The sequence below is a fragment of the Parambassis ranga genome, chromosome 20 (assembly GCF_900634625.1).
Source record: "Parambassis ranga chromosome 20, fParRan2.1, whole genome shotgun sequence".
NCBI classification, from domain to species: domain Eukaryota; kingdom Metazoa; phylum Chordata; class Actinopteri; family Ambassidae; genus Parambassis; species Parambassis ranga.
In genome coordinates, this window is record NC_041040.1 from 7097781 (window position 1) to 7150299 (window position 52519).

At 44.0% G+C, this 52519-nt stretch overlaps 1 protein-coding gene, 2 long non-coding RNA genes and 2 other non-coding genes across 6 annotated transcripts; 2 read left to right on the forward strand and 3 right to left on the reverse strand.

Annotated features, from left to right (window-relative positions):
• The first annotated feature begins 3059 nt into the window (after window positions 1-3059).
• LOC114453114 (uncharacterized) lies at window positions 3060-6207 on the forward strand. Its single transcript, XR_003672409.1, has 6 exons — window positions 3060-3144; window positions 3607-3857; window positions 4971-5037; window positions 5130-5242; window positions 5336-5521; window positions 5749-6207. It is a non-coding gene; the product is annotated as an uncharacterized LOC114453114 (long non-coding RNA).
• Window positions 6208-6476: 269 nt separating this feature from the next.
• Window positions 6477-7471, reverse strand: LOC114453119 (uncharacterized). The gene is made up of 3 exons (XR_003672414.1): window positions 7196-7471; window positions 6657-6803; window positions 6477-6573 (listed from the first exon to the last, which is right to left on the reverse strand). It is a non-coding gene; the product is annotated as an uncharacterized LOC114453119 (long non-coding RNA).
• Window positions 7472-9283: 1812 nt separating this feature from the next.
• Window positions 9284-9355, forward strand: trnag-ucc (transfer RNA glycine (anticodon UCC)). The gene has a single exon. It is a non-coding gene; the product is annotated as a tRNA-Gly (tRNA).
• Window positions 9356-9725: 370 nt separating this feature from the next.
• Window positions 9726-9797, reverse strand: trnag-ucc (transfer RNA glycine (anticodon UCC)). Its single transcript has one exon. It is a non-coding gene; the product is annotated as a tRNA-Gly (tRNA).
• A 2795-nt stretch (window positions 9798-12592) lies between these two features.
• Window positions 12593-30173, reverse strand: jcada (junctional cadherin 5 associated a). Of its 2 annotated transcripts, none has more exons than XM_028432709.1 (5): window positions 30012-30173; window positions 21022-21577; window positions 18287-19243; window positions 14742-18181; window positions 12593-14216 (listed from the first exon to the last, which is right to left on the reverse strand). In XM_028432709.1, the coding sequence occupies exons 2-5, from the start codon at window positions 21405-21407 to the stop codon at window positions 14182-14184; spliced, it is 4818 nt and encodes a 1605-aa protein (XP_028288510.1). In that variant the 5' UTR covers window positions 21408-21577; window positions 30012-30173; the 3' UTR covers window positions 12593-14181. The 2 variants fall into 2 exon arrangements, with proteins under 2 accessions (XP_028288510.1, XP_028288512.1); XM_028432711.1 differs by lacking the exon at window positions 30012-30173 and adding an exon at window positions 29164-29200.
• Between the last annotated feature and the right edge of the window lie 22346 nt (window positions 30174-52519).

Sequence of the window (52519 nt, forward strand, 5' to 3'; positions counted from 1 at the left end):
TTACCTTCAATCACTTTTTTTTGTATAGAATTTATAGTATAGTATTTATAGTGTCATTGACTGAAAAGCTGAAAAGCAAATTTTGGAATTCATGGAGAATCTTTTGCAAAAAACAAAAACAAATAGTGAGTGACAATTGTTCTCAGCACAGTTTTTTTTTAATCACATGATTTGAGCTTGATTTAGAGCTCTTCAGATCTTGGTATGATGTCACAACACACAATAGCAGAGAGAAATTAATATTTTTCCTTTTCTAAAACTCATCTGATGACCACAAAATATACATTTTATTTATCATTTTGTTCAAGATAAACAGTTAACAGTAGTTGCAGAGGCAGTGTGTGTTGCATGCATCCATTTTTAATTCTAAAAAGGTGTGAGGGATTATTTTCTGTAGATTATTTTAAAGATGAACTCACCATCAGAACCTAACATGGATGTTTTCCTTCTTTAGTTAGAAGTAGAGTTTGTTATCAGCAGTATGTGAAGGTGAATGAGTGAAAAACACTCACAGGTGCTGTGTGTAATGAGGTGTATCATGTCCTCCAGCACCACAGAAGATAAATATCCTCAGATTATACTCTGTTAATGAGATTTAATGCTTGTGTTAAAACATGTGTAGTGAAAGGTCGTACCATGACCAGGATTAAGGAGACAGTAACATAACTACAGTAGTTAAATCTGACCCACTGTATATCCTCCCTCGTGCAGGTCTCTCAGTTTCACCTGTGTTTACACAGGGAGGACTGACAGTGTGGAAGATAAATACTGAGCTGGCACTGCAGACTTTCATGAGGAAGGAAAAGCAGGTTTAAATTTCAGAGACGGACACAAAGGAAGTCATAAAGTTAACTCTCCTTAATATGAGACAGTGGCTGATTAAAGCTAAACAAACACAGCACAGGGAAGTTGAAGTTGACTTTTGGCTGGATGTTTGGCCAAGTGACAGCAACAGTCACACAACATGCAAGGTCAATTTTCTGCTCCCATCACCGCTGTAGTTGAGAATTAAACGTAGTTCTACTTACAGAATAAATATGGCAACACTGCTAGCAAACGGAAGCCTTTTTACACACACACTGGCACCATTACTGTCATTTTTAGCATAGTGGAGAGTGTAGTGTAATATTTTAATGTGCTGATTATTATTATTATTCAGACATGTCATATCCCTGTTGGATCAAACACACACACACACCTATACATCGCAGTGAGACAAGGGGTTAGTAATGTGATACAGATGGAGTCCATGCCGGCGGCTTGATGAGAGGGTTTTGTGTGTTTTGAAGAACCATACCTCTGCTATACTCTAGACCACAATGGAACAGCTCCAGACTCTGTTACTGTCTGTCTGTCTGTGGTGAGCAGGGAAAGGTGCACAATGACAGGTCTGTGAAAACTCAAATGTACACTGAACATACGTGACGCTGTGGTTCTGAGAGGGTAGACTTGATAAAAATGTCACAAGTGATTGAATGTGATTTCTTTGGAATGGACCACCAGTGATCGGCGGTGAAGACTCAGTTTGACACAGTGTATGGATACTTTGCCATCTTTTACAGGGCAGCATATAGAGCAGAAAGTCTCGCTACACACTCCAAGATATTCAAATGTTTATTCAAATCTATATTCCATTTAGCATGATCCCCCACAGATTTTGGGATGCAGCAAAACAGGCCCCAAATCAGGTGTAAAAACGGTGTTATTGGGTCTTTTCTTTTTTCGCTTAGTGTGTCAGGGCTGCTGTTCACAGAGGCCATACCAGGGCAGAAATTAGGGTTGCTTCATCTGAACACAGACTGCATTTCTCCACTTAATCTAGGCTTTTTAGTTCAGTGTGTTTTGTTTTGCTTTTCTCTTCCCCCTAATATTCCTACTCATCATTCAAATTGGGAACTTGGCAGGTGTGTTGGCGTATGCTCCTGGGCTGTAAAACTAATCTGGAATTTGATTTCATTTTCACAAAGTGCAGATGTAGAACTCTTTTTGTGACTGTTTCTGTTTGTACGTATGATGGAGTTCTGCTGAAATTTAGCAGTCCACCCACCCAGTCCTCATGGGACGGAGCCACGTCCAGCTCCTCCAAACTCCCTGCCGGGCATCGCTCCCTGCCCACATTCAGAAAGAGCCAAGAAGTGTGTGGGGGAAACTCACCTCAGAGAATATGTGTCATGTCCTTCTTAGTCATTCCCGCTGCACTGCGAGCTCAGCCCGGTGGAGGGTAACACAAACAGGCGAACAGCAGGAGGCGACGGTGGCCAAGTCAAACAAAAGGGGATTATGCATGCACAGGGGTGCACACAGATCCAAGAAAACAGGGACGCACACACATGCATGTCTGCACGCATTAGGTGTGCACAAGTAATTATCCCTCAAACACATTATAGAGTCACAGTCAACAGAGCAAACCAAACAAACAAACCCAGCCAGGTTTGCATAGAACCACTGTTTTTGTACGCATGACAGGAAAATGACCCACTTAAATGTGCACACGGGCTCCTCGCGCAGCTGTTCATTGTGTCTTCAAGGCAGAGTGTCCTGTTGAAATGTCAGCGGCCGCTCTCTTACCTCTCGTGCCCCACTGGTTGGCTTCGTGGTTGCACAGATGCAGCTTTGTCGGCTTGGCAGAGGAGACCTGGCCCGCCTCAGAATCCATATTTGTATGTGATGATGGAGCCACTCAGGCCTCAATAGAAAGCTCCTCATATGGCTTCTTTTGTTGTTTACTTTGAGTCAAATATTTGGATAATTAGATTGTGTTTTAGTTGTTTTCAGTTGAAAAAGAGGAAAATATGTTGTGTAATTACAGGTGTATGGTTCATGTAAGGTGAAATGACCAAACAGCAGTTCAAAAATCTATTAATCCTCAAATGGTTAAGCCTGGTTGGCATGCACACACACACCAGTGCAAACAAGCCTACAGGCAAACACGCCATCACTCAATCCTGTGTGCTACCATTCCTCCACACTGTGCAAAGACATAAATATACCCTGATAAGACAGAGTTTGCACACTGCACTGCCTCTCCATCACATGCTCTCTCTCTCTCCCTCTCTGAGGTCTGAAGCTGAGTTTTCACCTGCTGGCACTGCACTCCCCACAAAGGCCTCATTGTGATCAGCCAGATTCCACTCCGAGTCCTGGGTGAGATTATAAAGCATTTAAACACACACACACACATGTGCATTCTGCCTGGGGCTTTCCATAACATACATGCAAGAAGTCATGTGGATGGATGCTCATAGTGTGCACATCATGTGCTGCCACACGATCAGTTTGTGTCAGAAGAAAATGATTGTTGCTTTCAGCAAAGCACCTGAATAATTATAACAGTACATTTCAGGTGAAGTATTCATAAATGCTACAAACATAGCTGCTTTGAATGAGGTCGAACACACTAACTTTTCTAACAAGCTGAATTCTCACTGCTTCAGTCCGTTTGATAAGACAATGCTGCCACCTGCTGGAGAAAGCCATGGGGACAGTACATGAAATGATTGCCCTTGGGGCTGGTTTAGGGATAGTCTGCATGTGTAGTGTGCGTGTGGGGGGCATCATTATTAATAATGATCAATATTATTATTATTACTATTATTGCCCAGACAGATCGCCTTCCGGAAGTCAGAGAAGGGCACACTCCCGTCGAGAACTTAGAAGGACGCAGCTTCTGGCCTCTTCCGGTAATTGATAGGACTACCCAGAATGCTCTGCAACCTTAACAACAATGGCGGTGGCGGGAGAGGCGCCCACGGACCCAAACTGGCCATTGTCTACGAGGCGGCAGCTCCGGTGGTTAGCACTGCTAGCGAATTAACGCTCTACATTTGAAATGACTCTTTTAAGTACTGGATATATTGGTGAGTGTTGTTTTTGTAATTACTGTGTGAGTTTAGTTTGCTATGTGGGGCTGTCGCAGTATTTTAAGGCGTTTTCTTGTCCAACTTGTTGTTTGACAAATTGTTTGAATATGTTGGAGGAGCAGCAGGGAAGTAGCGCACCGTAGGCTCATAGGCGTACAAACTCATTTAAGTTTGTAGTCATAGTTGGATATTTTTATTTTGATTTTATGGAGTTGTATGTGTGTTTTTTTTCCATTCTGTACATCAGCATGGTGTCTTGCTAACTAGCATTAGCACAAACTTAAAGTAGCTGTTGCCCCAGTGTGTGCTTCCGGCTTCCTATTTTCAGAAGCCATAAACCATGCACTTGTGACATGCAGTAGTATTAATTGTTTGTCATATATTTAACATTTTAAATGGTATATCAACATTGTCAATAGATTTATCATTCCCAAAATTTCCTTCAAAGTTCAAGGCAAGGTGTCTTGATTTTCTGTTTGACACACTGTAAAATCTGCTAGTGAAACAGCTCATTGCCCTTATTGGCTAATTAGAGTTTTGTCTACGTCCACCAGGACACACCGAGACAGCTACTGATGGAGACACTATTTACAAACGAATAGGGTAAAATGGCTTTTACAATTTGTTTTGAAACTAGTTGGATACAAAGCCATATCATACCGCAGTATTAAATGTATCAGTTATTTAGATGTATATTTACGGTACATTTTCTAAACTTCTTAACTAAGTACTAGATATCAAACAAATCAATTACTACATTTATTACAGGATGTTAGGAAACTCCATAGCAGCTGCTAAAGACTTTGAGGTCATATTCTGACAAGTACTATTTCCTGGAGCTTGCATTTACACTTTGAATTTATGAATGTGAGTGTATCCTTGAAAAATGATAACCAGCAATTTGTTATTACTTAAGATTAATATTGTGATTATTCTCATAATAAATTCAGTCTGAAACAACCTTTAGATCATGTTTCAGCAGCCTACATTCTTATGTATGTTTAGTTATCCTCTCAGAGACATTTACTTTTAGGAAAATATGGCTTTTTCACAAGAGTTGAAATTGACAAATTGACATTGAAAGCAGACCTTAATTTTTGTTTCCTGTAGAGCTCGGATGCTGAAACAAACGACAGAGCATCAGACCAGTGTCATGGCTTGATGGCTTACCATCAAGGTATTTCACCCAACCATTGCAGAAGATCCATTATTCTAATTGCATTAACCCTTTAATGTATACATGTTGTATTGCATTGTTGTGTGTATTAGGGTGAGGGGAGATCAGGGAGCTGAAAACCTGGACATTGCCCATTCTTTGTTTACCACATGTGGGAGAGAGAGAGAGAGAGCAAGCCTCATCCCTGGAAAAATATCCATAAGAGGTGAGACATTTTTGCTGGTTTTTCTTATTCTTCTGTATTATATTGTTTGGATATTCATTGGAAGCAAAAATTTCTTTTAATATTTCTTTGCAGAATAGAACTGGTGTGACATCTGGGTTGCAGTCACCAGCAAGTCCCATGGTATTCTTCACTCTCTTCTGATGTGGTTACTCTTTGGTGTGCACTACATCTGTCTCCTTCAACTCCAGGCAGATCTCAACACCTTTACTGGCAGAAAGAAAAATTCCACCCTCTACACAAGTGTGAGACACCTCACAGGTAAAAGGTCACCATTGTAACCTTTAAGATGCAGAGTTAAAACAAATTAGCATGTAGGCATCTGCTCTTGGATAATGCTGATAAAGCATTTCAGATTGTAGTGCTACTAAGATATAAAATCAGTGACTTTGTCTTTATATTTTATTAGAAAAAAATGTCAAAAGAAAATCAGGTCAATATTTGAACAATTTCCCCAACCATGGCTAAATTATGTTTTTGATTTAAAGGGAACTGAGGATGCAGGCCTTGACTGGGAGACAGGATCTGACCAACACAGCTGTGGTTTCTGAAGCTGAGTGCCCACAGAACGCAGCCTTGGAGGAAGTTCGGATCCATCCAGCAATCATCCGTCCTCTGGAATTCACATATGAACATTCTTTGCTAAAACACTGAATTCAAATGATGATCAGACAAGAAAACAAAATGCTGTGTGAGTTGTAACTGTACAAAACACAGCCAGATGATTTACTATCATGAACACTTGTGTTAACCAACTAGCTTTTGAGGTTACACCCTGATGTCCATTAGTATGCGACTGTCAGAGGTGCAAATTCTATGATTACCTAGCAATCAGAAAAATCCTACATGTTGTGTCTAAATCAGTTAAAGTCCTGTGGTTGGCAGCTGATCATCAGGAAATCAGCATCTGGCTGTAAAGGAGAGAACGGAAATTCAGTGGAAGACAAAGGGATTGTCGTAAGTATAACACACTATGTAAATATTTACATAGTGTGTTATACTTACTGGAATGATGTGTCCAGGAACAAACAGGCTGTGGCAAGCTGCAGAGTGTACGTACATCTATCAGGTTCCACAGAGCTCCATGCCCTTTTTAAGTTGCTGCAGTATGGGAATCAACTTGTTGTCGAATGTAAGACACAAGGCACTATGATGAAAAGCAGACAAAAATTAAACTTGAATAACATTAAAATGTGTAGATTTGTGTTTGACTTACTGAATAATGCTTTCTTTATTCTCCAGCTTGATTTGGCTTGTGTAACCACAGCTCAGTGTCATCTGCCAAGCGACTTTGCCCCGGTTGCATCTTCAACCTAATAATCCAGTGTTGAAAAGGATTAGGTCAAAGGTAGTCAAAATTGTCTAAGATAGTAACACTGCCAGGCAGGATGCTCACCCTGGTGATGAGCAGGAATGATTCAAGATCAGGTAGACAAACAACTGAAATCCAGCTCTCCAGAGGAAGTTGTAGCACCACTCTCTGAAAATAGCAGGAAGTGTTCCACCTTCAGCCAGGCTGACTGCAATTATTTCACCAATAGTTCTGTGATAAAGCAGAAAAGGAGTGTTAGCATCACATAAAAATAAACTTAATTAAACTTTGGATTTTTTCCCCTGGGTCTCAGGTCCTTCAACGAATCTGGTCTGAATATCTGAAATCATGAGTACATAACGTACAGAAAAAAAATCAAATTAAATGTAACCTGAAATAAATGCAGCATGCCCAGCAGTTGAACAGCTTTAAAGAGTAACTTGAGATGTTGTGGTAGCTTACTGGTTTTGGAAGACAAACCATGTTCATTGTTTTAAGTGATAATTTTCACAGGAGTTTTAAAGCTCTTTAGTGGGCACACAGAAGTTTGACACAGTGTACTCTTGTGCTTTTGTTTTGATTCTATATTTCCATCATACAAACAGAAGGTAAATTGCTCTTACCTCATCGCTGTCGAGTTTTCCTTCGCATCTTTTGATGTACGCTGCAAACATCTGCAGAGGTGGAAAAAAGGAAGAAAAACTTTTTTTTAAAAATTTTAGTTCAGAATCAAAATGTATTCTGATGTAAAGTATGCACTTGATCTTCTGCCATCTTATTATTACAGCTAGTGGCGGCAGCACATTAAATATGAAAACACAACAATGTTCAAATCTGCTGCCTTGTACAACAGCCATCCTCCCTTCCATGTGTTTACACTTTTTATAGTCTTTAAAATCAAATTTTCATTTCTTTCCATCTGGATATTTAACAGGCCTGGCTGCAGATTCAGCAGCATCCTATTTGTATATCAGCCCACAAACATCAATGTATTGAATATCTGCGTGACGGCAACAACCAGACTGCAACCTGCATCTCCGAAAAATTGCAATACTATAAGACTATTTAATCGTTTTCCGAACGCATATATATTTATAGAAGCTGCCGGAATGCCGTACTGGACCGTACTGGACCGTTCTGGCCCACTTAAATCCCGGTGTATCGCTGTCCTTCCTTTCTCTCGTCTTTTCACGTGTGTAACCTGTCTGCAACTTGTATTGTAGTCGCAACCACCTGAAATACCCAGATTTGATTGGCTGAGAGTTATCACGTGGGATGGATAAACTCGTCTGCAATTGGTCTGTGCGTTTCTCATGCGCTAAGCCACTACCGTAAAGTCAATGAAAGCTGCGACGGTTAAAATAGAAGCGCCCCGTCAGGTGTTAATGAATAACCTGCTGATTGGATTAAAAGTTCGGGTCCGTATGGGACGGCTTCTGGGTCCGGACCCGGACCTCGGTCCGTCATTTGGTGACCCCTGTTCTACGTGTACATTGGTAACTTATTATTACTAATGATACAACTTCAAATCCTAAATTATAATTAATTTCGCCAATACTGCCTTAAGCAATTTCCCCATTGTGGGACTAATAAAGGTTTCTTAATTTTATTTTATTTAATTAAATGTACTGCATGCTGCCCTTGACTTTCTAAGAAATGGCTCCTTGCAGCATTCTCCTTTAGGGTAATATGGAAAAGCAAAGACACTCGTACTAATGCTAGCTAGCAAGACACTATGATAATGTACAGAATGTGGAAAAAAACACACGTAGAACTCCATAAAAGCCATTAAAAATATCCAACTATGACAACAAACTTATATGAGCCTGCGCCTGCTCCTCCGACATCTTTAAACAATTTGCTAAGAAAAGGCCCTAGAATACTGCGACAGCCTCACAGCACACTAAACGAAAAATGTCTTTTCTAGAATGACACGCAATAATTACCGAATAAATACTCACCAAAACGTCCAGTACTTAAAAGGAACAGTAATTTAAACTATAGAGCACCAACTCGCTAGCAGCGCTAACAACCGAAGCTGCCGCATCGCAGACAATGGACAGTTTGGGTCCGTGGGCACCTCTCCCGCCACCGCCATTGTTGCGTTGCAAAGCATTCTGGGTAGTCTTATAAATTACCGGAAGAGGCCAGAAGCTGCGTACATAAAAGCAAACTGCTTTTTTTACTCTATTGTTCTTCTATTGCACATCGGAAATGCCCTACAGTTAAAAAGGGAGGGTAAATAAATAACGAATGATAATAATAATAAAAAACAAATGAGACAAATAAATTATATGCCAGTACTAAACTATTCTATTCTGCCCCAATCGCGCTCACTTCCGGGAGGAGATCTTATTTTGTGTGTAGATACACTTTAAATGAGCAAAGGAAAAATGTTTTTGTCAATTTTCTCAAATTAATTTATTGTGTGCTCGAAAATGTTTTTCTCCTCAACATTTAATTTGCGTGTTTGCAGTTTTTATTCGTCTGCACTCACAATGAGGGTCATTTATTTTTCATGTCAGTGGTTTAATGTGGTGGATCTTTTATATATGGTCTATGATTTAAGCATTTTCCCCCTGGGATGAATAAAGTATTCCTGATTCTGAACTGGAGCATGTAAAACAAGGGCCAAACATGGAAGTGCAGAATCAGCCTTTTGCATCAAAGGTGTAGAACACGCTATGGACTCAGCTCATGCGCTTTTCACAGCGATGGTGGTATAGTGGTGAGCATAGCTGCCTTCCAAGCAGTTGACCCGGGTTCGATTCCCGGCCATCGCAGTAACTACAGTTTTGAAATTAAAAGTAGGAAGATTTAATCTCCATATATAGATGAAGATTTTCAGTCATCTGGATTATTTTTCTTCAATAGTTCGAAGCAGGGCGAGTACACTTACCAGAGTTCATTGAATATGTTTTTTTTACTGCAGCTTTTTATCTGTTCTGGTGGAGAATACAGATAAACTTCATTCAGACTTCCCAGAGGTCAGAATCTTTTTATTTATGTTTGAGGGGAAATTGTTTTTGTCACAGACATCCACGTTTCACGTCACATTTGAGTCATCCTCCGCTTGTGATGACGTTTTCTCCTCCTTCGTTGACTTTTGTGTGCTGAAAAACAATAAATATTCGAAGCATGTTTAAAAGACGATGCGATGGCCGGGAATCGAACCCGGGTCAACTGCTTGGAAGGCAGCTATGCTCACCACTATACCACCATCGCCACACGTAAGCAGCTGGGATCTCGCTGACTCAGCACTCTGAGCTTTAACACGCACATCTGTAGATAGAAGAGGAGGACGCATTGAGCTCGTTGATTGTGTGTAGGTGTCACCGTGGCAATTCTGACTGCTCTGCAGCTTTTACTGTTTTTAACTGTTTTTCATAAACAATCAGGTTTTTGTCTTCTGATGGATCGGACTACACGGGTCAGTCTGTGCTTCGACACACCGGAGAGTCATTTAAAAAAAAAAAAAGATAAAATACCAAGTGTCTCCAGCAGATGGAGCTCTTTCTCCTTCACACGTCACATCTGTGTTCCACTAAAATCCCCCACTTTCATGTGATCATAGTGATGACCCTTGTTTTCACCACTTCATAGTCACACTGGTTCTTAAATTGTTGAGCTCTAAAGGTTCCATCTGGACGTGTATCCATGTGTATATTTTACAGAATCACACTACAGAAGTTCTAAAGAAAGTCAGATGTCAGATATAAATTAAGAGCTCATGTTCAAAGCAGTGTTTCAGATTTGTGATGCTCTTAAAGTGCTGGGGAAAAGCCAAGAGGAGGAGAAATGCTGTCATCTGCCGTTTGGCAGATCTCATGCCTTGAATCATAATTTCATCATGTATTCTGTTATTTTATTTAAACCATGTAAACCTGCAGGCTGTGTGACAGGGTTTCAGATTCTGAAACAAACAGGCCCTGCCTGTTTCCTAGCCTTGCGAGATGCTGTTTGGGGGGCCTCGAGTTTGCCAAACTACAACGGAGAGATTTCGAACCCTTTGATGATCCACACAGATGCTACAACCTATGACACTTCATAAGCAAAGTTGCAATTTAAACTCAACATAACTAATTTCATCAATAAATAAAACTGATATTGAGTGTTTAAAAAATGTTTACGGTACTTTAACTTTTGACTGAAATAAAAATACAACAAACCATCATCTATTTTAAAGTGCAACAATGAAACAAACTACTACACACCCTAAAAATAATACTTACATATCACATTGTCACACTTCTCAACATCACACTTAACATCACAGTCACACTGCATTAATAAAGCCCTGCTGCTTCCTGGCTTTATAACTAGCAAAATCATCTCTCTACTTATTAAGTGTGTCCTGAAGGAACTGGAGAGATCCAGTCAGATGGATCTACTGGTTTACCAAAAACAAAACAGGCAGCTGATCATGTACGTCTGCAGGTGAAGTCAGTCCTGCTGCTTCCTGGTCGGGAGGAGGTCCTGAGGAATATGAAGGTCCTGGTGATTCCTGGTCAGGAAGTTCTGAGGACCCCTCTGCTTCAATGCCTGGAGCTCCAACACATTTTAGAATTACTTCTGCAAAGACAAAGACAAAGTTATAAAACGAGGATAAATGATCCATTGCCACAATAGTCCAAAATAATCAACAGGCCTTTATCAGTCCTAGCCAACTTTCATTAGGCTAACAGTAAAGTTTACATGAGCACCAATCCTAGCTAGCTAGCTAACATTTATCCGAGCTGAGCTAGCTAGCACAAGAATAACAAACTTGCTAAAAACTCGGCATTACATCTCCCCCATCCACCCCACGCCACGAACAAATGCCTTACCTTTATCCTTTGACCGTTTTCTTCCTCTGTTTTTACGTTTTTCTGTCTCACTGGGATCAATTCCTTTTGACTCTGTTGTCACTCAATCATTCCCATCGTACCTGTCGGCGGCTCTTACGTCACTAACTGCGTGACAGTGCAGTCCATCAATTTTCTAATCAAATCAAAGAACTTTATTTGTCCCCTGGGGAGCATTTTACACAACAACAATAACAACAACAGAATGAAATAGATTGACATTCTAAAGTTATTTTTAAGCATTTAAAGGACATAATAAACACAGGTAGCTACAGATCATTTTAATTCTCCTTGAGGCTGAAGTTGCAGCTTTGGGGCCCCCTGGTGGCCATAATATACACTGCATACATGCAAACAGGAATTCATTCACTTTATTAAGAAATTTTGATTGATAAGTTTGTGACCTAAGATAGAAGGAGATTGAATACAACAAAGTCAGAAAGTTTCATGCAAAGACTTTTATTTATGAATAGTCTGCAGTACTGTACAGTAGCACTGACCTGTCTGTATTGCTGATCACTCCAACTGATCAGATCAAATACAGACAAAGTCTGTGCCTTCAAAAACAGTTCCCTTTTCACAATAATCTAAAAATACCTTGTTCTGTTTTAAATATGTCTTAACTTCTGAAAATAAAATATACATTATATGAAATATAACAGTTGTTTATTGGATAGACTATATTGTACCAAATGCAATTATATGCAAATACACCTTCTCTCTGTGACTTCTCACGCATTACATGCACAAAAAAAGAGAGAAACAAAAAAAAAAGATGCATACAAAAAAAGCTGTACATACTGTATGAAAATAGAAAATATCAAAGCAAGATGTGCACCAATAGTCTAGATTATGTTACAAAGTACTTGCAGTACAAAAAGACCTACGAGAATGACCAGATAAACACATTACCTGGAGCACAGAGGTACGGATACCGGGTTAGATGACAGGACAAAGACAAAAAAAAAAAAAGCATAAAGAAATAAAAGAGAGAAGAAAAAAAAAACCTCGCTTTCATGCAAGTGTACAACCGGATCCAACTGCAGCTGGATTAAAAAGTGACAGGGTCAAACGGGCAAACCAGGAGTTACAGTTTCAGGTTTGAATTTTGCCATTAAAACCCAGTAAATGTTGATGTCCAATGCATAGCACAAAGTTTAGTTTGGTATGATTTTCTTTTAATGTTTGTATTGCTACCCCATAAGTAAAGTGAGTGAATTTAAACTTATAAAGCACTGATATGTCAGCATTAAATTATTGATTATGTTACTGTGATTAGTATTCCAACAGTAATAACCTGTACAGCATCAATATTAAGCACAACAGCTTAATATTATTAATATTATTGCCACAACAATGTCATATGTTTCTTTTTCCATTTAGGTGAAGTGTTCAGGGCTAAAGCTACAGTGTGGAACCTTTGTCTCCCCCTTCTGGCTATAACAGTAATTACACAAACACAGTGGGATTCTTTTTTTTGTTTTTTACCACATTTTCTGCCACCAGAAAGAATTTATACGTAACTAGAAGAATTAAATGTCACGCAAACATCCCACGCTGTAGCTTTAAATCAGGATACTGACACTGGACGTGTTACACACAAAAGAAGTTTAAACAGTGTGTACAAGGCACACTGCGATCAGTATAGCTACATCTATCATTTCCTTCAAAAAGCACTTCTGAAACCACACAAACAGAGATGTGAAGGAAAGGGGGGGGGGCTGCACAGTTACATACAGACGTCTGTTAATGCCACCGTTTTCTTCTAGAACACAATGAGGATTAACAGAAGACGTTTTTGGTACACATAGTGACTGCTGAGAGTGAGCAGGGGAAAAGTGAATCCCTTTGAGTGTAATCTCTGAGTATTTGAAGAGATTATCAGCCAATAATCCCAGCAGTGCAAACCTAACACAAAAAGGTTAAAGCATATGGGATCAGCTCCTTGGAATAGAGACTAACTACTAAAATCATAACATCACAAACACCCTGTGTATATGACTATGACTATATTGCTGTTGAGTGAAACTATTCACGGACCACAGTGTTTCTCTTTGCAATCCAGACTCTCCGAGTACATTCTCTATCACACAAGTATAAGAATAAAGAGCAGGGGGGGGTTCATTATTAGTAATACACCCGAACACCACATCTCAAAAAAATCGAATCTCTTCTTAACATACATAAGAAAATATACATTTCTTCAGCAATTAAATGTCTTAAATTGATTTTTTATATTCTTAATAAAATCTTATAACTCTTTCTTATTTACATTTGGTGTAGGTTAATACTGATTGTAATGCAATACTGTTGCCTTCATATGTTTTGACTGTTACATTTCTTTTGTTTGTTTGTTGAGCAGAAGCACTTTTACATTCATATTTCAGCAACCGGGCTCGTCAAAGAGCCCGAGCGCAGACGGGGATAATGACATGCATTTTTTTTTTCCAAAAGCAAAACACTTCAAAAGGAGGAAGTCTGCTCGCTTGAGCAAACAAACTCATCGAAGAGGCGCACAGTATGGAAGGACGAGGAGATTGAAAAAGGCCTGGAGAACCAGCACGCGGCAGTGCCTTTTATTTGGCTGAAAGAATGCTCTCGCCACACCGGAGCAGTCAGTGCTGTGGAGAAGTCATGTGTGACAAGTACAGGTGGGGTCACAGCTGGCTGGGGCGGTGGAGGTGAGATGAGAACTTTTGTTGTTGGAAAAAGCTGTTAACTTGAGAAAGACAGATTTCCACAGTGGTGAAGGCAGTGATCAGAGGTTAGACTCTCTCCACTCGACTGGGGTCATAGGAGTCTGATGAGAAAAGAGAGGAAAGAGAAGATGAGACAATGCAATCACAACAAATCACCGGCTCAGAGTGAACTCTTAAAGGAACAGCTTGACATTTCTTTCTGTCCAAAAGTGAGATATGAGCGGGAGCGGTGCTACTAAGACCAGAATACAGGTAAATACAGGTCAACAACTTAACTCTATTTTAGCCTAGAAGTTGTATTTTCTTGTGCTATCATCAACATACAGGAGGCAGACAACATGTCAGTAGGAAACCTTCCTAAAGCTTATCCTTTTGGCTTCCTGGCAGGTGACTTGTGTGTGCGTAGCCTTATAATTCACTATCAAGCCAGTGTGGGTTCAATATAAAGTCCTGCACCTCTGTGGAAACAGCACAATCATGGCTGCAAGTAGATGTGTCAATGAGCAACAATAGCACAGTTATAAATACATGTGTACCTGTTGTGCTAAAAATAGCATCACAATCAACACACAGTGTCTAATATAATGAGGGAGCTTTACTCTGCAGGGAACACTGCCAGCACCTACCTGAGATAGAGAGCATTTCTTCATCCTCCATATTGGAGGGGCCACAGGTTCCAGTGCTGAAGCTGAGGGGCAGTGTTATTTCTCTCTTGGGAACACTGCGAGGTTTAGGCAGCAGAGGAGGTTTCTGCAGCCTGGTGCGCTGCTTTGGTTTGGGCGCCTTTTCTCTCTTAGGACCTCGCGGTGTCTCAGTTCTGCTGACCCCAGCCGTACTCTGCTCGTAGTTCACCTTCTCCGAAGCCTCTTCTTTGTCATCCTCCACTATTTTCAGCTCCACCTTTCCATCTGGAACCTCTGCTTTTAACTCCTCTTTGCTTCCTTCATTGTCTGCTTCTAGTGCAATCTCAGTATTCATCTCTTCTATCTTTTCTTCATGTCTTTGCTCTTCATTACACCCGCCTTCAGTGTCTTCTTTTGGTTTACAGTCTACTTCAAGATCCTCCAGCTTTCCTTGTGCATCTTCATGTTCATCTGAAGTTCTCTCCTCTGCTTTCTCTAATTGTTGCTCAACAACTTCCTCCTTTGTACCTTCCTGAACGTTCACTTCCTCCCTGTCTTCATCTCTCTCTTTAGAATCACTGTCTCCCCCCGCCTCCTCACATGTGGGACTGAGGGGTCTTACGGGAGGAGAGTCCACTGTCTCAGAGTTCAGCTTTTCTTCTGGGAATTCAGCCGCTTTGGACGCTTCATCTTGCTCATTCTTCTCCATACTGCACATGCTCAGTGCTAGCGTCTCATCTGGCGTAACAGGCAGAGACAAAAGAAGCTTACTTGGAGGGAACTCAGGCAGGTCCAGTATTGGCTGAGTGTCTGTCTCCTCGTTGTCTCCGCCATTACTGTGGGTGTTGCTGTGCTTTTGTCTATCACCATCTTCTTGGTCTAAACCTGCTCCCGTCTCACTGACCTCCTCTGCATCTGTTCCCTGGACTAGCAGGGCCTCCTCTTTGACTTGCTCAGACTCTCCTATCACTTGCTGCGTCTCTTCACTTGGATTTTTCTCAGCTGCAGTGTCATCCTGGTTGTCGTCGAGCTCTTTGTCAGCCACGCCCAGGGCCTCCACTGGAACAGCTATACCTAGGATCCGTGCTGCCCTTTGCTCAATAGACTCATTTTCTGGAATTCCTTTTGCGCATTTAACCTCGTACAGATTGCTGAGGTCCTCTGCAGGTAAAGCATTGGCCTTCTCCTGAATCAATAAGTTTTCCAGATGCTTATCTGCTATTGTTGACTCGTTCTTATAAGTCAGAGGCTCGGAAGTGGTGTATCTGTTGTCGCCATTACCATCACTGCACACAAATGAAACTTCCCTGGTCAACCTTGTGATATGTGGCGAGCTGTCTTTCTGAGGTGACCTGCTGCTTTCACTCCTGCTCCTGCAGATGCTTAAACTCACTGGAACAATGTCTGTTTTGGCTCTTCTCTCTGCGTTCACCTCAGCTTCCAGATCTTTATTTGAATTGTGCTCAGGGCTACCATTTTTTTTAACGAGGACTGTCCTAGTCTCCCGGGAAAGCTGCACTGATTGAGTGAGATCTTTATAATCTAATGGAGATGAGACAGAGAGCGAACGCTGCATCGGCTCCCTGGGACCACCAGGAGTTTCTGTGTAGACGGTTAGCCCCACATCCCTCAGAAGGGACTCTTGAGGGACAGGGATGTCCTGTCTATAGAGTCGATTTGACTCACTGTGTGAGGAGACAGAAGATAGGAGAAAATTGTCTTTGGGGCCTGGGTTAAGAGGTATGGAAAACTCATTTGCCTGGGGTAAGGTGTTTGCTTGTGGCCTTGAGAAAGCACTCCTCACATCCATGGAATCTAGCTCAGCGGTAGAGGCCAAGGACTTTGATCTCACTTTTATATTGTTGTTGGTCTGCTCTGTGTGCAATGGTGGAAGACTGATTGCTTCCCTGCCTGGTTCTGGACCAGCAGTGAAATGTGCTCCTGATTTAAACTGACCTAGTCTCCTATTCATGCCATCAAGATCATCAAAGCTCTGAGCCAAAATGGGTCTTTTGCTGATTGTGTCTTCCATCTCTTTATTGATGCTTTCCAGTTCACCAATGGCGTCACAGGGTCGTCGGTTTACTGGCTTTAGGAGAAACTGACCGAAGACCACCTGCTCTGCACTCTCTGGGGGACTGCAGTTGCTTTTCCTGGGAGAGGACGGCTGCTGCTCTCCCTGATTATGTACCTTGGACAGAGAGGGGGGGTCTTGTTGCAGAGGTTGTGTTGGGCTGAGACTGATACGAGAGAAGGCGCTGTTGCTGGAGGGATTAAGGTTTTTCTGGCCCGCCATGGGGTAGCCATAAGAGGAACTAGTGTCTGTCATCACACAAATGTCTGTGGTAGTATCTGAGGCAGAATGAACAGGCTCCTGACCCCCAGGAGGACTCTGAGGTTCAGGACTTTTTACCACAGTCAAAGGTGAGCCGGTCTGAGTTTCCTGATTCCTGTACTGGTTTCCAGGCCAGGACCCAGCATAACACAGCTCTTTGTCCTGATTTGCTTGGAGTGCCCAGGCATCTATAATCTCCTTCCTTAAAGGAGCCCTCTTGTAGTTCCTCATTGTGGATGTGCTGCTGGTGTGAAAGTGAGTGTAGTGGGATCTGATGGGCACCTCGTTTACAGACTTGCTCCGAACGCTCTCTCTGAGGCCTACAGCGAAAGTCTCTGTGTGGGTGACAGTCAGGCTCGGTAGGGTCTCATTGTTATTCTGATCAGCTGCTAAGTCTTTGCTAATGTTAGTTGGTGTGTGAACAGGGACTGATACAAGGCAGAAGATAGTCTCACTCACTCTCCTCTTGCTGTTTTCTGCTGCTGACTCAGGGTCAATTTTTTTCACTTGCGTAATGGTCTCTCCATAGACCTGCTCTGAGCTGGACCCCTGACGAGAAGAGGCTCTTGTTAAAGGGGCCTGGAAGGCTGAAGAGGGCGACAGAGGAGGACGTTGGTTTTTGGAATATCTGTTGTTGCAGTTTTGGTCAGGTGCTGGGAAGTTATCGACAGTCTCTTTGTGCAAATTGCTGTGCCACCTGTTGTTGTCACTGTCGAAGTCACTAGAAGACGTCGGGTTAGCATCATCGGCCATTTTGGTGCCGATGAAAGGCCCCAATGGTGGGGGCAGAAAGGCACTGTCGTTGGGTGCGGGCTCCGACACGGTAACACTGGGAAGCTCGTTGCGGATGTGGCGGATCTTGTCGGCGTCCGTCAGGGAGTTGCCACCAAGGGCTGAGGATATATGGCGGATCCGGGGATCATCAAAGGGGATATACTGGACCCCTCCACCAGGCCGCTCCTGTGTAGTATACACAGGGTAAAGCTGCTTCTGGCTGGACATGCTCCTCTCTCTCTGGGGATCAGACCAGGTACCTGCTGGATGTCTGGTGATCCAGTGAGATCCATCTGGAGCCACATGTATCTGCTGGTACACGTCCCCTCTGTACCTGAGATAAGAAACATTTGTTAGCAGTTAGCATTTTTTATTTCTAGCTAAAAGATGAAAAAAATGTTTGAAATTCATTCAATTCATGTAACAAAAAAAGATCTACCTGTAATCAACAGCAATTTCACCGTATCCCCGGCGCATCCCTCCCATTATAGGAGCTCTTTTATATGATGGGGGAGGAATGTATCCTGGAGGTCCAGAGTCCTGTGCAAAATAGTCCAGTTGGGGGTCACCTGTCCTTGATATGGGTAGTGGCGTTCTGTCCCTGGCCTGGGGAATGACTGAGTCTCTGCCAGACAGCACCTCACAACTTCCCCTGATCTGCTGGTGCATCTCATAAGAGGGAGGTCTGGGGGGTCGGGTGAAGCGGGGCTTTGGTGTCATTGAAAGTTGGTTAGCGCTGGCCGGCCTACCATTCTCCGGCCAGCGGGGTGCCCTGTAAAAATCATGTTGTGACAGTGGGTGGCCATTAACCCGTCTGTACAGCTCCTGACCGGCTGTAGAAATGTCCACATACTGCAGGCTCTCAGGCTGCAGCATCCTGGGCAGGGACTGGGATTTGGCTTTGGTCCTGGGGTGGACTACCATGCCCTCTGGTGTTCTGGCATGAAGCCGCTGCTGCTCCTGTGCCCAGCGCTCACCCTCGCTCTGTGAAAGCTGGCGGCTGAAGCTCACAGCGGGGCGCCACTCCTCTGTCCCCAGGCTCTGACACTTCCTCTCTGTTGCCATTCTCCACTGATGCAGAGCCACCTCCCTCTCTCTTGAGCGAGCCTGAGCTTGTGTTTGGACCTGGACCTGGGACTGAGCCTGGGCCTGAGCCTGAACTTGAGCAGCCCAGCGCTGCCTTTCCTGAGCTGCTCTCTGACGCTCCTCTGCAGACAGCTCTTGGCCTCTTGCTTGTTGCGGCCCCTCTGGCCTGCTGTACGCCCCCTGCTGGCTCCCCCCATGGGCATTTCTTAAGTCAGCATAGTCCAACAGCACAGTGAAGTCCTGGCCTCTCCTCCTCCAGTATGACACATCCTTGGACTGAGGTTGTGGACCTCTGGTGCCATCACAAAACCTGTGTAAAAACAGACAAATAAAGCATCAGTATCCTTCTCTCCTTTTGGAACTGTAACTCTCTTAAGGGCTATTTTCTCATTTTCTTTAGATATTTTGTCTCCAGAAAAAAAAAACTCCCACTAGATGGAAGCAGATGACCACGAGCAGCAGTGCAAGTGTTTAGTAATTGTGATTTTTCAATGGAGCATAATGAACACGTAACACACGTGACAAACAGTGGCTGTTAGTTCCAGATGTCCTTCAGAACAGATCAAAATTTAGAGGACGTCTCACAGAAATCTCTTTTTTTTGGACTTTTTCTCCTAATCTAAGAAAACGAGCAGTGTTTCAGTGTAAGGAAATGTCTCTGAGGAGATGCTTGATGGATCTGATGGAATACAACAAGACGCTACATGTGCAGCCTGATCATTTCAGGCTATTTGCAGAGCGAGGGACTGACAGACAACGTAAACAAGACGCAAGCACATGTGTTCTTCCCCTCGAGGGCAAGGCCACCGAGCGCCCTTGACATTTCCATCCATGATCATCATTGGCCATGGACTTCGGCTGCAGGGGGGAGGGGGGCAGTTCTACTGAATTTGAGGGCATCTCATGTAAGATGGGTTACCATCATTAGTCTAATTGGGTCTAAGTAGCACTGCCTAGTGGGAATGCCAAGATAGGCCTGTTTCTTATCTAAACTAAAGCTGCCAGGCAAAACGGATTTGGACGAGAGGAGAAAAAAAAAAGAGGGATGAACAAACAACAGACTGAAATCGCAGAACATATGTCTTAGCAATTCCCACATTCCCAATTGAATGCTGTGATAGCACTGGCGTAGCAGCGACATGAAAATGCGGATTACTCATCTCAAAGAATAAAACAAAAAAATAAAAAAAATTGAAAAACTCATCACAACCACTGACATTGTTCAAGGTCATTTGACTATTTTGAGATGCTCTGTCACTGGCTGGTGGCTAAAAGGGATTATGGAGCAGGGAGGAAAGTCATCCCAACAACAAAATGAAAGAAAAAAGAAGAAGAAGAAAAAAAAATCTGACAAGCTTGCCTAATTGTGTGGACAAGGGAACAGCTGTATTGACTTTGTCTCGGTTACAGCACACTAACCCCCAGAACTGGTGCAAATAGGCAAACTAAACAACCCTGGAAAAAATAGACCAGCTTCAGCTGGGCTATCTGTGGAATCAACATAACAGCCTTTACCCGTGAGGGTTTCAATTGCATAACTCCAGACGAGGCTAAATATAGCTTATCTTCCATATACATATTTAAATAAACCCTATATGAAATCTGTATTATTGATGGGGGATTCATTATGTAAGTAGTGAAACAGTGGGAACCAGCTTATTGGATATGTATGAAGGTACAATGGGGAAGGGGGTAACCTGGCAAACCTGGTACCTTGTGTGTGTGTGTGTGTGTAGACTGGGCATGCTCAAATGCAGGTTTGCCCAAGAGCCGTTTTGATTACAACTTCAAGGTCCCATGTGGCAGATTAAGACTCCAGCACACATTATCCCTCCTCCCATGCCCAGCACTTGATTGGAAAGAGGAGCAGAGATGGGAATAGAAAGAAATGTGGGGGAAGTTACACACCAGGGGAAGAACAGAGGCGAGGGGAGAAAGATGGTGGGAGAAGTGTGTTCGCAGCTCCATCAAAGATATGATGCAAAAGTCCTCATGCAACAAATTCACATTTCATTAATGCACTCCATCAAAGCACTATAATCAATACAAAATAATAGGAAAAGCAGAAGGAGACAAATCATGTCTTACCCACTGTCTGAGGTGAGCGACTCTCCCAAGGAGTGGGTGTCTGTTTGGCTCCGGTTTTCACCCTCCCGTCTCGGCTGGCTCCTGTCCCTGGGTTCGTTGTTGTTGTTGTTGGGACAGCCACTGCTACCGCTGCCTCCACCATACGCTTGGGGCTGCCTGGTACCACCGCCATTTCCGTAAGCCACCACAGGCCCTCTTTCGTAGCCATTCACCACCCTGGGGCCGGGCCTGTTCTCCAGGATTTCATGGTGTTTGCTGTAGGATGGCGGCGAGGATGAGGGAGGCTGGCGGGTTGAGGATGTGGGGGTCGGGGTAGGGGTGGAGGAGGTGGTATGCTTGGGTAGCTTGTATCCATGAGAGATGAGGAGGTCCTCCACGCTGTACATGGTCGCATTTGTTTATGCTGGTGTGTTTTATTTCTTTCCTCAACCTGCTTTTTGTTTCTGTTTTTTTGTTTTTTAGAGAGAGGAAGGTAGGTCGGTTGTCAAGGCGTCTCTGCTTCTCCCCTACGTGCAGCGGCAGGATCACCGGCACAGCTGCGCAGCTGAGGCCATCACTGAGAAAAAAGAGAGAGGGGAACGACGTGAGGTGACAAGAAGAGAAACAGAGCAAAGAAGGTGACGGTAAAACCATTATCCCCGCTACCCGTGTCCACTTTTTGTTGAGGGTCCCAACCTCTGTGGACATTTTGCAGGGACAAGACACAAAAACGGCTGAATTCTGTTCACGACAAAACCGAGACGACCACCCCCCCCCTTTCTCTTCTCCCATTCTCCTAGCAACAACTCTCTCCATTTCCCTCACCAAACCTGTCCACCTTCCAGAGCTCTGGAGGACACAAGGTACAAAAACACTCTACAAATCAACTGCGATCATCATCAGCAACAAGAGTTTCAGAGTGCTGCAGTTAAAACACAAAATGTCACTGTTTGCAGTTGGCTCCCCGCAGACTTCCATACAGTGGCTGCTAGCAGCCTTCCACTGCTCATGTTCTGCATCAATGAGGCATCTGGGGGATTGTATTCCTCTCCGCTCAACTCAGGATTCTTTCTCTCCACATTCATCTCGGAGAAGTATTTTCTGGTTGTTGCCAGCGTGGAGAAAGAAACATGCCCTAAATACATCTCATGGAGCTGGATGAAGAATAAAAAATTCATCCTAATGAGTATGGAATATTTACATTGATGATATGGTCCGTCAATTTATCAGCTAACAAGAAATGAATTCATTAAATATAATAGTTATAATTTATTCATAATGTTGAATATATGAATGATTGATCAAGAAATGTACAAATAATCTGGAGCTAGATTCAAAATGGTAAAAATGGCAAAAAGTCAAAAAACTGAAACCTTAGTCACGGTAGCATCAGGCAGCGTCTTCACTGCATCCTTCTAAGGATGATGGCTGTAGATACAGTACAGAACCTACAGGATGGAAATCCTTGTTCTACACATGCATTTATACATATTAAAGAGCTGTGTTCTACCCAAAAGTGACAACATGTATTAAGATGAAGGACTGACAAGGAATTGAACTGATGATGCGCTGTGTGCATCTGCTTGTGATGTAATGCCCTTGATGAAGTCATGCTTGCTGCCTTGTCAACAGGACAGATGCTGCTGCGGCCCACTCATTCAATACTCTGTACTGGAACAGACTGCCAACAACCTGGCTGTCCTTAATAAGAAATGACATACAGGAGCAGCACTGTGAGATTCGCTGCCAAAATCAAATGCTCAGACGCTTTAAAGGGCGATCACACTATGATTGTTAAATGGCGGAGCCAAATTGCTTGTTTTTCGCTTCTGAAAAACAGACGGCAGACGCAGCCTTGCTGAAATGTATTCAGCCATCTCGCAGATTAGCATTTGTTTTGCTTCTTAGCATTTGTTTAGCCATGATAGTCCCATAGAGATGCATCTATAAAAGGAGTCCTGACTCAGAGGGCAGCATCACTACCCCTCTTCCTCCTCCTGCCTTCCCTCCTTCTCCTCCTCCTCCTCCTCCTCGTACCTGAACCTTGGGATAGCCTACTAGGTGATTAACAGGATCCAAGACCGTGAAATGCCGCTCTCTTTGTGTGTCTGGCTCTCTAATACGATTATCTTTTTCATTTAAAACCTTAAACCTGTTAGTTTTGGAGGATTGACTCTTGGCGCTATCCCAGTTAATACTTTTGTCGAGTTTAACTCTTTCTATGAGTAATCTCCTCAAGAAGAAGCTGGGAGCTTCTTGTGTGCAATGTCGATCCAAATAGAATTTGGTTTGCCTTACTTCCTTCCAGATGAGCATGCAGACCGAAGACCTTCACAGTTTTTCACTACGTCATGAACTTTAGTTGAACCTCTGCTGGGCAACGGGCCAGTGATTAAATCACACCGTTTCTCAGAAAAACGGTAAATACAAGCACAATGCAATCAAAAATGTAGCATTTGAGGACATCTGTTACACAAAATGATGAACACAAATTCTTCAGAACCACCATCAGGTCTCCAAAGACGCCGACTATCAGATCTGATTGTTATCAGCATCCTTTCCTTCCTGCTGATGAAGCCTATCCCTCCAACCAGACATAAGCTTATTTAAATGAGCCTTGGAGTCACAGATCAGTAACATGATATTATAACATTTGCATATTCACCTGCCTTAACTCGACACCCATATGCTCTCTAATCTATCTAAATCCTTAATCTGAGGCAATTGCTCTCGGTGTCATTGCTAAATGAGGATTATCTCTATCATCAGTAAAAGTGAGGATTTCCTCCTGTAAAGTGACCTGCCCACATTCAGCCCACCGTGACCCCGCCTCCTTCCTTCCCATGACGAGCTCAGTTTAAATACCACTAATGCTGTTACGCAATGGAATTACCCATTTTATATCAAATAAAACCTCAGATTCATGCAACCATACGCAACAATGGTCGGCTTTCATCCCCCAAAACACAACAACATTGTGTCTCGCTACAATGCCTTTTTTGTGTGGAGAAAGACGCTGGCATTGCAGCCTCTTGGATTTGGCAACAAGGAAATAAAAGGGTGGAAAGAAGGGGGGGGGGCTGATCTGGTGTATTTTTAATGACGTGGCTCACTCAAACAGAGAAATCAATGACATAGTTTATGGATCACATATGCTGCTTAAGTAAGCTATAAATAAACAGAACCACATGTGGACTGGCAACACCCACTGTGGCCCCCCCTACACTGTCTCCAATCAGCAGCCACTGCTATGTTAAGAATGGCGCTCATGAGGTCAAGTGAACTTTTGTCGAGGCTTCTGTTTGTTTATCACAAACAGCAATTCTGGCTGTGTGTGTGTGTTACTGGTGGCTACACCAGCGGCAGGCTGCAGGGGCATGACGGCTTGCAGGTTGACAGTTTGGTGTCAGCTCCTTATTCATGGCCCAGCTGAGATGAGGGCATGGCGAGGAGGTGGGGAAGGAAGCAAGGTGGACAGGGGAAGGCACGGGTGGTGGACAAAGCAGGACAGGGACCTAAATCAGGCGGCAGGGAGGACAGAAGTTAAAGCATCAGAGGGTAAACAGCCAAGGATGCAAAGGCGATAGCTGGATAATTCAGTGTGTAAAAAGTTTTTTTTACACACAGTATAACACTGATTAAAGTCCCAAAGAAGACACAGATGTGTTAAAATAGTGAAGCACTACAGACCAAAAACAAATCTGGTTAACAGGCTCCAGCATGAAGCCACCACAACAAAAGAAATCTCACACACCAGAGCCTGGAACCAAAAAGACGATAAGCCTGCTTCCTAAAATATTCCACAAAAGCCGCACCTCTCCTGCACATTGTTCCCAGACCTCTTGGATCTACAACAACTGACCCTAATGGGTGTGCACTTGGCAAGTCAGTGGTCTGCATCTGTTAGAACTGTGCACGCACAAAGGGGGTGTGTGTGTGTGGGGGTCTCAGGGATGACAACCCATCACATTCAACAAAGAGCAACGGTACACAGATTGTTTATCTGTGTGACATCACTGTGTCAAGTGGAGGGGCCGTCTCTCTTCCTGAGGAAGTGTGTCGTCGTGGGGACGGAGGAGGAGAGCCGACTGTGTCGCAAGTGTTTCCAATCAGGCTCTCTGTGGGCTCCTGTTTGTCCGGAGAAGGCTGGAGGCAGTTTTTTTTTGTGTGTTTTTTTTTTTTTTTGCTGAGCTGCAGCCTGGACAACCTCCAGCCATATTTTACCCACTGTGACCCTCGATGTTCCCCACTTCAGGTAGGACTGTAACTCAGCAACATGAAGTGTGGGCATATTATCTGGGGAGCTATGTGCCCTCTGGACGCTCGCCATCCATCAGGAAAGTCCCACCGGGGCTCAGCAGCCACTACAGTTTAGGGCAATTATGACCCATGCAACAATGACAAATTACAGCTGAAAACAAATATTAAAAATAAAAAGATCTCTCTGTCCATTACAAAACAGAGACCTTCTACACGTTGCAAACCACATGTAGCAACAGGCGGGGCCCCTGCATTGTGAGTCAATTAGCTCATACGGAAAGGTTTAGCCAAAAAAAAAAAAAAACGCCCACTTACATTATGTTGTTGAGTATATCCCATGGCAACAGTTGTTTTGCTTTTGTGAATGGCAGCTCACAGACAATAGCATGTGGGCTGCTAAGATATTCCCGCTGCATTGCTCCAGTCCAAAACTTATTACAGTCAGACTCCGCTGGCAGGGAAATCAAAGGCAGGATTGAATGGAGGAAAAACAGGGAGGGTGGGTGGGAGGTGTTGTTTTTATTCCACCATATTCACACAACACCATTCAGTCTGCAACACTGCGGTCAGATTCTGATTCTTCTCAGATTTTCGAGAAGTAGTGCAGCCAAACTTTTTGTTTAACGCAGCGTCAGTGTTTCAATCTGACTGGCTGGCGCACAAGAAACAGCTAAGCTAATAGCTCATCAATGGGAGCAGTAAGACACTGACGACGAGAGGGGTTTTATATCATTGGACTCATTTTCCATTGTGTAAAGAGGCTTAACTCGGTTCAGCTCCATTGTGGTGATTTGACGTCACAACATTTTCTTCAGCTGAATGCATTAAACAGCCGCACGTGGATGGGGATTCAGCGCCCAGGCCAGAATTTAAAAATGAACACTGCATATGAGAGGAAGGAAAAAAAAAGCATGCTAATCCACGAGGCTACACAGTAGGCTTCACCTGCACTGAACTATTCCCAGCCCATGCTGCTTCTGAGCCTGCCAAACGGGCTTCATGGTAATTAGTGTCTGTCAAGGTCTGAGTCTTGCTAGAGATGACAGTAGCATGGTTTATCAGCCAGGAGCACAGTGATCAAAGGGTTAGCACGCCCTGGCTTCGTGCTAATCAGATGTGGACTTCTGTCTCAGTGCTACAGAAAGGTAGTAAACAGCAATCCAGCATGAACCAACACAGAATCCAACTCATGCATCATCAAGTTAAGCTAATGAAAACATTTACAGTCACATTTAGAGGAGCAGTTTGTGACATTTATAGTTTAATATAGATTTAATGAGTATAGTGCAACAAAGCCCGTATTACACACTACACTGGAGTTTTAAATCCGATGCCTGACACTCTTGGTAGTGGCTGTTGCCATGGAGACAGAGGTTATAACAACAACAAACTAAAAAACGCTGCATGATACTGCTGGAAAGTGGTGATAAAGTTCAGCACACATACAAAAACCCCTTTCCAAGAAAATAATCCAGGATTTAGTTAGCATAAATATAGTAGCTATAGTGTTTGTGCAATTCCATTCACTGCCAGAAGGGGGATGCAAACATTCTGCACTGTAGCTTTTAAAAAGTTATAGCTATACATTAGGAAAGCTACGTATTGTGTTGAGGTGAACTTTTCTCAAGCTAACATGCTAAACAGCCAACCTCAGATTGTTCCATCATGCACATGTAATACCGCTTTGTACCACAAGATGGTATAATGAGTCAGTGCAATTCCTACTCTGCCTTTACCTAAAGAAGAGAAGAAGAGATATCACCACACATGACAACAAACGGCGACCACAACAATGGAAATGACACAACTATAGGACTGAAGTGAGGTTGTGCTAACATTAAATAAATAAATAAATTAGCTGGTTTGTGTAGCGCTAACGCAGCAACAATTGGATTGTAAACATGTCATTTTAATACACAAAGGTATTTTAAACTTGAAGGGAGAGTGCTGCCCCCTTCTGTTGACATCATTTTTGATCCCTGCTCCTTCAGACTGCTGATAGATTTATGTTGACAGATGCCTGTGCGGCACATTACAGGTGGGATAAAAGGGCTGCCCCCCCACCACCACCACCACCACCACCACCACACACACACAACATAACTGTCATGATGGATGGCCTGGTGAACGCAGGATAACTGCTGTGTAAACACATGAAAATGAACCGTCAGGGTTATCTCAAGGGCTCCATTGCTGCAATTGCAAAAAAAAAAACAAAAATGACACACAGAAATCACAAAGCAGGCAGCTCAAAGCCAAACATATGGACACCCAGCCAAGGATTTAACAATAAAGCCAGCGTGCATTCCATTTCATTTCATGGCTCACATTCTCGCTCTGAGAGAGGCGCACTGGCAGATGTCAGTCGCTTTCACACGTTTCTGGCTGGCTTCCTCCACCAGCCTCCTTCCTCCTGCCTGCGTCACCTCTGCTCTGACATCACCATGTGACATCAGGCAAGACCTCAGAGGGGATCCCTGTAGCCAGGCAAACATCAGATGACTTTCAAAGGCTTCAGCTGCAGCTACCCAATGGCAGGAAAACTCATTTTCTTGATGTGTTTGGCCTAGAAACGACACGCAGGAGCTCTCTGCTGTCTGAGATGCAAAAACTAATCCTGCTCTCATACACACCAAAAAGAAAAGACGTTATCAGGGCCCTTTGCTTATCAATACCACTTTGGACCACTCCTGAAAGTCGACTCATTTTATAGCCGTGTGGAGGGCCCCTCCGGTTTGTGCTGACCAACCCTTTCCTCTCACTGCTGGAAGGAATTAATGAGCTGCTTCCTTTCTTAATACGCTGCCCATCCCACCATCCTCCACACACACACACACACACACACACACCTCCTCGGGGCATCTAGCACGGCCTTGTGTTCGCACACCATCCCAGTCTCAAGGATGTGTGAAAGACCTACCACAAAACACACACACACATCTGTGGAAAAAGCACACTTGCTGCCTTTTTTGCAGTATTTTGCCTTTTAAAATCCTCAGACTGTAGAAAATGTCTCTTTGCTGACATTCACTAACAGCTTTTGATGCAAGCTCACTGAGCTATGAAAGGTCTCAGCAGAAAATACACATCACTCCTGGGTAATGTTAATAAATGCTGTAAACAACACCACCTTAAATAATCAGACCTGAGGGTCGGGTAGAGGATCTGATGGAGTAAACACTTTTACCTGCAACCTCAAACATCTTAAACTTGAACTGGCCAGGTGAAATATTGCCAATCTGGCCTCTAGAGGTCCCAAAATGACAGTGCAGGACCTTCTAAAATGTAAAGCCACCGTGCCACTGAGACATAATTTAAGGTTTGAGTGTGGAACATAAATCATATTTGTGCAAGCATGTGCTTGCAGATCCGTGCAGGAGGTTACATGGCAGTGCGTGCAGGAGGAGACTGCACACAAGGGGGGGAAGGAGAAGAGAGGTCAAGCAGCAGCCATCATCATCACCACCACCACCACCATCACCACCATCATCATCATGCAAACATGCTGCAGGTGTGACAAAGTGACAACATGCAAACATCAAAGCGACCTAAACTTGGCAGACCATTTGCCAGCGGCTGCTCGTCGCTGCTTTCCATCGCCATTTGGCGTTCAGGAGAGAGACAGAGAGAGAGAGAGACAGCCGAGCACAGCCGCACACGACCGGACCCGACTGTTGTCATCATGTCGGTATGAAATGATTGACGGGCTTCGCAATGGTGCTAGCCCCCGCTGGTTCCCGCTGCAGGTTGATGGGGGGTAGTAGCATTCTAGCCTAGCCCCGATGCGCGCTGTAGAGAGAGAGAGAGAGAGAGACCACGCGGAATTCCATTAAAAACATCTGTCAGTCTAAGGTTTCGTCTCGTAAGCACTGCGCGCGTAACTGTTATATTGCGAGTGGAGACCTTGCGCGGTTGAGTGGAAATCCTTGGCTGAATTCGGCGTATTCAATCATCCATCACACTGTCTGTGTGTCAATGATAGCTCTGTTTTATAACTCCAACTGCTGACTGCCGCTCATCGCGGCGCACGGCGGCAGAAACAGCGCCGAGAAGGATTAAAGCAAAGCAATTCTACAAGTTAAAATGGGATATAAGGAATAGTTGTTTGGAGTGGCACAGGAGGCATCCCGTATATAAGCCACAGCCGCAATGTTGCGCTTAAGTCTGTAATTAGTGTCCCCCCCACCTTGATATGAATCTCTGCGCGTAAGCTAGGACTCAAAAACTGCGTAATTTGGACGGAGTTTGGCCTCTCTCTTCCTCAGCAGACAGCACGGCACATTAACGGGGGCTAGCGCTAGCCCTGCTAGCTCCATCATCATCAGCAGCAGCAGTCTTTAACCTTCAGCGGAGAGAAGCGCGTCCGCAAACAGTGGCGGTCGCCTCCGCACACGCTTCAAGTTAAAATAACAGCGAGCGCCATCCTCCCAGCGCTTCACCTTCTAATGCCGCGTCCTGGAAGCACCACTAGGTCTGTCCTGACCCTCCAATCCCTGCACAGGAGGCAGACACAGTCCGGCAGGGAGTGCGCCGAGTTGGCTGGATCAGCGCAGCTCGGCTCAGCGCGGCTGCAAGTTAAGGGACCGCTGGAAATGTTGAAGGCAGAGCAGATGCGACTCACAGCAACAGCAGCAGCAGCAGCTGTCCTCCACAGAAGCTCCGCAAAATTACAAAAAAAAAAGAAGAAATCACACGCCCAACATACGCCTGAGTGACCTGCGCTCTGTCGCTCGACCTGGGGCCACTTTTACCTGTGAAATGCGTCGTTGCGTTGCCGCCTAGTCCCCGGCGCTCATCCCTGCCGCTGCTCTGGACGGACTGAGCTGAGATCTGCTGAGGGAACAGCCCCTCTACAGCACAGCAGTGAGGAGACATCCCTCCGCTCCAGCCCGGGAGGCAGCTGGACTCTGCTCACTTCACACTCAGCACAAACACAATGCACACACAACAAAGTCCCATCCACTATCATCACAGTGATTTATAACAGCCACTGAAGGAGACATTTAAATATTCCACACTTATGTAACTCTATCAAACAGTACAGCGGCCTATGTAACATGATAGCTATTTATATGTGCAGAGCCTCAATAATAATGTGATTAATTACTGTTTAAAGTGGCAGAGCAGACTGTGGGAGGCCAGGCTGAGACCACATTAGGGAGTTTGGCAAAGAAAAATCAACACACCGTCACTCGTAACTCATCACAGTCAGCCTGGTTCCCTTTGTGTCAGGCAGAGTGCAGGACCCAGGAAACGTTTTGTGGAACTTTTTTGTTGTGTTTGGTGTGGATTTCACTCTTGTCCAACTACTTGGTTAGGTTTATAATTAATAGCAAAATCCTCTAACAAGCTGTAAGATTTGAAATGAAACTGTATGTGATGAGTTTAATATGAAACTACCCCCCAAAAATAGATGTAAAATGTAGGCGGCCTCTAAAAGTCATCAGACAATACCAACAGATCCCAAAGATGATGCATTATGCTCCCCGTCTTCATAGATGGTGGGTCGGACCATCAAAATATGATAGAATCAGTGCCTAAGCTACAAATTTCTCCTGCTATAATATGTACACACAGCTAACAGCAATTAGCCTGGCCCGCCATATCCACTCCATGCATCTGGAATGTGGTGGGCTTTGTGTGATGACTTGCTGCTTGCCTCATTCAAAAATATTTGCAGAATTGCTAATAACACTTTACACATTATTATAGTAAAACTAACAAGTGTTTGACCTGCATGCCATTTTGGATGTCTTTTGTTGATACTAGTCTGTCTGGTCATTGCTCTGCTTATGTCACATGTGTCATGTCTCTGATTGGTTGTATGTCTATTCGATGTTGAGTTTATTCTGCATCTGCCGGTACTGAATCCACAGAGGCCAGACCAGACTGTATGGCCAGGCTTAGCAGCTATGTTTAGCATCACAAAACGTAGGTTAGCTAGGACATTCGCGAAGGTTAGTTGCCAAATCTTCCTGGACGGCGCTGATGAGACCCTGACAAGTACATCTTTGTTTTCAACCCTTTCTGCTGAAACCTAATTGGAACATATGTGTGGGTCCCTGGCTCGGAATAAAATATTTAATAGTGGGTTTTTGTTTGTCCTACATTCACCCTCTGGATCTTGTGTCAAAGCTAAAAATCCATTTGAATTTGTTTACGCACTTCATTGTTAGTATGAAAAGCTGTTTACAGCAGTACATCAAACTCTTTTGTTTTTGTTTCTCCTGGAAGGTTTGCCAAAACTTACTTTACGCCCATCTGGCTCTGAGCCTTCAGCGCTAAAACTGCCGTCCACCTCCTAAAAAGAACAGAGGACCCTAAAACCTGCATAATATTGACACAGATGTTGCTTATAACAGACCCCCCCCCCTCCCCTAAAAAGCTGGTAAAGGTTCCTGAAACACATCCTTTACCTTACGCTCCTGATCACAGCTGTCAATGCTTCCCAATAATAATGCCATGTTCACATTAAGTCAGCTTAACTCTGAATCACCTACTCGATTTTTATTATCACTGTTCCTGCAAAGCCGGCCATTGTTCCAGCTGTTGACTTTGCATGTCCTGTGTGGCCAGTAGAACACGGAAAACAACATCCGTAATGACTTAATAGAGTCACAGTGAGGTATTTTAGTTGTGCACATTTGTCCAGCTGAAGTCTTTGGACTGCTTCACATACAAACAAGAGGACAAAGTGAAAAAAAATTGGACAGCAGAAGTGACGTGAAATGTTGCAAATGCTGTGTTACAGTTCTTTGAAAATTTAATTTGTCCTGTGAGTCACTGGTTTCTGCTCAGTCTCACTGAAGGTCAACAGTCGTGCTGCTCCCTGTGTCGGCACACTGAGTGCACTCCACCCGTGCCGCACTGCACCCAACACCCCAGAGCTGTCTGTTTTCCATTGTACCGTACATATGCAGCTCATATGCACTGCACTGAAATGTGGTGCAGAGACGCTGATGTCATCGCTCCCCTTTGCCAGCTGTGGTTTTTGAGGTTGAGTGTTTCTGAGCTTGGTGAGCAGCGTTGCCCACTGTGGGCTGCTGCAGTTGCCGCACCCCAATTTCCCCAGAACTCTTAAGGTCTAACATCTTGACTCCCATGGTGTGGGGAGGGGGTTTATGTGGATACCTCTGTGCTCCTAACCACCTACCACGGAGAAAACTCTTAACATGAATCTTAAGAGAAGCACTATAAACAAAGCAGAGAGAGTCTGTGTCAGCATTGTGTATGCATGAAAACTAAACTGAAATATTAGGCACGCCTTAAAATAGCAGCAGCCTTCAAAAACATTGGATTAACTCCTTTTTGTGCAGACTTAATAGAATAATAGACCACTGTGGGCTCACTTTCTGGCAAAGTCACATAAGAAGATACAAAAGGTTAGCATAGCTTAGCAAAAAGACTATGTTATGTTATTATGCAGTGTTTTTGAAGGACGTTCCAACTAAGCAGCAACCAACATGAAGCCAAAAACTGCAGTTCCCCATGTGGCCTCTGGGGGTGGCTAGCTCCAATTGTATCAGATTGAATTTCTTATAGAACTCACTTGTTGTCAGTGCATGGCTGCCTTAGTGACATGAAGGGTCTGTCCCTGCTACACTACTCAATGCATGGGGTCCCACCAGAAGCAGCTGCCAAACAGGACGAGCAAGCGGGAAGTCAGACCATTGGAGATCCAGTTTTATTCTCCAAATAAAAAAACACCATGAGTGGAGTGGAGAGTGAGTGGTTGTTAAAAAAATGTATATTTAACATCATATGCATCATACACTCGAGCGTGAGTTGTCAGATGTGCTTACAAAAAATGACAACATGAAGTCCGTCTGCAATTTAGTCACCTTTTATGGCATAGTGGTGGACTGCTGTCTCAAATCACAGCCAAGATGGTGACGGCAGTGAGCTGGGTTACTATTGACCTCTTTATAAAACCACAACACTGCCTTTTTGGAACAAATTAAACAAGCTCTAACACACCAACTGAGAGGCTCATGCTGGTGGATTTGGTTACACTGGAACAGAGCAGGACCCTGCTTTATGCTATGCTAAGCTAACCAGCTTAGGACTTCATATTACATATAAGAATGGCACGAACCTTCCTACCTAACTCCTAACAGAAGAGCATTTTCAACAAAGTGTGCATTCAGTCCCTAAATAAGTAGAATACAATTTACTGTGGCCTGGATTTGGTTGGTGGTGACACCATTAGTTAAAAAGTAATGAGTTTATTTGAATATTTCCCTCCTCAACCATTTTAAACCTCTGCAATATTTCACTACATTTCCATGAACACTTGGGAAAATGTGAAAATTCAATGTTTAGGTCCAACAATGAGAATTTAAACTCCAACTTGCACCTTGTTAGTGAAATGACCTGAAAATGAAGACAAATGGAACTCTGTCTCCTCAACTGTAAATACACCTCTGGCTGTCCAGAGTCCACATGTCCCTGTCATTATGTCCAATCAGTGTTTATTGTATAAGTTACCTCTGCTGAGGTAAAGCTGACATCAAAGGGCGGCTGTGGAAAAAGGCTGGCTACAGTGGCTTTAAATAGATCAGCAGGTAATGGGCTTTGGAAGGCTGTAATTGTAGCAATCCCAATGTAGCGAGCGCAGCCACCTTTTAAAGCTTGGCATGGGCCAGACAGATTACCATCAGAGGGGCCACGGTGCCACCTGGCAAACATCTCGCTCTCTGTGATCGGTCTAATTTACGTCCGCCGGTCATCCAGGAGCTGGCTGGTGTCTCTTGTCTCAGCATTTGTTCTGAGTTCTTGTCTGACAAATAACTGATGATGATTTAGCCTCACAGAGAAAAAAGGCCTCTGCAGGCCATGGAACCACTCACAGGCAGATTTTATTTAACATCACCTTGATGGCTCCTTTTCAAAAGGAAATGCCAAAGAATGATTTTCTGCTGCTGTGAGTCCGTCGGGCTGATTTGAATCTTTTTCATACAGAAGGAATGTGCTAAACTTGGCTCAGCTATAATAACTGCACATTTGTGGGCCTCCTGGACCAAAATTGTCCATTTCCCATCAGAATCCATCTGCAGACCTATAATTAGGATTATTTTAGGAACGCCAGAGTATCCAGTGGTCACTGCATCCTCTGAATGGATCTGGCAGGACCTCAGGAGCTGCCCTGAACCCAAACAATTGCACCACAGTGTAACATAAACACAAAACTGATTCCGTGTTACATTCCTCGATCCGTCACACCGCCTCCAATGAAACTGTGAATCAACAGCAAGGAAACATTGTCAGCACTCGGGCAGCGATTATGAACATGTGTTCTAAGTTTACTGCTCGGTAACACTGTTGTCTTTTGTCTCAAAACAAAATGCATTAGTCACCCATCACATGCAAGGAAGTGATTACTTTTCAAATAGACTCTGACAGCCAGTGCGTTCTCTACATCATGTCCCAGCACTGGTTATCTAATCTACTCAGTTTCTTCCTCCGGAAAGCTTTTATTTTTCTGGGATCTGAACACACAGCGTTGGTCAGAAACTCGCTGAAACGACAGAGAGAAATTAGTGACGATATTCCGGGTAATAACAAACACAACTGCAGCACAAAATCCTCTCAAATAGGATCTGAAGGCCTCTCCCCACGTAACACAGCCACGATCAAACTGCCTCTACACTAAACAAAGCAAATCCCTGAACAGCTGGGTTTTGACGGAGTAAAGTGCCTACCGTAACTCAGGACAGATGTGCAGAGGGCTGGAGTGTATGAGGTCTGAGCCCCCTTTGGTGGTATCACACCACCCAGAGGCTTCTGCTCAGGAGATCTGAGGGACCGGCTCTGGGTTTTTTTTGTGTGTGTGTGTGTGTTTTGGTCCGGCTGTGGATTGTGGTTATTGTTGTAAGGTAAGAGATCTGTGAAGAAGGGGGCATGCAGGCCACTCACAACACATGAAGATCATGTAAAGCCCCCTCACCTCTGAACCAGTGGTGTGAACAGCTGTCCAGTGTTGATGTAGAGATTCACTTTGATCCACCTTGATCCGGATTCAAGCAGACAACAGTGTTCATATCGTGTAGAAGAGCTGCTTTTGGAAACTGTACGCTGTTCAAAGGCCATGGTTTATTATCTACCTGTGAAAAGATTCTTCCACCTGGGCCAGATCTACCTGCTGGCAGACCACAGGGCAGAGTCATTGGCCTCCAACCTCATTTGAACTACAACATATGGAGTATGATTTACAAGAACAGAACAAAACAAAAAATTAGAGTCCATGTTAATGTTCACACACACAGATGAAGATGGACCAGTCTTGTGATGTATCTCATAGCTGAGTAGAGCAGGTTTAACCTCACTGTGTGAAGCTCTGGCTGTTGCCAACTTCATTCACCACGTCCTCATTTATGCAAAACTCTAGCCTAAAGCTGGAGACACACCTGTTCAAAAGGTGGACGGATGGACAAATAAACACTCCGGGACTTTTGGAGGCGCCCTTCAGTGGCCATGTGATGAACTACTCAACTTACTTTTAACTATTAATTAAAATCAGTACTATATAAAATACCTGTAAACCTTTGAATTAAAATCAAGGAACAGTGTGTAAGTGCTGCCTGATTTCAGACCAAGCTACAGACAAAAAATGAGTAAAATATGGAAAAAGGTTTTACCCAGATGTCATGTTGAAATCGGTGCTGAAGCCAAGAGATACCTGTAAATACTGCAGAGTCATTCAATCCAGGAATTCTCATTGCAGACAAAAGCCAGATGTCAGTGGAGGTTTTTGTTATATGTGAAAGCAGCAGAGCAACTTCAGACAGTCCAAAGAGCTGACATGGGTTTGCCATGGGCCATAGGAGCTTGGTCCATTGTGCTGCATTTTGGGTGGCGTTCTGAAGAAACTGCCCCTTGGGACACCAACTGTGATGAAGCTGAGAGTTTTCATGTTGTTTTCCACGAGTGAGCACAGACATTGCAGTGTTAAATAACATCCAATATTGTGCATCCTCTGTTTAACAGCTGATCAAACATCTTCAAGAACTTTCATTACTCTGTTCTTTGTCAAAGAAAGGGGCCTTCTAGGGAAAAAGCGAATGCGGTGCACAGAGGAAACAGTTCGCATCAATACAATCCTTGAAGTTAATTGCTTGTTTCAGTGGATCTCAGATATTTAGCCACAGAATACGGAGCCATCTGGCTGTGGACCTCATCCGCCTTTCCTCTTTGCTTTGCTTTGCAAAGATTTCATTTAATCTGGTTTAAGCTGCCTGTTTAAAAGTGGAGCAGTAATTGGTGGGAGTGGAACTAATGAAGTAACGATGCACCCGTTCACAAGTCAAATACATCCGCTCCTCTTTCAACTGCTGCAAGCCTCCTTAAGGAGCCAGCAGGGTCGCTGGAGCCCTGGACTTTGGGGAGAACATCATTTTACATCCTCACACCACGATCCATGATCACAAACAATCTATGGTTTTTGACTGCAAGGCACAAACAGGACTGGCACATCGGATCAGACCTGCAACCAGCAGAGAAGTGATGAAGCACAGTGCGCTCCCTATGACATGTCTTATTGTTTGAACGCAGAAGTATGCCTTCTATTATCTGAATTAGATAAGATATAGATGCCTTGTGAAGGCAGGGCATGGAGGTGCCCAGAGGCAAGATATTTGACCTCTGTTTGGTATATGACTCATGCAGATAAGTGCTTTCATGCAGACATGGTAGCTAATTTGATATGTCCACACCGAGGCTGCTCATGCCAGAAATGACATCAGTCCACTTTGCAGAGGGACGAGGGAGTCTGTGTGAGTGACGGCTCTTCTTTCACAGTGGGCAGCAGAAGTCCACCTCCAAATCCCACTGCACATAACAGTCCTTAAATCATTACATTACAGTGGGATGACAAGTCCACTCAGAGCCTGTGGACTCACATGGTTCACTGTTTCAGAAAATGCTTGGTGGAAAACACACAGTGCATGTGCATTTTGCCACACCAGTGTCTTGTTTGTGCTCCTCTATGTATGTTAAATAGGAAAACACACGACACACACACTCACACGGTCAGAGTAATGTGGGCTGTCTCGTGGGATCTGACTCGAGAGCAGCAGCACTGAGAGACTCAGACAGCCAGACGTGGAAAAGAGAAGGAAGGAGGATGGTAGAGTGCCAGAGGGAAAATACAGGCTTATCGTGTAGACAGGCCAGTGTTTCCAATCTGCAGAAAGTTTTATAAGTTTGCAGTAATCTGTAATTACACCACGGTAAGTCTAATTACCTGTCTGACAATGCGGGGAAAGTGTATTATTTCAGGGTTAAGTGGTAGGTGTTAGGTAGGTGACAGGCTGAGAGAAAGAAGTCCTTTCCACAAATAATAAAGTTGGGATGCTGTCAACTAAAACAGAATACAAACTATTTTTGATTAAAAATCATCATATCAAACATTTAAGAGCTGGATTTAAGTGCATTTGTATGTATTTACTTTACTTGAGTAAACATAACAGTGCATACTTTAGACTTCACTACATTTCTGCAACGTTATGAATACAGGTTCACCAAAATGTCTCCTCGATCTACACAAAAATATGGATTGTGTTTCTATTGTGTATAGTTTATAACAATCTGTCAGCTCCAATGATAGCAGAGCTCGAGTTTGGCAGCAGCTCAGTAGCACTTTTGCTTAAGTAAATATTTTACTGGGTAATTGTACTCTTTACTCAAGCCTCAGGACTTCCTCCATTACTGGATTTTATTGATTTGTTTTGAATATATGAATTGGAATTTGATTTGGCAGCAAGATGTTTCTTAAGAACATCCAAGGGTGTTTTTCAGAATACCAGCAGGCCACTGTGAAAGCAAACTTGCCAAAAAATTGTGAATTTCATCATCTAATAACCGAACATTTAGAGAATCCAGAGAAACAAGGCTGAAAACTAATACTGAGGTTTGGAGCCGTTAGGCAGCACTGCATTAAAAACAAATCACTGCATGAGCTCAGCTGACAGTGAACACAACTCATCACTGCATCCACAAATAACATACAACTACACTATTTAGAATGCCCCAAGAATACATGTGAGTCACAGTATGCCAGAAGGACCGGGATGATCTATTACACCCTGTCTGCATGCTTCCCCTGCTATTCTGACCCACAATCCTCTGCACAGTCAAACTGTGTGTCTCTGGAGAGTTTTGCAAACGGTATTCTGTTGAATCAATACCGACAGTAATTATGTCAAGAAATCATCAGAGCAAAAGGGTCAAAGTTCAAGGTGCAAACAAAAACAAGTACTTTATGTAGTAAAAGTGAAATAAGTGATTCTGAATCACTACCACACAAAAGAAAAACAAACTCTGACTGAGCTCATTTAATGATGTGAAACTTTTAGTCCTGGTTCACTTGGCACTGGTATTTTGAATACTGAATACTGTACATGTGGCTAAGGTTGTTGTACATTGTCCACCTGCCAAGTGTGACCTCAAAATGGACTGAGTTGTCAAAATGTCCTCCAATCAACATTCAGTGGAAATCATGAAAAGGAAGAGGGACCATCTGGGTTGTTATCAGCATGATGGTGACAGTATGGAGGGGCAATAGTGCACATGGCTTGGGCACATAAGTGAAGGGTTCATGAATGTTCAGCAATGCAGGTTTGGCCATCTAAATCCTTCAGCATTTCAGCATGTAGGTCTATGTGCTACACTGGTCTGCCTGCAGTCCAGACCTGTATTATTTACATTTGACTCACATGCAGCTGTATTATAATCTTTATCTAAACAAAACAAGTGGCCTGCGTACTAAACTGTACTGGAGGGATGATGCAAGTCCTCCCCTAAACCAGTACCAGGCACTGGTCCCTACCCATCAAACCCCAGTTCACCCTCCTCCTCCTCTCCTTTACTAAGCCCCCAACACCAGCAGGACGAGGGAGGGGGTGATGATGAGCATGCTGGGCCACTGACACGGGATGAGATAACTCACATCTGGAGCCACAAGCAGCGTTCAGCTTTTCACTGGAGCCACTAAGGCGCTGGCAGGACGACAAGAAAACCCTCACTCAAATCAGCTGTGTAGCTTATACTCTCTCAGAGAGCAGGCTGCTACGCCGGGCCTCCACTCTGCTCAGCGAGGAAGCAGAGCGGCGGTTCGTTTAACAAGATTCAGAAAGGGAACACGGAAACTGACCAAAACCACAGGACTGCAGAATGTCTGCACAGTCTTTCCTATCAAAACTCCAAAGGAATTCCAAAATAGCTGAGGGTGATGATAACATGTTTATTGAACCAAAACCTGCAACCATTTTGCTTTCACAGATGGTATATATGCAAAAGTTATGATTTAGTGCATGCCATAGAGTCTCCATTATCACACACACACACACACACACACACACACACACACACACACACACACACACACAACAACATCCATCCATCCCAGAAGAGACATTAGCAGTATGATTCGCTCTGTGGGGGCCAACAGACGTGAAAGATGGATGGGCGATGGGGTTTGATGGAGAGTACACACACAGAGAGTAGACATGGCTGAGATTCCTCAGTAGGTTTCCTCCCTCTCTTGACATGTTGCTCAGGGAGGAGGAACTCTCTCTCTTCCTCACAGCAGCCACTCTCAGCTTTTCTCGGAACCCTTTCAGTGACTAATCACCACACCCAGCTGCTCCACTAACTTCACCTATAGCAAGAAACACATTAACTTTCTAGATGCAAGACGAAACTAGACATCTAACTTTTTACTTTATCTTAATGGATGTGTGTGTGTAGGAGGAGAGCCATCGGCATGGCGAGCACTTTCCAAAAAGTTTTATGGGCAAGCACTTAACAATACAGCTCACCTGCTCTGAGGGATGTTATGTGGACATGCGATGGAGAAACTGAGCCCAAAAGAGAAGAATAGTATTAAAGACAAAAGACACAAGAAGGGAGTGAGTGGGAGGGGTGTGGCGTGAGTGTATCCAAACAAAACCACCCGGGCTCTTCAAGCACAATTGAGCATTAAATCACATTGGGGTGAGGGAAATATGACGCTGTGTTATTTTTACCGAGCTCCAACGCAAGCACCCTTGAGAGGTAAAGACGGAGCATGGAAGTGGAGCCAAGAGGGCTAAAAAGCGTTTGTTGTTTTTTTGGCTTGTTGTTCCTGAGTGGAATCTAACCTCTTTGTGCTGTTGTGTTCAGCACGGCGTGGAGGTCTGAAGTTAAAGGCTCAATCTGCAACTCTCAAGGGTCCACTTTCTGCATCATTATTTTTTTCTCTCTGGCGCTATGGGACGGCGCTGGGGAGGGTGTCATATTTGTCAGATTTATAATTCATGCCGTTCGGCCACTCCAGCAGTTTGTGTACGTGTAAACAAACAAGGAGGGGGAGGGGGGGGGGGGCTGGGAGCGCCACGAATAAATCTGCATGCCCCACCCGATTAGGTCTGCTTCCAATCAGCGCTGATGCAGACCTCCTACGTCGCAGTTGCATGCACGACACACAATGCAATGCTCGACACGTTTCACCGACTCCCAGCCACTCATTTATTAACATTAGCAGCAATTGCCCAGTTCAGTGTGAGTCCATCAAGGCGGACTGGAGGCAGCGTACAGGGTCAAACTCAGTGCATCCCCACTGAATCATTCTTCCAGAGTTTACGCAGAGCCAAGGCTGCTGAATACAGATGTAGCTGCTGCTCCAACCTCACAGTGAACTTTTCTAAGGTGCAATAGCATGATCTATGCACTTGTTAATTGGGGAAGATAAAATGTGTTAAAATATGCCTATTCAGCTCTGCAACATAATGTAGAGGCACTTCAGCCCACTTTAATCACCATGATAAATTAAACACAACCTGTCATGGCAGAGTTCATTAATTCCGCCAGTTAATGCAATAATTAGCACACGTGTCCGAGTCAACATGCTTTACATCACCACTGTAAGGGTAAATTGATCTTAATGCTTTAGGGGGATATGGAGGCCTCATTATTATGCTAATGAATGCATCTGGGTGCTCCAGTAACTAATCAGCTCCTCCTCTCTGTATGGAAGGTGTATATGAAGGTGTGAACAGCATGTGCTGGTCTTTAGCATGACCACTGTTAGAAGTTATAGACGCTGTCTGTCTGACACCCACCCACCCACACCCCCACCCGCTGCATTTGTTACAGGCATGTCTGGACTTGCTGCAGCCTGTCCACACATGCCTGAGAAGGACGGATGCTGTAGAGATGTTGCAAGTGGCAGTTGTGTTGTCAAATGCATCAAAGAGAAAAAGAACCTTTAGCTACAACTGTTCATCATTGTTTGACAAAGGGTTAGGTCTACCAGGCTAATACTGAACATTTAAACACTTATTCCTGCTACTTTGTGACAGGAAGGCTGAATTTCTGGTGTTTACTTCAATCACAGCAGCATAATTGGCATCATATTAATATATTGTGTTCATTGATCGTTACAAATTTTTTAAAATGTTTTGTTTTTAATGAAAACATCTCCACATCAGCATTTTCATCTGCTTTTGATTGTCTGGGTGCAAGCTAACTGCTGGTGCAAATACACGTTACTATGGTTACACAGTGATATATATATATATATATACATGGCTCATTATAAGACTATGTCCTGGACATTTCACAAGCAGTGTTTTGAAATCAAGCCAAAACAAAGTGTACTAACTAAAGTGGGAAAACACAGCTAAACAGCCGGGACACGCCCACCTACGCACACAGCTTGTTTTCAGTCACAATTCTCTGCATAAAATCCATTAACAGCAGCTGAAAATCTTTGGGTTTGTTTCCCTTTGTGGTTTAAATTTCTACATTTCACTGTAGCGATGCACACATGACTGGTTCCTGTGGTTACTCCACATAAACAAGAAGATAAATCCTGCCTCACATCGTACATACATACTAAACACACTTACAGAAGCATGAATTAGTAAACATATGGAATATAAAATGCATCAAACACGTTTTATTAAAATGCAAAAAAATCCTCCTCATGTTGTGTTGTGCTTCACTGTGTGACGCCAATGACAGCATGCATGCAGCGGCGCCTTTTAAGATTTCATGTTGCAGGGCAGATCTGGGGCTGCCTGGCATGGCCTGTTTGTCTGCAAGGCTTGCATGAGCACAATCTGTGATCTGAAGCCAGCTACCAGCCATTCAACCAACCACCTCCACCTCCTCCTCCTTCTGCTGTAAACAGCCGTTTATCGGCAGTCCAGCTGCAGCTCGGGAACAGTGCTGGGAGTCAAGGACACGACGTGACCATGGAGGCTCCACACGCTGCAACCGAGCAGAGATGTTGTCCACAAATATCATACAAATCTACTCATCCCACCCAACAGCTCAACCTCTGTCCGCTGTGTGCAATAGAGCTCCATGGATGCTTCCCACATGCGAAACATTACAGCATTCCACTTTTACTTGCTCCCTTTTTGCTGTCCAAGACAGCCCTGAAAGCTCCGACTAGACTCCTCCATAAAAATCTGAAGCAGGGAGGACCACCAACATAGTGAGGCCCTTTGTGAGGGCTGGTTTAGTGGTCTATCTGCCCCACCCTCCCCCAGTTTAGTGGGTATTACAGGGTTTTACCGTCCGGCTGCAGCAACCCTCGCTGATGTCTGCGGAAATGAGACAAAGTAAAAGATAACTACAAAAATATTGATCCAAGTGGTTTGGTGTGGAGGTAGATTGTGATTGTGATTGAGATAACACTAGTTCAAGAAGGGTCGCTTAGCTGTTAATAAAGAACGCTCGAACACCTGCAGATGAAACAGTCACCTCTGAACACCTTGGAAAGGTTCCAAACTGTTCATGGTCAAGTCAATGTTGGAGATAATAGGACAAAGATCTTCTTGGTGAAGCCCCTTTTTCCATTACTGCTACAACATCGCTCAAAGGTTCGCACTGTTTAACAGCAGAGCAAATGGTCAGACAAGAATCACAGCCCATGCTCTTTCAAACACTTCATTTCAACGTCTCATTTTCTAACATGAAGACATCTTGAAGTGGAAGAGCCACCAAACAAACATTCAAGATGCATCAACTAGCTACGAAGCTGATTAGTTCCTGCACATTAAACGGCATGTAAACACAGCTGAATGTGTCACTGGGGTCTGGTTGGGTTCTCTTCTTTTTACTGTGACTTCTAAAAACACATAGATAAAGTTTTGTTTACTCTGCCTCTCCTTCCCTGCTGTGTTTCACACCTAATGACACACACCTCTGACCTGCTGAGACTTAAAGGGTGATTATATTTGGGGTTTTCACTCACTCATCTTTAACCTTTTTAACCTCTCTCAGCTCATTGCTTTAGTTTTACATCTCACAGTGAAGCGTTTAATTGCTATAATACTAATGTGTGAGCAGATCTGTATCACCACATAGAATGTAAAGTTTTTCAGAAATCATGACTCGGTAACTGAAGAACTTTCCCAGCTATCGTGCTGGAGCGACACCTGGACAGAGCTCATTAGTGCTCTTCTGCATACTGGAAATAAATCTGTTTCTAAATCTCTAATAGTTTGGTTAATGCCTCAGAGTGTGGTGACACTGGGGTCTGGTTGGGTGCTACCTTCTCTTTAACTGCTAACAACACATGAAAATATTCTATTAACTCTGCTTTTCAAAGTCACAAAGAAAACAAAAATAACACTGCACTGGTCCTTGTCTATCCACTTTACACGAAGTTCCACTATAGCCTAATAAATAAATAATTTTTGCTGTGCCTTTTAATTTCAGACAAGCTGTACCAGTGCACAGTAGTCTGCCTTTGACTCTGACTATAGGACAGTCTATAAACACTCATACCTCCATGTCCGTCAGTCAATAATCAGTGAGTGACTGTCACAGTTTTAGTTTTAGGATGAACTGTCCCTTTAAGATGCAGAAATGGTGAACTTAGACAAATGCTCATAGTTAAGATGCGAGATGTTGTATAATTCTGATTTGATAGAGACAAATGCAGTAATTCACCGCAATCCAAAAATGTGTTCCTGGCAGAGAGGAGAAAATTGGCGACACTTCTGCTATAAATCTACATTCAGAGTGTTTAATGAGTCAGTTAAATGATGGAGAACCCCATCAGCATTCCTACAGCCCTGCCTACTTATGAACCTGAATTATAACGTATCGTAAACTCCGGAGCAGATACAGTATGAAACAGAGAAGCTGTTAAAGATTCATTCCTCTCTGCAGTGCTCCCCCCCCCCCCCATTTTCCCCTCGCATCCACATGTCAAAGCCTCTTCTAGATTTCCAGGCAAACTGTGATTTCTGCAGCGTCCTCGCTGACTCTGGACAGCGTCTCTGCTGGGAGACACGTCTCATCCCATCTCTGTGGGAACCACAGCGAGCGGTGATCCACATTCCAGCAGATAACAGCATGAGAAAACTGATAGTAGCTCTTTGTGATACGACTCCAAAACAAGCCTGATAGCTCACTATAAATACAAGACAGCCTGATTCCATCAAAACGCAGTGACAGCAGCTCTGAAGAAGTACAGTAACCAGAGGCATCCATCATAATTAGAGCACAAGCTTTTAAGTTTACACCCACGTGCTTATTGTTTATAGAGCGCGAATGTTTCATTTGTCATGTCGGTTTAATAGGCTACCATGTAGGTCGGAGGAGGGAGCGTGTTGTTTTTTGGCTTGGGCTGTAATCACCTTTCTGGGAATACATCTCTAAAACATTGCTCTGACTTCAGGAGTTCACTCGAAGTGCCAAATTATACCAACAAGGGAAAAAAAAACATTTCCGTAAACAATGTACCAGCTTCTGTCAGCGAGCTGTCCACAACAAACAGCCGCCTTATTTGGAGGAAAATGTGGATCAGTTATGAAATGAAGGGAGTCCCAGAGGTGGAGAGGAAATTATACTAATAAACTGCTCTGGGACAAACAGAGTGGAGTCATGTCTCCAACCGCTGCATGTTGGAGTAAACTGTAAAGTGCAGCTCAGGGTAGCAATCTGAAGTGCAATGTTTGGTCTGGCCTGAGTGTGTGGGTGTCTGTCTAACAAGCAGTCTGGGAGTCTGTCATCTGAATGGGGCCCTGTTGTGTCTCTGCGGGGGTTGGATGAGGTTCAGATACTAGTGAAGGTAGAGGTCAGGGGTTAATCTCAGAAGGCCGGGCGGTCATTTTTATGGGTCAGCACTCAGAGGGTTTCCAGGCCTCGAAGGGGCAGGGATCGGGGTCAATGGTTTGTGTGCTTATGCAACGGTGCACTATACACTAATCTGAGCATTAGAGAGATCCTTTTCATGTTAAAAAAAAAAACAGGAAGAGCAGTCTCTTATCACCAGCTCTACTGCAGGATTACATGTAGGAAACAAAATGCAGAGGGTGACACGGAGGGATATGATTAAGACGTGATTACACAGAGCAGGTATGGTAAACCCTCCCCTGCCTTGCAAACACACAGCAGCCGCAGCTTCCACACACACACACACACACACACACCCTCCTCCACACACTGGTCTGACTCTACAGATTGCTCACACATGCTCCTGGCTCCTGGCTGCTTGCCACCCGCCTCTCTCTCTGCTTTCCCCAGCACAGGAAGCCCAGCAGGCAGGCGTGCGGAGCAGCGTGGCGAGCGAGCGTCTGCTGAGAGCTCAGATCAGCAGGCCCGGTCTGGACTGAACCAGGGAAGTTCACACTGGGTGATTCTGGTCTCCAAAGAAAAACAATGAGTGGTCTGCACCACATCACTCACGACGGAGCACCACTTTAACTTCAAGTCCAGGCATCCCCCCTTACTCTGAAACGGGTCTCGGGTCCAGATCCTGGGCGGGTGCCACATGGCAGGATGAATGGTACGGTTCAGTGAGCATGGGTGCCTGAAGACCACAGCTCAGATTTGGGGTGTGTTAGTTTTAGAAGCGCCCAGAGATATTTGAGTGTTTAACTCCTTCCCTCACTAAAACACATGCTTCCACTAAATCCTGCTGTTTCTCCAGGGTCTGCTCGACCCCCCTTGTCCCTCATTTAGTCTTCATTCACTAAATGAACCCTCAGATGTTATATATCACACCATTTCAAGCTGCACTATTCAATAATTGTATACTACCAGAGTTCACTTTAGCCTCTTTTAGCTAATTGTTTTGTTTTTCTGCTTCAGTTTTGGTCCCGCAGATCTCTTCAGTGGCTCCAACATTAACAGCTAGAAAGCATTTAGCTTGTGAACATAGCAGTGCATTTAAAAGCTAAAAAAAGCCAGATGCTTCCCTCAGGATTCAGTCAAGATCACAACACAGACAAAGGAGAGTGGTGACTGGTCAGACACTCATCTGAAAACCACAAAACAAGACGTGAGCCACTGTGCACAGGCAGCTGGTTTCATGCTGCTAAGAAAAACTGCTAAGCACAGTAGTAATTGAAACACACTGTACATAAGGATTAAGAAACTGTCATTAGTCTTGCCCATCAGTTCCTAAAGAGCTACTTCCAAGACCATGGATCATTATGAGGTAACTTCAATCAATCAGATCATGATTCACCAAAGAGTAAACACAAACCCCAAACATGACCACAGACAGGGGAGGTAGAAATATTACTATTAATTATCACATGCCTCTTATTATATAATATGTATGCAGCTGGTAAACAATACGGACCTTGTGGATCTCAATGGTAGTTAGACCCTGACCACAAACACTTAGCCGGAAGCCACAGAGGGATGGATTTGTGCGAGTTTGTGATGTCACTGACACATATAAAGACATGAAGTGACCCATGTTATCACATTAATGTGCGACAGGGGCTTAACTGACACTTAGCTTTGTCTTATCATAGGATACTTCCGTATCATGGAGGTTGCAGGATGAAGCTAACAACCCTGCAATTAGCAGAAACCCACCAACTGAGCCACAGCCACCCAACGATAGAGTAAAGTGGTGGAAAGTGGAAAGTAGTGCAGCTGCTAAATGACAGAGCTACAGTCCATGAGTATTTTTAATCCTGGGTGTGCATCATATCTTACATTAGAAGATGAAGCTGCAGATGAAGCTTCATCCATCCATCCACCCATTGGTTAAATCTGCTTACACAGGTTGCCTGTCCATCACAGGACTAAAACAAACAGCCATCATCATCAACAGCTAATTTAGTAAACACCACATGACCTGTTGCAAGTGGCACAGAATGTCCCACAGACACCAATTTATTGATTGATGCATGTCTCCAAAAGGCCTTCAACATGGAAGATAAAAAAAGCATCCATCAAACATCACCCGCCCACTCCACCTCCTCCTCAGTGCCGCATCATGTGGTTATTGATATTGACTGTTGAGAGGCAGACAGCAGTGTCACCTCCATGTGTCTGAGTTCAGGCAGAGGACAATGAGCAGATTAACCAGCTCAAACAACCACCGCTCACCTCTCTGTCCTGAAAACCCTCTAGTCTACTTCACCTTTACCGTCTGTTTCCTTTCTCACCAGTTTTCTCATCAGGAGGACAAAACTGACTTGTCATCACATCACTGTGTATATCCTCCTCGATAGCCAGAAATAAAAAAGATGGATCTTTCTTTCTTCCTCTCCCTCTTTTCTCCAGCACACACCCGTGTTTTCGTTTTTGCAGTGCAGGGCGGGGAGCAGGACTTGGCCAGACAGCAGGGGTGGGTTTCATGTAACTGGAACTGGTGCAAAGGCTCAGAGTCTCTTCACGTCCTGTTAATAGCTTAAAGTCATACTTTTTCCTCAAATGTAAGATGACGGTGAAGATGACTAAATTGTTGCTGAGGATCTCCATCTCATTTTGTGTAAGAATCCCTTTTACGGATATGGTATGACCTCGACAAACAGAAAAGCGGAGCAGGGCCAGAGCCTGCATGTCTTGGATGCTGATTTACACAGAGTGAATTCTCTTTTTAGCCGTGCAGCTGCAGAAGCTGGTCATTAGATTCAATATCAATTAGTGTGTGAAAAGGAGGTTTCTGAGAGAGAGAAAAAAAGCAGCTCTGAAGTCACTTTGGAATAAAGCCTTTTCTGAACATCAGTGTGGTTATTATTCAGGAGAATGGGATTTTTTCGCTCTATTACAGCACTGAGAATAGGAGACTTGAACACGTGCTCCCAGTATTCAAAATATCAAAGCGTTAGCATAATTACTATTTCAAGTAGAAGGGACCCAACTGCTTCCCCACTCCTCTCCTCTCGTCTCCACAATTTCTGGCGGAAAACTTCAAAGACGTTTTTCGTCAGTGTTCTTTTTATAACCCAGCCTTCTTCTTCTTCTTCTTCTCCTTTTACTTCTTCGGCAGTAAGACAAAAGGAGCAGACACTAAACCGAGGACGTGACTACAAAAACAGGCCAGGCGGTCAAACGTAGAGCCACGGATCAGACGTATCTGTGAGATCCATCACACACGCAGTGATTGGGTTACTCATGGCTCGCAGATCTCCCCAGAGGAGGACGAGTGTGACGCTGTTTTGTGGGATGTCAAAAATGTTTTCTTTTTATATAACAGCAGTCATTATTCTGTTGGGGGATAGCTGGGAAGCCTATTAAAGGCCATGACTCAGTTGAGATTCAGCTCATCATGTGAGGAGGGTAATGGGCAAGCATTTTCTGAACAAGTGAGGAGGGATAGTGAGCTAACAAGCAGAGAGGTCATCTGGGTTTAGATTCCCAGGATGTTGACTTTTAGTGGACCTAAACCACAGAGGACTTCTCGCCATCTCTCACTCACACAGGACGAGCAAACAGAGGCATTCTAATGTACTCAGACAGCCATCAGTCCTCTTTTTATATAAGAGATTATATACCCCACTCCTCTTTTTGCCTAATTGCTTCTGGGCTCATGTCAGAAGCAAGAGTGGAAAATTCCACAGCTGTAAGATAACTTTACTCCTGAGCTGCCTCATTCCAAATTAATGGCATGTGTGGAATTTCATGCCAGAGCTCCGACATCGGGAAGAAGAGGGAGATGAAGAAGAGGACAGAGGATGTCAGAGTGTACATCAGAGAGGAGTGACAGAAGGAAAGAGTCCACCACCACCACTTCTTCCTTCTTTCCCCTCTCCGGATCCTCTCTCACCTCGTCTTCCTCCGCATTCCCCACCTCCCCCTCCTCGCCCCCTGCAAGTTCCCGGAGAATAAAGGCATTATAGAGGCTCAGGCACGGCTGCACATGCCCCAAATGCCTATTTAATCAAAAGAAAATAAACCTGGCCAAATTCACATATTGGTGTCTGCATAAGTTAACCTGGCTCGCCAGCGAAGAAATGAAAACCTGCTGTTGGAGCGTGGAGGCCTCTTACCCCCACGCCTGCTACCTAAACACAGCAGAGGAAGGCACGCCCTGCACTCAGCATATACATTATGTTTGAGAAAATCAACCCCAATGAAAATATGGCTCTCAATTTGCATTCAATTTACGATTTTCCACATTCAAGCACATAGATAGATAATGAAATACGATAAGAAAAATAATCTATTTTGGGCGCTTCCAAATAAACTAACTTTCCGGTACGCTCCGTCGTCCAGCAGACTAACCGCTTTCCAAGGTCTCCTATCTGTGTCCACATCAGCTGAATGAACACTCTATCCCTGACACAACAGCTTTGGGGCTTTCTCTGGACCACAACACAGCTCTGGTTGCAAAATATTCGGGCTTGGATTTTTGCGGAGAGCGGCCTGCATCCAGGAAAAAAGCATCAACATCATGCTGCTTTCTGCCTTTGCCCGCATGGCCTCTTCCTCTCCTCTGCATTATCCCAGACAGGGCTATCGTGTTACCATAATGATTCCCTATAGAGGAAGGGCCTGTCTCTCCTGGGCCCCCAGTCAGGCTTCAATCCCCCACTCTCACTTCTCGTCCAAAGCTCCTCTCCTTTTTCCAGCCGCTCTCTCTGATGCTTAAAAGAGACCTATGATGAACTCTACCCGACAGCAGCGGAAATGCAGAGCACAAACACCGGCCTCTTCCCAACTCCTGGACAATAATGGTCTAACTCAGGGGCCCCTTCGGACTGATGATGAGATGCTTCCTCATGCTAAGGACTACTGGGCCAGAAGGTATTAGACATGTAAAACCTAAACATAACCAAGCCAAGGACTGAAATAAACAATGATAGACTGGTTTATAGCTTATAGCTTGACATGAAAGCCCCAGGGAACTTGAGGGGTAACCCATGGAGAATACATGTCGAAAGCATGTAAGGGCAAATTATGCCTATTAACCACAACGTATAGTTTTACAGCACTTTTTAGTTTTACAGCAGTAAAGCTGATCACATAAAAGACTGAGAAACTCACGGTGATTTATCACCAAGGTAAAGCTGTGATCTTTAAAACTGAATGTTCAATGGTTGGTTGTTGAGTGGTTATCAGTTAAAACATGGCAGCGTTCAGTCATTAATGTTTCTCAATATCCACTCACATTTGGCAAGGACATTGCCGATATAGTGATCCATTGCACAGCAGGAGTTTTTGTCTACCTAGAGTTGTTTTAGTTTTAGAACGAATCAGTAGGATCTTGAGGCTTAAAGTTGGAGGCCAGTGGCAGGTAGTTGAATGAGTCTAAGGAGGAGACTATGGCAAGCAGACAAGCTTGGTTGACATGGACCTCAGGAGACCAAAACACAAAGAGTCACTTGGTAATGCAGCATGTGGGTGGACTGAAAATCAGGTGGAGAATGGCATGAAGACCCTGGTGTGAACAGTGATTAATGGATGAAGCACAAAGGTGAAGAAGTGGTAAATAGAGCACTACAATTTGTCACAGATACTGTTGATATAATGTAAATTTGAAACAAGACCGGACTGAGTTTTAAGCCTTGTGGAACACCACAAAAGACTTAATGATCATTTCAAAAGATTGCATATTGCTGTCTATGGGATGAGAGAAGAAGAACTCCAGAACTGAAAAGTCTAAGTAGACTTGGGGTAAAGTAGTGTTCCTGGACTTTTTACTACCAGACTGACAAAAATATTATTACAGACCATCTGCAAATCATAGATGGAAACCAGAGCAAACAATACATTAAAGAAGCATGGGTCAATCAGCTTGGTCAGCCAGCTCCACTATCACCCAATCAGCCAGTCAGTCTCCCATGTCAGTGGGCCGCTACAGATGCTCTTTAATGAGCTGGGAGCCTCTGATCCAGCAGGCTTTGCTACATTCCACTGGCTCTAATAAGACCTTGTCCCACTCTGTGAGCTGATAGCAGCTTCATTAACCACACCATGAACTTGCACAGGAAGCCGATAGGGGGTTTTTATTGGGATTTTATTACGCAATAGGAACCGTGGCCAGTTTAATTGGAGCCAACGAGGAAGGTGGGAGTTGGTGGGGTAGGGAGGGGGGTGTTCAGGGGCAGGAATCTACGTTTCATCTCTGCCTTTTTTTCCCTGATCTTGAGGAAATCAGAGGTGGAGGCGAAGGAGAGATGAATAGAAATGTGCCGCAAAAATAGGATAATGCTCCTGAGGATGAGTTTATGTTTGTTCCTTTTCTCTCATTGCCGCACAGCTAACCTCAATCCAGCAGGCACCAGGAGCTGTCTGAGGCGTGGAGATGTGATGTGTGACAGAAGCAGGCTCCTGAGATATTTTCAGATGTTTTAGGAATTTGGGTTGATGCTAAGTATGGATACCTCCATAGTTAGTTCAGGGCCTATATTTATCCAGCCTCTTAGTGTAGTCTTTTCATGTCAGAGTGCAAGAGGTGAGACAAGATCTGCACTCCCAATTTTAGCAGCAGAGATAAATATGAGGGGAAGGCCTGGTTGCCTGTGACAATAGACACCCGTAGTGACACCGTGATGACAGATATACAGCACTATTGAGCTATTTTTGCATTGACTTTAAAAACAAATCACTGATTTCCCTCTTGTGATGTTCTACACATCTGGATGAGGTCATGTGACACTGTGGGGGTGTGACTTAATGCCGGGTCCCATGGACTATCCTCAGACACAATACTGCTCTATGTGTGGCTGCCAGCAGAGCCACTTGGTGCTGAGGCTGAAACAGAGCTGCCTTTGTGGCTTCCACCCTCGCGTCCATATTGTCCTGCGCTGAGCTCTCAGAGTTAAGTGCCTGCTTCCCTTCCTTTCCCTTGTAGCATCTCCACCTTGTAGGGACTATGAAAAAAAACAATGCAGTCCTAATGTAACTGTTAGTCAAAGAGAAAGCAGAAAGTTTGTTAAAACAACATAAAAACACATCTAAAAAGGCGAAGAGCTGTTGTGTGACTGACTGTACAAATACATTCAACGTGAAATCTGACATCTGGTTTGACAGACTGCTGAAATCTAAAGAAGGAAGAAACAGAAACAACTGG

What these genes read in the sequence shown, in the direction of transcription:
- jcada (XM_028432709.1), bottom strand. Translation starts at nt 21,407, where the DNA reads ATGTACAGCGTGGAGGACCTCCTCATCTCTCATGGATACAAGCTACCC. An exon ending in TCGCTCACCTCAGACAGTGG is followed by an intron (nt 19,244 to 21,021) that starts GTAAGACATGAT and finishes GTTTTTACACAG; the next exon opens with GTTTTGTGATGGCACCAGAG. An exon ending in GAAATTGCTGTTGATTACAG is followed by an intron (nt 18,182 to 18,286) that starts GTAGATCTTTTT and finishes TTCTTATCTCAG; the next exon opens with GTACAGAGGGGACGTGTACC.